At 50.1% G+C, this 72,089-nt stretch overlaps 1 protein-coding gene across 1 annotated transcript; it reads right to left on the reverse strand.

Annotated features, from left to right (window-relative positions):
* Window positions 1–33,179: 33,179 nt before the first annotated feature.
* LOC134933687 (E3 ubiquitin-protein ligase TRIM62-like) lies at window positions 33,180–37,312 on the reverse strand. The gene has a single exon (XM_063929060.1). The coding sequence runs from the start codon at window positions 37,286–37,288 to the stop codon at window positions 35,681–35,683; it is 1,608 nt and encodes a 535-aa protein (XP_063785130.1). The 5' UTR covers window positions 37,289–37,312; the 3' UTR covers window positions 33,180–35,680.
* Window positions 37,313–72,089: the final 34,777 nt, after the last annotated feature.

Below are 72,089 nucleotides of genomic sequence, written 5' to 3' on the forward strand. Positions count from 1 at the left end.
AGTTCCAGGAGCAGAAGGTCCTTAGTCAAGCCCGCTTTATGCCATTCCGCCGGCCATGATGCAGCGCACCAAGATCCTTCTAGATAGCAACCAAAACCGGAGGCTCCCGCCACGTCGGTAAACAGCTGCAATCTAGCGCTGTCGACCGTTGGGGCCTGCCATATGCGTACACCGTTGAAATCCTCCAGGAACGAGGCCCATACGGCCAGATCCCTTTTTATCTCACCGGACAAGCGTTCAAAGTGGTGCGGTCTGGCACACCCCGCGGTCGCTCTTTCAAGCTTCCGGCAGAAAACCCAGCCCATCGGGATGACCCGACACGCAAAGTTAAACATACCCAGCAAGGATTGCGCCTGCCGCAGCTTAACCTTGCGTGAACCCATGAAACGGCCAATGGCGTCGCGAAGCTTAGCCACTTTGTACAAAGGTAGGCGACACGCGCCCGCCACCGTGTCGATCTCGATTCCCAGAAATGACAGGCAAGACACCGGCCCCTCCGTTTTGTCCTCGGCCACTGGCACTCCGAAGTGACAAAAACAACGCTCGTATACTGAAAAGCAAGTTGCCGCATCGCGGCGAATCCGCCGGTCCCGTACAGAGGAAATCATCGAGGTAGTGGGCAACCCCGTGACCACCCGACGAAGATTCCACGCACCAATGCAGGAAGGTGCTAAAACGTTCGAAATACGAGCATGAAACGGAACATCCCATCGGCAAACATTTGTCGATGAAGTATTCCGATCCAATCCGGAAGCCCATAAAGCGGAATGAGTCCGGATGGAGGGGCAGCAACCTGAAAGCGGATTCCACATCAATCTTTGCCATGAGGGCCCCAGTGCCATAGCTGCGGACCAGATCAAGCGCCTCGTCAAACGACTGATACACTACCGAGCATTGTGCCGGAGGTATGGCGTCGTTGACCGACGACCCAGCTGGGTAGGAAAGATGTTGAATCAGGCGAAAAGAAACGGGCGTTTTCTTGGGGACCACCCCCACCGGGGAGATGACCAGGTCCTCCACACAGAAAAAAAATTATTGCTTCCAAATGTCGCAGCAGTCACGGCCTAGCCGATCTCACGAGCTTCTAGCTGATTCGAAGCAAAACATTAACACACGAAGGGAAAGGCAAAACAAAACAAAACAAAATTAAAGAGGGGGGCGAGGGGGGGGGGTATAAAAAAGGGGGTAACACATGAAGTAACTCAGCTGGAGGTGAAAGCATAAAACCTGCTGAGGGACTTATATTAGAACAGATCAGCCGAATTAATGATTAGAATTCAGTCCGTCAAGTCAGGCAAAAATCGCAAAATAACTCCAGACCCCCGCTGCCGGCTCACGCCAGCAGCGGCGAGTGGCTAATCCCTGAGTAGGATCACACACGGGTAAACAAACCAACGGACAGCAAACATAACATATGCATAAACACAAGACCAACATGATCTTACACTAATCTTAATAAGACAAACTACGCCTGAGCAAAATATCTCAGGCGACGGGGCGAATGTATCGCTTATAACAGGACGACTTCCATCGTCCCACCGCCTGGATTTGCGACCCTGAAAGACCCGCAGCCGTCGTCGCAGCCCCTATGCGGAAGGAGTGTGTACCAAAGTGGGAGGGGGAAAGGCCCAAGCTCGTCAGACAGCGACCCATCATCCACCGAAATTGAAACTTCGTTACTGGCAGCCCGTCATAGTGCAGCAACCACGACCCCGACAATCAGGCCTTACTGCCTCATATTGCACTGCCAACCGCACTGGGCATATGCTCTCCTCAAGTGCCGAAACCAAGGTGACCCATCGGCCTCTTCCCACTTGGTCCGTCTTAGAGCGTCGCAATCTGCACAGCAAGGACCTCCCAGTCACCACCAAGTCCCCCACTAGCAAGCGTGAATCCGTTTGCTTAGAAGGCGCTACCAACTCCGATATCCTAAAGGCACCGTGGTAAGCCATGAAGAACGCCAATCTAAAAAGCAGCGATTCCAACATAGATGATGCGATGGCTCCGACCGACCTGATAATGCCCGGCAGCAAAGCCGCATCAATGGGCCGCCTCCTGTCAGGCGGCGTAGGCGCAACGCGCGCCCACCCTTTCATCGCCCTAAGCAGAATCCCACTTTTCGTCACCTCGGGAACGCCCTTAATTCTGCAGAAGAACGCAATGCCAGCCAAGTACCGGGAAACCACCGCTCTAGACCTGCCCGACACATAAAGCTGCCAAATAAAAGACTGCATCATCCGCTGCCCGCTCTTACCTCGTTGCTTCCATCCTCTAGCAAATTCTTCCCATTCGCTCCAGGCTTGGTCGTAAGCTTTAGCGTGGATGGCGCAACCGATCGCAGTGCTAGACCTTCCAGTCCGGCCCGATGACCTGCCAGACATAACCGGGACAATGAAAACTCCTTTCGTCGGCCTCGGGAGCCAACAAGCAAAACCTATCCCATTGCCCTCGTGAAAGTGCGTCAGCGACCCCATTCTCCAGACCAGGCACGTGTTGCGCGCGAAACCACACGTTCCTGCGCAGGCAATTCAACAGCAACTGCCCTAGTACCCTTCGCACCACCAGCGATTTTGCCCTTTGGTTGTTAATCGCGTGCACCACGCCCAGATTGTCACATCTGAACAAGATGCTGCGATGTGCTAGCCGCTCGCCCCAGATTTCCAGCGCAACCATGATGGGGAAAAGTTCCAGGAGCAGAAGGTCCTTAGTCAAGCCCGCTTTATGCCATTCCGCCGGCCATGATGCAGCGCACCAAGATCCTTCTAGATAGCAACCAAAACCGGAGGCTCCCGCCACGTCGGTAAACAGCTGCAATCTAGCGCTGTCGACCGTTGGGGCCTGCCATATGCGTACACCGTTGAAATCCTCCAGGAACGAGGCCCATACGGCCAGATCCCTTTTTATCTCACCGGACAAGCGTTCAAAGTGGTGCGGTCTGGCACACCCCGCGGTCGCTCTTTCAAGCTTCCGGCAGAAAACCCAGCCCATCGGGATGACCCGACACGCAAAGTTAAACATACCCAGCAAGGATTGCGCCTGCCGCAGCTTAACCTTGCGTGAACCCATGAAACGGCCAATGGCGTCGCGAAGCTTAGCCACTTTGTACAAAGGTAGGCGACACGCGCCCGCCACCGTGTCGATCTCGATTCCCAGAAATGACAGGCAAGACACCGGCCCCTCCGTTTTGTCCTCGGCCACTGGCACTCCGAAGTGACAAAAACAACGCTCGTATACTGAAAAGCAAGTTGCCGCATCGCGGCGAATCCGCCGGTCCCGTACAGAGGAAATCATCGAGGTAGTGGGCAACCCCGTGACCACCCGACGAAGATTCCACGCACCAATGCAGGAAGGTGCTAAAACGTTCGAAATACGAGCATGAAACGGAACATCCCATCGGCAAACATTTGTCGATGAAGTATTCCGATCCAATCCGGAAGCCCATAAAGCGGAATGAGTCCGGATGGAGGGGCAGCAACCTGAAAGCGGATTCCACATCAATCTTTGCCATGAGGGCCCCAGTGCCATAGCTGCGGACCAGATCAAGCGCCTCGTCAAACGACTGATACACTACCGAGCATTGTGCCGGAGGTATGGCGTCGTTGACCGACGACCCAGCTGGGTAGGAAAGATGTTGAATCAGGCGAAAAGAAACGGGCGCTTTCTTGGGGACCACCCCCACCGGGGAGATGACCAGGTCCTCCACTGGGGGTGCTGCCCAGCCTGACCTCTTTATCGACCTTTTCCCGCAGCACTAAAGGCAATGCCCGAGAGACTGGAGGTTTCTCTTGGCCCGAACCGTAACAGCGCTCGCAACAGGCAAGCGGAAACCAACGAAAACCTGAATATAAAAACATGGCATCCGCCCTATTTGGATACCAATACAACCATCTACCCATAGTATCCAACCTAATTGGCGTTGGCGCCCTGTGGAGCGCTCCCGCCGGATGCCGCTCTTGTGTAAGATTGCTTAGCACGGGGGCCCTGCCGAATACTCTTGAAGCAGGATGAGGCCGGGTGGGAACCCCCGCAATGGAGGCACGCGTACCGGAATCGACACTGCTTGCCGTAGGAACATGTCGCGCTGTTAAACGCGAAACATTTTCCTTTCGTTGCGGGCTGCCCCCCTGCCCGGACGGCCGACCAACCTGGCTTGGCCGACCCGCCGTCCACGCCGTGCACATGGGCCCCCCGCGTTCCGGGGCTCTTTACCCTGCTGCGAAGCCCGAGTGACCTTGAGCCAGACTTCTACGTCCTTAAACCCAAAGTCCATGACCTATATCCCGTCCTGCTTCTCCCGGAACTCTTCATCATATCTACGCCATGAGGTGCAGGTCCCAATGCTATGCCTGTGCTCGTCCGGCCTATCTTCTAGGTAACAAGCCGCGAAGACCCAAAAACCAGCCAGCCAGCCAGTTATCGAAGGTACGGAAGGCCTCGGCCCCGATTCCCTCCTTTGCTGCCGCCGGCTTAAAGTCCTTCTCGGCGTCTTTTGTCATGACGAACACAAAGACGTAGTCCCCCCTGCGAATCTTCCCACGGCAGCTGTCTCCTAACCCCGCATAACAGCAGTATACTCGCAGCGGACTACCCCGGGCAGAACGCGTCGTTTCTTGGCCCTGCGAGCGTCCCTGCTAACCCGCCTACGCCTCTTCCGCCACACCTGCTGCCCCGCCGCCTTCATGGCGAATGTAGTCGCACGCTTCTTCGCCTTAGTCGTACTACTGACACAGGCGCCTGCGACGACGAAGACGAGCTGCAAGAACTGGAGCGCGTGCTGGAGCCCGACCCCTACTGGTCCGACTCACCTGACACCTCCGACTGCTCGGACCTAGAATCCTCCGGCGTGTCGAACGCCACGTCATCGTCCTCGCCTCCTTCCATTTCCTCGGCTCCGTAAACACCTGCAGAAAAAGACGGAGAGAACGACCCAGACAAAAATTCGCAGCGCACGCCCAGCACCCCGGGAGGGAGGCGTCCTCCTAGCGCTCCCTTGCTCATCCCGCTCGGAACCACGCTCCAAATGCGCTGCGGCCTCACCGATCTCCCTGCAAGCCCGCGCAACCCGCTGCGCTGACGGAACCGTCTTTGCACCGGACCCGCCTGCCACTGCCTGCGCTCCGGAAGCGCTAGACACTTCCGGGGAAGAGGCCCCGGCCCTAATGTAGCCACCAACGCGGCCAGGGCTGACGCCAAAGTTCCGGAGGGGTCCTGGCCCCCCCAAAAAAAACTCAGCGGTCCTGGCCCCCCCCCCCCCCCCCGCGAGCTCCTCAGCCGGCGTGCTCGCTGGGCACTTGATTGGCGTCAACTGTGACCCCGACGCCTTGCGCCCAGCTTGCCTCGGAGGGGAATGGGCAGCGCCTTTACCCGCCAGCGGCCCTGACCCCCGTGATACAGCGCCTACTCCGCTGGCCAGCCAACCGGAGCCAGCGCCGCGTTCGCTATCCCTCCCGCCGCGCGCACCCTCCCCCCTCAGGCCGGAGCTCCTTCCGTTTGCGGGGAGGGCTCCGCGGCGGTTAGTTACAACCCATAGTGGGGATTGAACCTAGTACATCCTGGTTACAATCCAAATGCTACCCACTAAGCTAACGGCTCAGCCACCGCGCTTCCTGGCCCTGAGCAGCACTGCTGCTCCTGCCCCGCTCTCTGCCCCTTCTTCTCCCCCGCTCCCCGGCTGTTGGGGATTGAGCAGGGGACACAGGGAGACCAGCGGCGCCGCTGCGCGCACACGTGCGCAAACGGTGCCGCCTGTGGCGAGCGCGGGCGCGCGCGCCCTGTGCGCGCGTCCCGTCTCTTCCCGGCGCCACATTCTCCACTGCAGCCTTGGTCACCGTCGTCTCCCGCCTATATGTCCCCCCTCGGCCGGCGCTGATTTGCGGTCGTGGCGAGGGGGAAGAGACTGCAGGAGGGATCGGCTCCCATGGCAACGCGCGCCCATCGCGGCGCGCCCAACCCTGAGTCTCCCCCCATCCCGCACTCTGCTCCGGCCCGCTGTCAGAGCCGCTGAAGGTCCCAGGGGACGGGACGCCGTCCCCAGGGCCAGCTAGGCCATCCTCCGGCCCAGACCCAGCGCCTGATGCCCGACAACGGCCCGGTGTCCCGGCGGAACGCCGGGGTTGGGAAGCCATTCCTAAGCAGGGCAGATCTCGTATGCAGAGAGGGGCATAAACAGACCAAGAAATATTAAATTAAGTCAAGACTATTGAAAATGGGAAAGTTCTGCACTGCAGGACTCACCCATTCACAAGGCAAATCACTATCAATTAACTTAAAGCAAATTTGAAAAAGGGGTAATAAAAATTCTCTGCACAGCAGCACTTACTCCAAGACAAATCACTATCAAAGAGACCCAAAACGGCCACTCCTGGCCATATATATCCTAACCCTCCCCTTTTCCTAAGGGCTGTACTTCCTCATAGTCAGGTCCACCCCTCACAGGATGTTTAACTCATTCCTCTCCTATGCAGTCAATTCTCTCTCCTTCTGGCTGGCTCATTGGCTGTCTATGACGGCCTCTGTGTTTGCTGGAGCCGATTGCTCTTATTATTCTGAAGTTATGATGGTCCTTCGCAGGACTTTCTCTCACAATGTTAATGTTATGCCTTGTGTGTTTTATATGTTTCTGTCCCTCTTTTCCCCCTTTTTTTTCTCTCCCTCCCCCTCTTTTCCTTATGTGTCTACACCGGTATGTTTTGTATCTATCAATAGGCAGCTGTAGATATTATGGTTACAGTGCAGGTTTTCAGGTTTACCCAGTTCCTTTGATGCATAGCTAGTCTGAGTGTTGGTACGTGGAATGTGGGAGGGATCAACTCCCCAGCTAAACGCAGAAAGATCTTGCTCTATCTTCGGAAGGTGGCGGTTGATGTTGTCTTCATTCAGGAGTCTCATCTTATGCCAAATGAGCAGGGCCGGTTCTTGCCCTTGTGGCGCCCCGGGCAAAATGTTAGGGGCGTGGCTTAATATGGGGCATTGTCAGTTACGCCCCCGTTTGTAGCGCCGCTGAAAGAAAAGAAAAAAAAAGTTTACTTACATCCCCGCTCCTGATTCCAGACCGTTGCAGACCTCCGCCGGCGCCGCTCCTCTCCTCAGATGCATAGACACTAGAGGTCAATTATGACCCCTAGCGTCTGTGCCACAATGCTGTGCGCACCGCACAGCAAAGGTCCTCTCCACAAGGGAAACTAGACGCGTAGCATCTAGTTTCCCTTCGCGGAGAGGACCTTTCCCTGCTTTTGGAGCCTGCAGTGCGGTACACCTGACGTCATCGCGCACCGCACGGCAGTTTAGGACAGTCATAGATGCCAGGGGCCATAATTTACCTCTAGTATCTATGCGCTCCTATGGATCCGAGGAGCGGCGGCGGAAGACGGACGGCAGCAGTGGTCGGGAAACAGGAACGGGGCTGGTGAGTATTCTTGATTTTTTTTTTTTACTTGGGGCACAACTACTGGTGGGCAGAGTAATGGAGGCACAACAGCTACTGGGGGCGCAACAGCTACTAGGGCAAAACTAATGAGGGCGAAGTACTGGGGGCACAGCTGCAGGGAGCACAACAACTAATGGGGGCATGTCACGATCCATGCAGTTTCTCCTCCATGCCTGGGGTGGAGCTCTCTGCTCTGGTGCTCAGCACTCTGCTCTGTATCTGCAGCTTGATTATTAGCTGTTACCACAGCTGTGAGCAGCACCTGAACTCACTACTTAGGCCAGCCGCACAGGCTCCCTGTTGCCAGTTCATCGTGTCAAGGTTGTCTCAGTTCCTGGTCCTGGTTATGCTGGTCTCTACTGCTAAATCATCCATAGTACTGCCAGGTTCTAACAGCTATCCTGTGTCGCGACTCTGCTACAGTGCAATCCTGCAACCCTGCATTCTATGCTCAAGTGATCCTGCTACAGTGCAATCCTGTCATCCTGCTACATTGCATATTCTACCACAGTGCTATCCTGTGATCCTGCTACAGTGCAATCCTGTTTTCCTGCTATGTTGCATACTCTACCACAGTGCTATCCTGTGATTCTGCTACAGTGCAATTCTGTTTTCCTGCTACGTTGCATATTCTACCACAGTGCTAACCTGCGATCCTGCTACAGTGCAATCCTGTCATCCTGCTACGTTGCATATTCTACCACAGTGCTATCCTGTGATCCTGCTACAGTGCAATCCTGTCATCCTGCTACGTTGCATATTCTACCACAGTGCTATCCTGTGATCCTGCTACAGTGCAATCCTGTTATCCTGCTACATTGCATATTCTACCACAGTGCTATCCTGTGATTCTGCTACAGTGCAATCCTGTTATCCTGCTACGTTGCATATTCTACCACAGTGCTATCCTGTGATCCTGCTACAGTGCAATCCTGTTTTCCTGCTACGTTGCATATTCTACCACAGTGCTATCCTGTGATCCTGCTACAGTGCAATCCTGTCATCCTGCTACGTTGCATATTCTACCACAGTGCTATCCTGTGATCCTGCTACAGTGCAATCCTGTTATCCTGCTACGTTGCATACTCTACCACAGTGCTATCATGTGATCCTGCTACAGTGCAATCCTGTTATCCTGCTACGTTGCATACTCTACCACAGTCCTATCCTGTGATCCTGCTACAGTGCAATCCTGTTATCCTGCTACGTTGCATACTCTACCACAGTCCACAGTGTCTCAAGTGTTTCCACAGTCTACACCATTTTCATGTGATCACAGTCTCCTGGCATCCCATGTCCCCTCAGACTCCCAGCATTGTAAGTGCAATTCCAGTTCTCCCTTTCATTTTGTGTTCTCCAATTTATACTTATTGTTTACAGTTGCTTTACCCTGTATGAATAAACTTACTATTGTACCATAAACATCAGTCCCTGTGAATATGTTCATGCAGAGGGAAGTCCAAACGGATTCTGACAGTATGAACTGGCCCCAAAACAGCAGGGGAGCTAATTGCAATCTGCCTGAGGGAGTTTTTTTACAGCTCGTTAACCCGGCAGCTCCCAAAACATCACCTTGTTTAGATTCCTTACGACTGGGGATGTTAAAGGAAAAGTTAGACCAGCTACAGACTTTAGTATCCAGTATTCTATGCATTTTACCTGAATTCCTGGGGAGACTGGTGGACCCCAGTAAAATAGCTCCAGAAAAGGAGTTTTCGTCTGACCCATGGACTAGGCATGCTAGGGGCACCTCTCCTCCACAGACAAGAGGCAGGTTCCAAAGTTTCCTGTAACTTTGCCTGTATTGTGGGGGTCAAGGACATTTTATTCTAACTTGTCCCATTCGAAAACCAAGAAATGGGGGCAGAGTGCATCTCCAATCTTTAAATACCATCTGTCTCAAAACTGGTCTTCCACCTAAGGTTTCCGAGCCTGTTGCCCCAGGAGGGGTTTCCGAGCCTGTTGCCCCAGGAGGGGTTTCCGAGCCTGTTGCCCCAGGAGGGGTTTCCGAGCCTGTTGCCCCAGGAGGGGTTTCTGAGCCTGTTGCCCCAGGAGGGGGTTCTTCAGAGTGTCCAGCCCCAGGAGGGGGTTCTTCAGAGTGTCCAGCCCCAGGAGGGGGTTCTTCAGAGTGTCCAGCACCAGGAGGGGGTTCTTCAGAGTGTCCAGCCCCAGGAGGGGGTTCTTCAGAGTGTCCAGCCCCAGGAGGGGGTTCTTCAGAGTGTCCAGCCCCAGGAGGGGGTTCTTCAGAGTGTCCAGCCCCAGTGAGGGGTTCAGAGCATCCAGCCCCAGTGAGGGGTTCAGACCATCCAGCCCCAGGAGGGGGTTTAGAGGGTCCAGCCCCAGGGGGTCTTCAGAGCGCTGCCCAGCCAGAGAGTCTACAGAGTGCTGCCCAGCCAGAGAGTCTACAGAGCGCTGTCCAGCCAGAGAGTCTACAGAGTGCTGCCCAGCCAGAGAGTCTACAGAGCGCTGCCCAGCCAGAGAGTCTACAGAGCGCTGTCCAGCCAGAGAGTCTACAGAGCGCTGCCCAGCCAGAGAGTCTACAGAGCGCTGCCCAGCCAGAGAGTCTACAGAGCGCTGTCCAGCCAGAGAGTCTACAGAGCGCTGTCCAGCCAGACAGTCTACAGAGTGCTGCCCAGCCAGAGATTCTACAGAGTGCTGCCCAGCCCCGTGAAGTGGGGGCTTTTGCCTCAGCCCAGCCCCGTGAAGTGGGGGCTTTTGCCTCAGCCCAGCCCCGTGAAGTGGGGGCTCTTGCCTCAGCCCAGCCCCGTGAAGTGGGGGCTCTTGCCTCAGCCCAGCCCCGTGAAGTGGGGGCTCTTGCCTCAGCCCAGCCCCGTGAAGTGGGGGCTCTTGCCTCAGCCCAGCCCCGTGAAGTGGGGGCTCTTGCCTCAGCCCAGCCCCGTGAAGTGGGGGCTCTTGCCTCAGCCCAGCCCTGTGAAGAGGGGGCTCTTGCCTCAGCCCAGCCCCGTGAAGAGGGGGCTCTTGCCTCAGCCCAGCCCCGTGAAGAGGGGGCTCTTGCCTCAGCCCAGCCCCGTGAAGAGGGGGCTCCTACCTTAGCCCAGCCCCGTGAAGAGGGGGCTCCTACCTTAGTTCAGCCCCAGGAGGGGGCTCTGAGCATTATGCCAATCTCTGAAGAAGGATCTAGCACTCCCGTTTCTCACAACACAGGCCATATATCTAGGCACGTAGGCACTGCTGTAGTCCTGGGTTCCAATCCTACTACTAACTTGTTGGCTCACGATTTGGGTACAACTCAGTCTCACAGGACTTCCAGGAAGGACCAAATCCAGAAAGTGCCATCCAAATCTCTAGTCAACGTTCAGTTAGGATCATCATGTATTCCTGACTAGTCTCCTGAAAGTCTGTCCCCTCCTCAGTGTCCTGATGCTCCATTTTTTATTCCATCTCCAGTGTTTCCAGAAAATCAAGCTTCCACTTCACACAATTCATCCAGCGCTCCATTTTTGGATTACTTTGATGGAGATTTAACGCAATACTTTGCACTAGTTAACCGATATCTTTATCATGATGGAGACAGACCCTTCCCTCGGAATTACTCCATCCAAAATAGTTAAATTTTTATTCCTGACCTTCAGAGGAGAAGCCTTGGAATGGGCTAGTCCACTAATTGAAACCAATGACCCAGTTCTTCTCAATCTTGTGGCCTTCAGTGAGGTGGCAATTAAGAAATTCAATTCATGCTCTTATCAGTCTTCAGTCTCAATTGAGGTTCCTGCCCAGCCGGGGCCATCTAAGGTTCCTATCTATCTTGGTTCATCCGAGAATCCTGTTGCCAGCTCAGAGACTCCAGCAAATAGCTTACCTGTTGGTTTTCTTCAGCTTCAATCTACTGTTCCTGCTGGGAAATCTACAAAAAGGAGAAAGAAGAAGAAAAAGGGAAAGTCTAAGTTGAAAGCCTCTGTTGGACTTCCTTGGCAGCATGAAGATACCCTGATATGCAGGGCCGGCTCCAGGCACGTTCCACTGGAGCGGCCGAACAGGGCGGCTGCCCATTTCAAACATGGTGCCGGCCATCAGCCAATCAGGGCTCACGGCCCGGCAGCAGCGGCTCCTGATTGGCTGCCGGGCCGCGAGCTCTGATTGGCTCGAGGACCGGCGCCATATTTCAGATGACCGGCGCCGGAGAGCAGCCGCAGCTCCGCAGACATCGCGGTGGGTCACGCACGGGTGAGTCTGGTCCGGGGGTTGAGGGCGGTATGGGTGTCCTTTGTCCCTGCTGCCGTTGCTCGATCCCCTACTGCCTGCATGTAGCTGAGGTCCCGGGAGCAAAGCTCCCATACCTCAGCATTCTGAACACTGCGCACCGCCCGTTCCTCTCCGCACTTGGATACAGTTATCTGGCACTGGGGGCATTTTTGTATCTGACAGCACTGTGGGGGCATTTTTGTATCTGGCAGCACTGTGGGGGCATTTTTGTATCTGGCAGCACCGTGGGGGCATTTTTGTATCTGGCAGCACTGTGGGGGCATTTTTGTATCTGGCAGCACTTTGGGGGCATTAGTGTATCTGGCAGCACAGTGGGGGCATTAGTGTATCTGGCATTCACTGTGGGGGCATTTGTGTATCTGGCAGCACTTTGGGGGCATTTATGTATCTGGCACTGTGGGGGCATATCTGCACTGTGGGGACATGTATGTATCTGGCACTGTGGGGGCATGTATGTATCTGGCACTGTGGGGGCATATCAGCACTGTGGGGGCATGTATGTATCTGGCACTGTGGGGGCATGTATGTATCTGGCACTGTGGGGGCATGTATGTATCTGGCACTGTGGGGGCATGTATGTATCTGGCACTGTGGGGGCATGTATGTATCTGCATTGTGGGGGTATGTATGTATCTGGCACTGTGGGGGCATTTATGTATCTGGAACTGTGTGGCCATTTATGTGTCTGGCACTGCTGGGGGGCATGTCATGTGTAGCTGGCACTGCTGGGGGGCATGTCATGTGTAGCTGGCACTGCATATCATGTCTATCTGGCACTGCACATTATGTGTATCTGGCACTATATTGGAGACATTATGTGTAAGGAACACTACTGTGGCTGTTATGTGTAAGGCTGCTAATTGAGTGCGTAGAGGGGGTATGAAAATATATTTATTTATAGTTTGGTGATATGAAGTTATGAGGCCAGGGTGCTAGTAGGCCTGGAGCCGGCCCTGCTGATATGCCCTCTACCTTTTGATTCAGACTCTGACATGTGTTGAGCGTGTGGAATCCGCTCCTTAGGGAGGGGGTACTGTCACGATCCATGCAGTTTCTCCTCCATGCCTGGGGTGGCGCTCTCTGCTCTGGTGCTCAGCACTCAGCTCTGTATCTGCAGCTTGATTATTAGCTGTTACCACAGCTGTGAGCAGCACCTGAACTCGCTACTTAGGCCAGTCACACAGGCTCCCAGTTGCCAGTTCATCGTGTCAAGGTTGTCTCAGTTCCTGGTCCTGGTTATGCTGGTCTCTACTGCTAAATCATCCATAGAACTGCCAGGTTCTAACAGCTATCCTGTGTCGCGACTCTGCTACAGTGCAATCCTGCAACCCTGCATTCTATGCTCAAGTGATCCTGCTACAGTGCAATCCTGTCATCCTGCTACATTGCATATTCTACCACCGTGCTATCCTGTGATCCTGCTACAGTGCAATCCTGTCATCCTGCTACGTTGCATATTCTACCACAGTGCTATCCTATGATCCTGCTACAGTGCAATCCTGTCATCCTGCTACGTTGCATATTCTACCACAGTGCTATCCGGTGATCCTGCTACAGTGCAATCCTGTCATCCTGCTACGTTGCATATTCTACCACAGTGCTATCCTGTGATCCTGCTACAGTGCAATCCTGTCATCCTGCTACGTTGCATATTCTACCACAGTGCTATCCTGTGATCCTGCTACAGTGCAATCCTGTTATCCTGCTACGTTGCATATTCTACCACAGTCCACAGTGTCTCAAGTGTTTCCACAGTCTACACCATTTTCATGTGATCACAGTATCCTGGCATCCCATGTCCCCTCAGACTCCCAGCATTGTAAGTGCAATTCCAGTTCTCCCTTTCATTTTGTGTTCTCCAATCAGCGCCGCAACTACCTATGTGCCAGGTGTGCCTGGCACACAGCGCAGTTACACTGAGGGCGCACGGCCAGCAGCATGTAATGAGTCAAATTGACTCATTACATGCCACCTCTGCTGGGTGCCGTGCGCCGCGCTGGAGGGAGAGCAGCGCCGGAGGCAGAGGAGGAGGGAGGGGGACTTGAGCCGCTGCAGCACTCCCCTCTCCTTCTGTACTGGCTGCCCGGCGCTGCTGTGAATGCTGGGATGCGGTTCCCTCATCCCAGCATTCTCAGCAGCGGCCAGCCAATACGGAAGGAGAGATGAGTGCTGCAGCGGCGCCGCTACCAATGACATAGCGCTGCTGCGGCTCAAGTTCCCCTCCCTCCTCCTCCTTCTCCACTGCGGCTGCCCGGGATCTCTGCCAGCACGAGGAGCCTGAGAGATGGTAAGTATATAGCTCTCTCTCTTTCTCTCTCCCCTTCTGTCTCTCTCTCTCTCTCTCTTTGGTGTCTGGCTGCCGCAATGTGTAAAAAGGGGGACTGGCTGCCGCAATGTGTAAAAAGGGGGACTGGCTGCCGTAATATGTAAAAAGGGGGACGCTGTCTGCCGTAATGTGTAAAAAGGGGCTCTACCTGGTGTAGTGGCGCTACTGTGCAGCGTAATTTGAATAATGGAGACTACTGTGCACCGTAGTATGAATTGGCATTATTTTGTGGCCACGCCCATTCCCCTTGAAGCCACGCCCCTATATATTTTTTGCGCGCCTGCAGCGCGCCCTGCCCCTGTCAGGCGGGGTGGGGGGCGCCAATGCCATTTCTTGCACACAGCGCCAAAATACCTAGTTACAGCACTGTCTCCAATTTATACTTATTGTTTACAGTTGCTTTACCCTGTATGAATAAACTTACTATTGTACCATAAACATCAGTCCCTGTGAATATGTTCATACAGAGGGAAGTCCAAACGCATTCTGACAGGGCACAACTAATGAGGGCGCAGTGCTGGGGGCAAAACTACTGGGGGCACAGCTGCAGGGGGCACAACAACTACTGAGGGCGCAATACTGGGTGCACAGATGCAAGGGGCACAGCTACTGGGGGCACAATAGCTGCTGGGGAAACAACTACTGAGGGTGCAGTACTGGGTGCACAGCTGCAGGGGGCACAATAGCTGCTGGGGAAACAGCTACTGAGGGTGCAGTACTGGGTGCACAGCTGCAGGGGGCACAATAGCTGCTGGGGAAACAACTACTGAGGGTGCAGTACTGGGTGCACAGCTGCAGGGGGCACAATAGCTGCTGGGGACACAACTACTGAGGGTGCAGTACTGGGTGCACAGCTGCAAGGGGCACAGCTACTGGGGCACAGCAGCTACTGGGGGCACAACTACTGGGGGCACAACTACTGAGGGTGCAGTACTGGGGGCACAACAGCTACTGGGGCACAACAGCCACTTTGGGCAAAACTACAGGGAGCAAAACTCACCACGCCCCTTCCCTATGAAGCCATGCCCCTATTTTTGGTGCGCGCCTGAGGCACGCACTATTTCACCTGTGGGGGGGGGGCGCCAAAAGAAACTTTCGCCCTGGGAACCACAAGGTCTAGAACCGGCCCTGATCAGAATTAACAGACAGATAATATACTTATGCCCCAGGAATACACTCTGTATATCTGTAGCGCAGTGATCCCTCGATCATTGGGGGTCAATCCGAGTTGATCACTCGCTGCCGTTTTCCGCAGCGCAGAGATCAGGTCTCTACTGTGCATGCATTGCAATGCGCAGGCGCGTCAAACGGGTACAAAGCGGATCATTGCTGAGCGATGGATTTAACGAAGAATCCATTCGCACAGTCCATCGCAAGGAGATTGACAGGAAGCGGGTGTTTGTGGGTGTCATCAACTGGGAGTGTTTGGAATAACGCAGGCGTGTCCAGGCGTTTACAGGGCGAGTGTCTGACGTCCTTTCCGGGACCAAAAAGACTGAAGTGATCGCAATAGCTGAGTAAGTCCAGACCTACTCAGAAACTGCACAAAATGATTTTGCAGAGCTCCGCTGCACACGCGATCGCACACTTGCAAAGCAAAAATACACTCCCCCGTGGGCGGCGACTATGCGTTTGCACGGCTGCTAAAAGTAGCTAGCGAGCAATCAACCCGGAATGAGGGCCATTGGTCCCATCCGTTTCTGCAGTGCTGTGTACAGGGGCGGATTGGCCATAGGGCTCATCATAAAGACTCCTGGTAGGCTGACATGTCTGTGGGGCCTGTTTTGTGTGTTGTCATGTGACCCCACCCCCCACATGACAGGCAGAGCACCGCACTCAGTACACTGCATTGTCCATGTTAATTATGTTATTCCATCTCTGCAGTATAGCGACTCTGCCATCCAGTGATGCGGCCATGGCTACATGGTTGGGCACATGTCAATGTCGGGTCACTTCTACAAAATAGTACAGGGCCACTTTTAGTTCCCAATCCTGGTCTCAGACACAGCGGCAGCAAAGACGCAAGGAAAGCTGCATTTGCCTACAATCAGGACCTAAAAGGAGGGATCCCGCCCCCCCTCAATAGACCATGGTGGTATGGAGGCAGGAGGTGGTATGCAGGGAGGAGATGATATGGAGGCAGGAGGTGATATGGAGGCAGGAGGTGGTATGGAGGCAGGAGGTGGTATGCAGAGGGAGGTGGTATGGAGGCAGGAGGTGGTATGCAGGGAGGAGGTGATATGGAGGCAGGAGGTGGTATGGAGGCAGGAGGTGGTATGCAGGGAGGAGGTGGTATGGAGGCAGGAGGTGGTATGCAGGGAGGAGGTGATATGGAGGCAGGAGGTGGTATGGAGGCAGGGGGTGGTATGCAGGGAGGAGGAGATATGGAGGCAGGAGGTGGTATGCAGGAAGTAGGTGGCATGGAGGCAGGAGGTGGTATGCAGGGAGGAAGTGGTATGGAGGGAGGAGGTGGAATGCAAGGAGGAGGTGGTATGGAGGCAGGAGGTGGAATGCAGGGAGGAGGTGGTATGGAGGCAGGAGGTAGTATGCAGGGAGGAGGTGGTATGGAGGCAGGAGGAGGTATGCAGGGAGGAGGTGGTATGGAGGCAGGAGGTGGTATGGAGGCAGGAGGTGGTATGCAGGGAGGAGGTGGTATGGAGGCAGGAGGTGGTATGCAGGGAGGAGGAGATATGGAGGCAGGAGGTGGTATGCAGGGAGGAGGTGGTATGGAGGCAGGAGGTGGTATGCAGGGAGGAGTGATATGGAGGCAGGAGTTAGTATGCAGGGAGGAGGTGGTATGGAGGCAGGAGGTGGACTGCAGGGAGGAGGTGGTATGGAGGCAGGAGGTGGAATGCAGGGAGGAGGTGGTATGGAGGCAAGAGGTGGAATGCAGGGAGGAGGTGGTATGGAGGCAGGAGGTGGTATGGAGGCAGGAGGTGGTATGCAAGGAGGGGGTGGAATGCACTTCCTCCTGCATTTGCATTGCTAAGGACTGCAAATGCATAGCTGTGCCAGCCAATCAGCTCAAAACTGTCATTTTTCAAACAGCCTGTAACATGACAGTTAGGAGCTGATTGTTTGGTACTTTATCTTTCTCCACTTTATCTCTCTCCAAGGCTTAGTACATCTGTGTCCTCACCATTTTCTCAATACCTGCCTAGGCTGACAAGCTAATACTGATTTATATTGTAACGCAGTGCCAGGAGAAAGCGGCATTTGGAGGCTTTCATTTAAAATAACAAATGTACAGATTGGAAGGAGTGCGTCATAACTCTGCCCTAAATCACAGCGTGACGATACATTATTTGTGTGAATTAAAACACCTGTAGGGTTTGTGTCATGGCCCGGTGCAGGAAGGTGCGGGGGGGCCAGGACTTACCCGTCTGGGTGCTTTGGAGGGGGCCATCCGGCGGGGGTGCAGGCTGCTGGCGCCGGGCGGGATACGCAGGCAGGGTGGCCAGGGACGCTGGACTCCGTGTTCTGTGATGCAGCCTGGGAGCGGTGTCCTCGGCGCCAGGTTCCGGCGCCGTCATCTTGGTTATAGGCAAAAAGCCTGTCTTGTCCATATCTCTTCCAAATAGAATGTTTCTTGCAGCCAATAGGGTTTGAGCGGCTGGTATAAGACAGGAAGGTCTGGAGGAGGGAATTTGCCAGTGCAACGTCTATCACAGGTTACTGTGACTCTAGTTCTCTGTGCTCCTCTGCAGTATTTCCAGCATCGGGCTCCTGTTAGCTGCATCGTCAGCCGCAGACGGCCTATGAACCCTGTCACAGCTTCATACCGCTCTACTCAGCCTGCTGCAACAGATCCGGCTACCTGCTCTCAGACGCCACAGTAACCGACCCGCCCGGAACTCCCCACTAGCCCTGGGTTAGGGTAACCGGTGCCTTCCAGCCTCCTTCATGCCTAAGGTTTCCGTAAGCTTCAAGCAATCGGCATTGGCAAACTCGGTTAGTCATTTCCGGTGTCACTGCAGCAATAAATCCAGGCGCAAAACCTTCATACACCCCGCTCGTCTGTTGTTTAAAGATCCAAGAGCTTCCGAGCCTCCTGTACCAAAACAGGATCCACTGAATTCCAGAGACGTGACAGTATGCAGCTTGTCAGCGCTGATAATGCCGACACTCACAATGTTAACACCAGAATGATGACAGTTATGATATCAAAACATGTAACAGTGAAAATATTGTATATAATGTATGTATATATGTGACACAAATGCAGGAATAACGTATACATGGCACACACGCAGGAACAACATATATACATGGCACACACACAGGAATAACATATACAGTATACGTGGCACACACACAGGAATAACATATACAGTATACGTGGCACACACACAGGAATAACATATACAGTATACGTGGCACACACACAGGAATAACATATACAGTATACGTGGCACACACACAGGAATAACATATACAGTATACGTGGCACACACACAGGAATAACTTATACAGTATACGTGGCACACACACAGGAATAACATATATGCATGGTGCACACACACAGGAATAACATTTATATATAGCGCACACAGGGATAACATATATGCATGGCACACACACACACACACACACACACACACACACACACACGAATAACATATACAGTATACGTGGCACACACACAGGAATAACATATACAGTATACGTGGCACACACACAGGAATAACATATATGCATGGTGCACACACACAGGAATAACATTTATATATAGCGCACACAGGGATAACATATATGCATGGCACACACACACACACACACACGAATAACATATACAGTATACGTGGCACACACACAGGAATAACATATACAGTATACGTGGCACACACACAGGAATAACATATATGCATGGTGCACACACACAGGAATAACATTTATATATAGCACACACAGGAACAACATATATACATGGCACACACACACGAATAACATATATAAATGGCGCGCGCGCACACACACACAGGAATAACATATATAGCTCACACAGGAATAACATATATACATGGCGCACACACACACACATACACACACACAAATAACATATATACTAGAGATGAGCGGGTTCGGATTTACTCAGATTTACTCGAACCTCCGTATTGGCTCACGGACGTCGCGTGTTTTGGTCAGCCAATAAGAAAAATCCAGAAAAAAAGAACTTGCGATAATTCTGGCGTTAAGAACCGAGTAAATCCGAACCCGCTCATCTCTAATATATACATGGCACATACACACAGGAATAACATATATACATGACACACACACGCACAGGAATAACATATATACATGGCACACACACACACACACACACACACACACACACACACACACACACACACACACACACACACACACACACAGGAATAACATATATATATATATATATATATATGGCACATACACACAGGAATAACATATATACATGGCAGACACACAGGAATAACATATATACATCACACACACAGGAATAACATATATACATGGCACACACACACACACACACACACACACACACACACACACACACACACACACCATATATACATGGCACATAAACACAGGAATAACATATATACATGGCACATACACCATACTTACCTACCTTCTTGCAGCTCTCTCCGGGAGAGAGCTGCCAGGACGTCTCAGTGGAGGGGCTGGGCAATGATGAGTGGAGGGGGGCGGGGAGGAGGCGGAACGGGGCGGGGAGGAGGTGGAACGGGGCGGAAAGGAGGAGGGCGGGGTTATAGCTGTCCCCGTTTAAACCACGCCCCCCGCTCTGTAATGCCGCGATAACCGGCATTTTACAGCAGGAGGCGTGACTATGATGACGCGATTCAACAAGAATCGCGTCATCTACTGTCCGGACCGCCCACTTTACTCTCAAAGTGGGCGGCCGGGCAGGGGGGAACTTCAAAAACCGGAAGACTTGTCTGCTCTTCCGTGGGGCCGGGAGGGTCACCCGATTTTCGGGAGCCTCCCGGCCATTCCGGGAGAGTAGGCAAGTATGACATACACACAGGAATAACATATATACATGACACACACACACACACACACACACGAATGACATACAGTATATACATCACACACACACACACACACACACACACACACACACAACATATACATAGCACATACACACAGGAGTAACATTTATACATGGTCACACACACAGGATTAACACATATACATGGCACATGCACATAAATAACATATATATATGGCACATGCACATAAATAACATATATATGGCACACGCATATAAATAACATATATATATATATATATATATATATACAATAGGGATGTGCACTTGAAATTTTTCGGGTTTTGTGTTTTGGTTTTGGGTTCGGTTCCGCGGCCGTGTTTTGGGTTCGACCGCGTTTTGGCAAAACCTCACCGAATTTTTTTTGTCGGATTCGGGTGTGTTTTGGATTCGGGTGTTTTTTTCAAAAAACCCTAAAAAACAGCTTAAATCATAGAATTTGGGGGACATTTTGATCCCAAAGTATTATTAACCTCAAAAACCATAATTTCCACTCATTTTCAGTCTATTCTGAATACCTCACACCTCACAATATTATTTTTAGTCCTAAAATTTGCACCGAGGTCACTGGATGACTAAGCTAAGCGACCCTAGTGGCCGACACAAACACCTGGCCCATCTAGGAGTGGCACTGCAGTGTCACGCAGGATGGCCCTTCCAAAAAACACTCCCCAAACAGCACATGACGCAAAGAAAAAAAGAGGCGCAATGAGGTAGCTGTGTGAGTAAGCTAAGCGACCCTAGTGGCCGACACAAACACCTGGCCCATCTAGGAGTGGCACTGCAGTGTCACGCAGGATGGCCCTTCCAAAAAACACTCCCCAAACAGCACATGACGCAAAGAAAAAAAGAGGCGCAATGAGGTAGCTGTGTGAGTAAGCTAAGCGACCCTAGTGGCCGACACAAACACCTGGCCCATCTAGGAGTGGCACTGCAGTGTCACGCAGGATGGCCCTTCCAAAAAACAGTCCCCAAACAGCACATGACGCAAAGAAAAATGAAAGAAAAAAGAGGTGCAAGATGGAATTGTCCTTGGGCCCTCCCACCCACCCTTATGTTGTATAAACAGGACATGCACACTTTAACCAACCCATCATTTCAGTGACAGGGTCTGCCACACGACTGTGACTGAAATGACGGGTTGGTTTGGACCCCCACCGAAAAAGAAGCAATTAATCTCTCCTTGCACAAACTGGCTCTACAGAGGCAAGATGTCCACCTCATCATCATCCTCCGATATATCACCGTGTGCATCCCGCTCCTCACAGATTATCAATTCGTCCCCACTGGAATCCACCATCTCAGCTCCCTGTGTACTTTGTGGAGGCAATTGCTGCTGGTCAATGTCTCCACAGAGGAATTGATTATAATTCATTTTAATGAACATCATCTTCTCTACATTTTCTGGAAGTAACCTCGTACGCAGATTGCTGACAAGGTGAGCGGCGGCACTAAACACTCTTTCGGAGTACACACTTGTGGGAGGGCAACTTAGGTAGAATAAAGCCAGTTTGTGCAAGGGCCTCCAAATTGCCTCTTTTTCCTGCCAGTATAAGTACGGACTGTCTGACGTGCCTACTTGGATGCGGTCACTCATATAATCCTCCACCATTCTTTCAATGGTGAGAGAATCATATGCAGTGACAGTAGACGACATGTCCGTAATCGTTGTCAGGTCCTTCAGTCCGGACCAGATGTCAGCATCAGCAGTCGCTCCAGACTGCCCTGCATCACCGCCAGCGGGTGGGCTCGGAATTCTGAGCCTTTTCCTCGCACCCCCAGTTGCGGGAGAATGTGAAGGAGGAGATGTTGACAGGTCGCGTTCCGCTTGACTTGACAATTTTGTCACCAGCAGGTCTTTGAACCCCAGCAGACTTGTGTCTGCCGGAAAGAGAGATCCAAGGTAGGTTTTAAATCTAGGATCGAGCACGGTGGCCACAATGTAGTGCTCTGATTTCAACAGATTGACCACGCGTGAATCCTTGTTAAGCGAATTAAGGGCTCCATCCACAAGTCCCACATGCCTAGCGGAATCGCTCTGTCTTAGCTCCTCCTTCAATGCCTCCAGCTTCTTCTGCAAAAGCCTGATGAGGGGAATGACCTGACTCAGGCTAGCAGTGTCTGAACTGACTTCACGTGTGGCAAGTTCAAAAGGTTGCAGAACCTTGCACAACGTTGAAATCATTCTCCACTGCGCTTGAGACAGGTACATTCCACCTCCTATATCGTGCTCAATTGTATAGGCTTGAATGGCCTTTTGCTGCTCCTCCAACCTCTGAAGCATATAGAGGGTTGAATTCCACCTCGTTACCACTTCTTGCTTCAGATGATGGCAGGGCAGGTTCAGGCGTTTTTGGTGGTGCTCCAGTCTTCTGTACGTGGTGCCTGTACGCCGAAAGTGTCCCGCAATTCTTCTGGCCACCGACAGCATCTCTTGCACGCCCCTGTCGTTTTTTAAAAAATTCTGCACCACCAAATTCAAGGTATGTGCAAAACATGGGACGTGCTGGAATTTGCCCATATTTAATGCACACACAATATTGCTGACGTTGTCCGATGCCACAAATCCACAGGAGAGTCCAATTGGGGTAAGCCATTCCGCGATGATCTTCCTCAGTTGCCGTAAGAGGTTTTCAGCTGTGTGCGTATTCTGGAAACCGGTGATACAAAGCGTAGCCTGCCTAGGAAAGAGTTGGCGTTTGCGAGATGCTGCTACTGGTGCCGCCGCTGCTGTTCTTGCGGCGGGAGTCCATACATCTACCCAGTGGGCTGTCACAGTCATATAGTCCTGACCCTGCCCTGCTCCACTTGTCCACATGTCCGTGGTTAAGTGGACATTGGGTACAACTGCATTTTTTAGGACACTGGTGAGTCTTTTTCTGACGTCCGTGTACATTCTCGGTATCGCCTGCCTAGAGAAGTGGAACCTAGATGGTATTTGGTAACGGGGGCACACTACCTCAAGAAATTGTCTAGTTCCCTGTGAACTAACGGCGGATATCGGACGCACGTCTAACACCAACATAGTTGTCAAGGCCTCAGTTATCCGCTTTGCAACAGGATGACTGCTGTGATATTTCATCTTCCTCGCAAAGGACTGTTGGACAGTCAATTGCTTGGTGGAAGTAGCAAAAGTGGGCTTACGACTTCCCCTCTGGGATGACCATCGACTCCCAGCAGCAACAACAGCAGCGCCAGCAGCAGTAGGCGTTACACGCAAGGATGCATCGGAGGAATCCCAGGCAGGAGAGGACTCGTCAGAATTGCCAGTGACATGGCCTGCAGGACTATTGGCATTCCAGGGGAAGGAGGAAATTGACACTGAGGGAGTTGGTGGGGTGGTTTGCGTGAGCTTGGTTACAAGAGGAAGGGATTTACTGGTCAGTGGACTGCTTCCGCTGTCGCCCAAAGTTTTTGAACTTGTCACTGACTTATTATGAATGCGCTGCAGGTGACGTATAAGGGAGGATGTTCCGAGGTGGTTAACGTCCTTACCCCTACTTATTACAGCTTGACAAAGGCAACACACGGCTTGACAAATGTTGTCCGCATTTCTGGTGAAATACTTCCACACCGAAGAGCTGATTTTTTTGGTATTTTCACCAGGCATGTCAACGGCCCTATTCCTCCCACAGACAACAGGTGTCTCCCCGGGTGCCTGACTTAAACAAACCACCTCACCATCAGAATCCTCCTTGTCAATTTCCTCCCCAGCGCCAGCAACACCCATATCCTCCTCATCCTGGTGTACTTCAACACTGACATCTTCAATCTGACTATCAGGAACTGGACTGCGGGTGCTCCTTCCAGCACTTGCAGGGGGCGTGCAAATGGTGGAAGGCGCATGCTCTTCACGTCCAGTGTTGGGAAGGTCAGGCATCGCAACCGACACAATTGGACTCTCCTTGTGGATTTGGGATTTCGAAGAACGCACAGTTCTTTGCGGTGCTTTTGCCAGCTTGAGTCTTTTCATTTTTCTAGCGAGAGGCTGAGTGCTTCCATCCTCATGTGAAGCTGAACCACTAGCCATGAACATAGGCCAGGGCCTCAGCCGTTCCTTGCCACTCCGTGTGGTAAATGGCATATTGGCAAGTTTACGCTTCTCCTCCGACAATTTTATTTTAGATTTTGGAGTCCTTTTTTTACTGATATTTGGTGTTTTGGATTTTACATGCTCTGTACTATGACATTGGGCATCAGCCTTGGCAGACGACGTTGCTGGCATTTCATCGTCTCGGCCATGACTAGTGGCAGCAGCTTCAGCACGAGGTGGAAGTGGATCTTGATCTTTCCCTAATTTTGGAACCTCAACATTTTTGTTCTCCATATTTTAATAGGCACAACTAAAAGACACAGAGGTAGCTACAGCCGTGGACTACCGTACTGTGTCTGTTGCTAATATAGACTGGATGATAATGAGATGAAATCAATATATATTATATCACACTAGTACTGCAGCCGGACAGGTAGATATATTTATTATGTAATGACTGATGATGGACCTGCTGGACACTGTCAGCTCAGCAGCACCGCAGACTGCTACAGTAAGCTACTATAGTAGTATGTATAAAGAAGAAAGAAAAAAAAAAAACCACGGGTAGGTGGTATACAATTATGGATGGACGAGCGACTGCCGACACAGAGGTAGCTACAGCCGTGGACTACCGTACTGTGTCTGCTGCTAATATAGACTGGATGATAATGAGATGAAATCAATATATATATATATATATATATAATATCACTAGTACTGCAGCCGGACAGGTAGATATATTTATTATGTAATGACTGATGACGGACCTGCTGGACACTGTCAGCTCAGCAGCACCACAGACTGCTACAGTAAGCTACTATAGTAGTATGTATAAAGAAGAAAGAAAAAAAAATCCACGGGTAGGTGGTATACAATATTATATATATATTATATACAATTATATATATACTAGGCGATTCATCGCGCCCTACGGGCGCTCTTCACATTGTCGAAAGGGGCTACGCCCCCTTAACCTCTGCACGCCTTGCTGGGGTTCAATATTTGTATGAGTATTACCTGCATTCCTAGGTTTGTCAGTGGTCAAATATTGCACGATGAAAGGGCTTGAGATGGTGAAGGGGGTGTAGGCCCTTGCGACGGCGTTAACGGTGCCTGCAGGGCACGATGTACAGAAAGTAGCGGGTGCGGGGGTGGGGGTGGGGGGTGGATGAGGCAGGGAGTATGTAGATGCTGCGGGTGGAGGGGGAGGTGGATGCAGGTGGGGGGTGGGTGCAGGACCTATAACTATATGATTGTATGTGTAACAATATATAGGACACGGATAAGGATGTATGTGATATACACATACCCGCATGAAGAGGTATACGGTGTCATTAGACACAGAGAGGAGTGCTGGTACAATGCGGAACAAAGGCAGCTGTGTCCTCTCTCTACACCGTACCATCCTTCAGGTGTAGCAACGCGGACATGTTGCGCACGCAATGTCTCCACGCGGCCGCAGCTGCACCAGTCCCCTCTGCATGCGCTATGTGCGTGCCCCCCTCAGGTGCAGTAGGAGGAGGGTGCGCAGGCTGGTGCTGCTCCCAGGGCCAATGGGCATTGACAGCACGGTCATGTGCTGGGTGCTGGGCTTGCGCCCTGCGCTTGCCGAGTGAGGGATAGGGAGGAGGCGGCACAGCGGAGCATCACCAATATACCGGTAACTATGGGGGGCACCGCAGGGGGTTATGGCTCCTGTCCTCCTAGTGAGGGTTTGTCAGGGAGGTATCAAGGAGCCGGTGGTATGGACCGTGTATGGGACGCAGAGGGGTAGGGAGAGGATACAGAGACGCAGGGCGGTAGTGAGAGGATACAGAGACGCGGGGCGGTACGGAGGGGACAGAGACGCAGGGCGGTAGGGAGGGGATACAGAGACGCGGGCGGTAGGGAGGGGATAAAGAGATGCGGGGCGGTAGGGAGGGGATACAGAGACGCGGGGCGGTAGGGAGGGGATACAGAGACGCGGGGCGGTAGGGAGGGGATAGAGAGACGCGGGTGGTAGGGAGGGGATAGTGAAACGCAGGGCGGTAGGGAGGGGATAGAGAGAAGCAGGCGGTAAGGTGGGGATACAGAGGCGTAGGGAGGAGGGGATACAGAGACATGGGGCCTTAGGGAGGGGATACAGCGACGCGGGGCGGTAGGGAGGGGAAAGAGAGATGCGGGGCGGTAGGGAGGGGAAAGAGAGACGCGGGGCGGTAGGGAGGGGAAAGAGAGACGCTGGGCGTTAGGGAGGGGATAGAGAGACGCAGGGTGGTAGGGAGTGGATACAAAGACGTGGGGCGATAGGGAGGGGACAGAGAAACATGGGGCGGTAGGGATGGGACAGAGAGACGCAGGGCGGTAGGGAGGGGACAGAGAGACGCGGGGCGGTAGGGAGTGGATACAGAGATGTGGGGCGGTAGGGAGGGGACAGAGAGACGCGGGGTGGTAGAGGCGGGGCGGTAGGGAGGGGATATAGAGACGCGGGCGGTAGGGAGCGGACAGAGAGACGCGGGCGGTAGGGAGGGTACAGAGAGACACGGGGTGGTTGGGAGGGGATAGAGAGACGCGGGGCGGTAGGGAGGGGACAGAGAGACGCGGCCGGTAGGGAGGGGACAGGGAGACGCAGGGCGGTAGGGAGGGGAAAGAGACGCGGGGTGGTAGGGAGGGGACAGAGAGACGCGGGGCGGTTGGGAGGGGATAGAGAGACGCGAGGCGGTATGGAGGGGAAAGAGAAGCGGGGCGGTTGGGAGGGGATAGAGAGACGCGGGGCGGTAGGGAGGGGAAAGAGACGCGGGCGGTTGGGAGGGGATAGAGAGACGGGGGGCGTTAGGTAGGGCAAAGAGACGCGGGGCGGTTGGGAGGGGAGAGAGAGACGCGGGGCGGTAGGGAGGGGATACAGAGACGCGGGCGGTAGGGAGGGGACAGAGAGACACGGGGCGGTTGGGAGGGGATAGAGAGACGCGGGGCGGTAGGGAGGGGACAGAGAGACGCGGCCGGTAGGGAGGGGACAGGGAGACGCGGGGCGGTAGGGAGGGGACAGAGACGCGGGGCGGTAGGGAGGGGACAGAGAGACGCGGGCAGTAGGGAGGGGACAGAGAGACGCGGGGCGGTTGGGAGGGGATAGAGAGATGCGGGGCGGTAGGTAGGGTAAAGAGACGCGGGCGGTTGGGAGGGGATAGAGAGACGCGGGGCGGTAGGGAGGGGAAAGAGACGCGGGGCTGTTGGGAGGGGACAGAGAGACGCGGGCGGTAGGGAGGGGACAGAGAGGCGCGGGGCGTAGGGAGGGGACAGGGAGACGCGGGGCGGTAGGGAGGGGACAGAGATGCGGGGCGGTAGGGAGGGGACAGAGAGACGCGGGCGGTAGGGAGGGGACAGAGAGACGCGGGGCGGTTGGGAGGGGATAGAGAGACGCGGGGCGGTAGGTAGGGGAAGGAGACGCGGGGCGGTTGGGAGGGGATAGAGAGACGCGGGGCGGTAGGGAGGGGACAGAGACGCGGGGCGGTAGGGAGGGGATAGAGAGACGCGGGGCGGTAGGGAGGGGAAAGAGACGCGGGGCGGTAGGGAGGGGACAGAGAGACGCGGACGGTAGGGAGGGGACAGAGAGACGCGGGGCGGTTGGGAGGGGATAGAGAGACGCGGGGCGGTAGGGAGGGGACAGAGACGCGGGGCGGTAGGGAGGGGATAGAGAGACGCGGGGCGGTAGGGAGGGGATAGAGAGACGCGGGGCGGTAGGGAGGGGACAGAGACGCGGGGCGGTAGGGAGGGGACAGAGAGACGCGGGGCGGTTGGGAGGGGATAGAGAGGCGCGGGGCGGTAGGTAGGGGAAAGAGACGCGGGGCGGTAGGGAGGGGACAGAGACGCGGGGCGGTTGGGAGGGGAAAGAGAGACGCGGGGCGGTAGGGAGGGGATAGAGAGACGCGGGGCGGTAGGGAGGGTCCCCAGTGAGGAAGCTGATGAAGAAAGGGGGGAAGTAGTGGAGGGGGTGGAGTTGTGTAAAGTGGTGACCAGACATAGATACAGTGGCTAGGATGGGCGGAGGGACTCACCGTTGGGGCTGTGGGTGGCTGCTGCAGGCTGTGAATAGTTCAGTATCCAGAGGCGTCTGTACTATGACATTTCCTCCCCCAGGCCCCCCCCCCGCACGGCGAAATGGGGGGCGTGGCCTAGAGTAAAAGGGGCGTGGCCTCGCGGGTCTTTTCTCTCTCGCTCCGGGGGTGTTTCCAGCTTGCCTGTAGATGCTGGCAGCCCCCGGAGACTGGAGAGTGTGTGTGCCGGCTGTGTGACAGGAGGAGAGTGCTGCAGGAGATGACGTCACTGCAGCACTCGGCTCCTGACAGCGGGATGTGTGCGGAGGAGGCGGCGGGTCTGTGTACGCGGGGCAGGGAGGGCTATGAGAGCCTTCTCCTGCGCCACCCGTCCCTCCTAATGTGTATGCCGGGGGCAGCAGTTGATGTTCGGCGCGCCGTGGCTGGTTAGCCAGATTTGCTGGGGGGAGGGGGGAGAAGAAGGGGTGTGACATGGACAGGCAGCAGGAGCAGAGACTTGCTGCACATGTGGTGGGTGGGCTCTGTGACTCCGCCCACCGCTGTGACTCCGCCCAGCGTTACGGGCACAGAGTCACAGATTTGAGCAAATATATAGGAGATATATATATATATATATATATATATATTAAACTCACTGGTGGTGATTATTAAACTGGTGGTCAGGTCACTGGTCACACTATCAGCAACTTGCAAGTAGTACTCCTAAGCAGACAATCACAATATATATTATACTGGTGGTCAGTGTGGTCACAATGGCAGTGTGGCACTCTGGCAGCAAAAGTGTGCACTGTACGTTATATGTACTCCTGAGTCCTGCTCTCAGACTCTAACTGCTCCCCACTGTCAGTGTCTCCCCCACAAGTAAGATAATACAGTCACACTATCTATCACTTCAGCAAGTAACTACTAGTACTCCTCCTAATGCTCCCCACTGTCAGTGTCTCCCCCACAAGTCAGATAATACAGTCACACTATCACTTCAGCAAGTAACTACTAGTACTCCTCCTAATGCTCCCCAAAATTACTACTGTGTCTCTCTCTACTGTCTCACTCTCTTCTCTATAAACGGAGAGGACGCCAGCCACGTCCTCTCCCTATGAATCTCAATGCACGTGTGAAAATGGCGGCGACGCGCGGCTCCTTATATAGAATCCGAGTCTCGCGATAGAATCCGAGCCTCGCGAGAATCCGACAGCGGGATGATGACGTTCGGGCGCGCTCGGGTTAACCGAGCAAGGCGGGAAGATCCGAGTCGCTCGGCCCCGTGTAAAAAAAACTGAAGTTCGGGCGGGTTCGGATTCCGAGGAACCGAACCCGCTCATCCCTAATATACAATTTGCAGAGGTGCGGCACTCATACCAAATAACGAGGATTCAGAGACGTAATACCTTTTGCATCAACGTTTCAATATTTACATATTGTAACAATATGTAAATATTGAAACGTTGATGCAAAAGGTATTACGTCTCTGAATCCTCGTTATTTGGTATGAGTGCCGCACCTCTGCAAATTGTATCTTTCTTTTGTGAGGGCACCGCCGCAGCTGCTGATGTAAGCATGGAGTGCCGGACCTGCGTTTCCTATATATGTATATATATATGGCTCACGCACATCTCCTATATAATAGCCCTATTCTGTGACCTTGTGATTCATTTGCTAACGCTGGGCGGAGTCACAACAGTGGGCGGAGTTATTCAAATGAGTCACAGAGATCTGGCCAAATCTACAGGAGACTAGGAGCAGAAGCAGATAGCATGGGCATTGGGCATGTCACAGACAGGGCTGCAGACCTCCCAGCTTTCTGCAGGAGCTTTCTCCAGGCAGAAGGAGGGAAACACTCGGCAAAAAGGGGGCGTGGCTTCACGGGAGGGTCCCCGTTTTCGTCAGTGAGGGGGCATGCCCAGCGCTCTGTGAGCTGCTGGCATGCCGCCAGGGGCTGATTATGAGTCCGGGGGGCCCAGGGCACTTGAGACAGGGGAGCCCTATCTCATTGCTGTGCCTGCTGGGAGTTGGGGGCGTGGCCTAATCGCGGACCGCGCGGCCACGCCCCCTTATGCAAATTCCGATTTTTGTTTTTATTTTTTTAATGGGATTTTGGCCCCTCAGCTAGGGCTAAATCCAGAGGAGGTGGTCGCTCCCCCCTACACACCCGCACAGGGAGAAGAAAGCAGGGAGACTGCTGCCTCCCTGCAACACCACAGACCTGCCAATATGCAGCAGCGTGTGCTGACTGTAGCACAATGCTGCCACTGTTGCTGGCAGGACGGGGGGGGGGATCTGCTTCGGAGCTGGGACAGAGCTACTCCAGCCGGGGGGGCCTCTAAAACTGTGGGGCCAACGGTACGTATCCCCCGCCCCCCCCCCCCCTTAATCCGGCTCTGCTGCTGGAACCCCCCCATTAATCCGTACCCCCTGATGCCCCCTCTCCCTCTGTCTCCACTATTCACCGCTGCTCTGCTAAGCAGAACAGCGAGTACAGGAGCTTTCCAACTGCCCCCCCCCCCACCGCAGGACACTGCGACCCGCGGGTGGGACAGCGGGACAGACCCCAAAAAATGGGACTGTCCCGCGAAAATCGGGACATTTGGGAGGTATGGGGGTGTGTGAGGGGTATGTCATACAGACAGACGGGCACCGGCTCACTGTGTGCTTGATCCCCCACATCGGCATACTCAGCAGGGTCTCTCTGGTGCGGAGGAGCGTCACTTTCTGACACACTCCACGCTTCTTAGCTGCAGTTTAGTGAGGCACCTGCCGCTGTGCAGGTTCCATACTGCCTCTGTTATCTCCAGCCCCGGCAACCCCACCGCTAGCTGCAGCGCTGCCACCCGCAGTGGAGTGCGCCCAGCTCATTCACACACTTTAGCTGGCGGGTAGCGCTGCAGAAATCCGAGCTGCTTGCAGGCTCTGACCCACTCCTCCCTCCAGCCGCAGCGTCTCCTGGGAGCTAACCAGTCACTCCCAGTCTCCCCTTACCACAGTGCCCGGAAGCCGTGAGGTCCGCGCCATGTGCATGCTATGACCCCCTCCTCCCTCCAGCCGCAGCATCTCCTGGGGGCTAACCAGTCATTTCCAGTCTCACCTTACCACAGTGCCCGGCAGCTGCGCGAGGTCTGCGGTGTGTGACTGAGGAGGGGGGGGAAGGGATGCGGACTGGCAGAGAAAGCAGGACTCCAGCCTGAGAGAGTCAGCCATGCCAAGTCTCCAGCAGCAGCAGATCCCAACAGGTTGGAATGGAACAGCAGCAGCCAGCAGCAGTGACTCCGGTAAGACACATCTGTCTGTCACCACTGTTTTGTCCCTAATACCAATCTCTCCCATGCCCTGTGTTCTGTCATGTCCCTGGCCTTGCCCTGCCACCCTTATTCTGGCCCTTTCACCCTTATCCTGGCCCTGTCACCCTTATGCTGGCCCTGTTACCCCTATCCTGGCCCTGTCACCCCTGTGCTTGCCCTGTGAACCCTATACTGGCCCCGGCACCCCTGTCCTGGTCCTGCCGCCCCTACCCAGGCCCTGTCACCCCTATCCTGTCCCTATCATTTCTGTCCTGGCCCCGTCACCCCTGTCCTGGCCCCGTCACCCCTGTCCTGGCCCCGTCACCCCTATCCTGGCACCGTCACCCCTGTCCTGGCCCCGTCAACCCTGTACTGACCCTGTCACCCCTGTCCTGGCCCTGTTACTGCATACCCTCCAACTACCTTTTATGGCATGTACAGTACCCGCAGCGCCTCCAGACCTCTCCCCAATGCACCACACCTCCGCACCTTCCCCTCCACCACATGCGGCACTCCACCCCTCCCCCACATGCTGTGCCTCCAGACCCCCTACACCACCCGTGGCTCCCACTCCTCCACCCCTTCACCACCCACAGCACCTCCAGGCCCCTTCCACCATTCACCCCCCTTATACGTCTCCCCCCACACCTGCCCCCCTCCACCCGCAGCATCTGCAGACACCCTCCTCCATCAGCGGTCCCCCCCTCACCCACCCCTCCCCCACCAATGGCACCCCTGCACCTGCCCCTCCACCACCTGCAGCACCTCTGGACCTCCTTTCCCATCCGCCGCAACACCCGTACCTGCCCCTACCCTACCCATGGTGCCTGCGGTCCCCTACCCAACCCCCGGCAATCCCGTCCCTTCCCATACCACAGCACCTCTGGAACCCTTCACCCATCCACAACATCCCCACACCTGCCCCTCTCCCACCCGTGGCACCCCTGCCCCTCCCCCACCTGCGGTGCCTCCGGACCCCTCCCCCATCTGCATCCCCCACTCCTCTGCCCCTCCCCCACGCGCAGCACCTCCCGAACCTTCCCCATCCGGGCCCCACCCCCACTTCTGCCTCCCCTCCACCCGCAGCATCTACAGACACCATCCGCAGTCCCCCCCGCACCCGCTACATTCTGTACATCGTGCCCTGCAGGTGCTGTTCACGCCGTCGCAAGGGGCTGCGCCTCCTTCACCATCGCACGCCCTTTCATTGTGCAATATTTAACCACTAACAAAGGAATGCAGGTAATACTCCATATAATACAAATATTAAACCCCAGAAAGGCATGCAAGGGTTAAGGGGGCGTAGCCCCTTGCGATGGTGTGAAGAGCGCCCGTAGGGCGTGATGAAGCACCTAGTAAATAATATATATATATATATATATATATATATATATAGCACACACACAGAAATAACATATATATATATGGCACACACACAGAAATAACATATATACATGCACAAATCTGCATGTGCTCAAGCACCTGCAGAACTGGCACCTTTTGGGTGCACACTGGCTGACAGACATTTTGCATCCGATCACAGCTCTCAGTGAACTGATGGAAATCCCACAGAAATTGAGATTTGATTTCCCTTTAGGCACGTGAGGCTCTTGCCTATGGCCGGGCGGCACTTGTTGGTGGGCAGCACTTGGATGCTTGTTTTACTCAGCCCAAAATTTATAAGTAACCGCAAAATATTTCCACTCTACAGTCCCATACACCGTCTTGAGTGGAGTGTAAATGGTTAGGACATGCACAGTCTGTCCCTGTAATCTGACCTACTTAGTAAATAAGTACACAACATAATTAAAAATAAAATGTCATAGCTCAAGGCTTTTTTTTTATTTTTAATAATATTAAATTGTCAATCATCAAATCTGGGCTCATAACCAATCAATTAAAATAATAAAGCTAGGCAGAGGGGACGGCCGTTACTGTTGTGCCTAGAGGTGCCCTGATCCGCACATCCACCCCTGCTGATTACGCAGCTATTATTATTATTATTATTATGCTTTATTTATATGGCGCCACACGGGTTCCGCAGCGCCCAATTACAGAGTACATATGCACATAATCAAAACAGGAAAACAGTGACTTACAGTTGAAGACAATATAGGACAAGTGCAGGTTAACTAAGCATAACTACACCAGTAACTGACATAGAGAGAAGTTCCAAGGTGGCCGAGATATGCAGGATTTGGGCAGATGAGGATTATTAAAGTAAGAAAAGGATAAGTACATGAAGGAAGAGGGCCCTGCTCGTGAGAGCTTACATTCTTAAGGGGAGGGGTAGACAGACAGGGGTGACACAGATGGGGTAGACCGAGTGTGGGACAGAGGATTAGGATAAGATTTGGCTGGGTTTGGTAAATAAGTGGGTCTTCAGAGCCCGTTTGAAGTTCTGTAGAGAGGTGGAGAGTCTGAGGGGGTGAGGTACAGAATTCCAGAAAAAGGGAGCAGCACGTGAAAAATCTTGTAGGAGTGGGAGGAAGAAATCCGTAGGCAGGAGAGTCAGCGTGCATTAACAGAGCAAAGAGGACGGGTGGGAGTGTAGAGGGAGATAAGATCAGAGATGTAGATGGGAGAGGAGTGGGTGAGGGCTTTGTAAGCGAGTGTGAGAAGTTTGTATTGGATTCTGAAAGGGAAGGGAAGCCAGTGAAGGGCTAGTAGGAGAGGGGAGGTGGACGTAGTGCGTTTGGTGAGGAAAATGAGCCGGGCTGCAGCGTTGAGGATAGATTGGAGTGGATAGAGGTAATTGTCAGGGAGGCCAGTTAGGAGAAGACTACAGTAATCCAGTCTGGAAATAATCAGTGAGTGGATAATGGTCTTGGTGGCATCCTGGGTGAGAAAGGGTCTGATCTTGGAAATGTTTTTGAAATGAAAATGACAAGTTTGTGAGAGGTGCTGAATGTGTGGTTTGAAGGAGAGGGAGGAGTCAAGGATTACGCCAAGATAGCGTACTTGGGGGCTAGAGGAGATAGTTGTGCCATCAATGGATAGTGAGATTGTGGGAGGTGAGGTTGTGCGGGAGGGAGGGAAGATGATCAGCTTAGTCTTAGACATGTTGAGTTTAAGAAAGTGCTAGGACATCCAGGAAAAGGTAGCAGAGAGACAGTTGGAGGTACGAGTGAGGAGAGCCGGGGAGAGATCAGGGGAGGACAGGTAGATGAGTGTCATCAGCATAGAGATGATATTGGAAGTTAAAAGAACTAATGAGTTCACCTAAAGAGGACGTATAGAGAGAGAAAAGGAGGGGACCAAGAACAGAACCTTGGGGGACACCAACAGTTAGTGGAAGTGGGGGGGAGGTAGTGTCATGAGAGGAAACAGAGAAGGAATGATCAGAGAGGCAGGAGGACAGCCAGGAAAGGGCAGTATCACGCAGACCAAGAGAGTGAAGGATTTGGAGAAGGAGAGGGTGGTCCACAGTGTCAAAAGCAGCAGAGAGGTCAAGAAGAATATGTAGATAGTGGTGGCCCTTAGATTTAGCAGCATGGAGGTCATTGCAGACTTTTGTGAGGGCAGTTTCAGTGGAGTGGAGAGAACGGAAACCAGTCTGGAATGGGTCAAGCAGTGAGTGTGAGGAAAGAAAGGCAGTGAGGCGAATATAGACAATACACTCAAGGAGTTTGGAGGCAAAAGGGAGGAGAGAGATGGGTCGATAGTTGGAGAGAGTGTTTGGATCAAGGGTAGGTTTTTAAGAATAGTGGAGACAAACAGCTGTAACATAATCAGAGGAGCTTATACTGACAGGAACAGGGTGCTCCCTGGGTGACAGACAGTTATTCCAGCCAATCACAACTGTCAGTGATTCACAGGCAGGGAAATCCCACAGAGATTTATATTTGTATATTTATAAAGAAGGTATCTAAGATATCCTGACACTCTTGTCACCTGTAGCTTTATTCTACTGGCTGAATGTTCAACCAAACAGATTCCCCTCCCTGTGATGTTAACAGTCTCTGGGCGGATATCTTTTAATTTTTCTCATCTTCTGACTAGGGAAGGCCATCGGTGGACTGCACATCGATGGTTGCAATATATGGCACTATCGGTGATGATAACCATCTACGGTGAGCAATCGATGGTTTGCACCACTCGATGGCCACTGCTGGTAGGGGCTGGCCAAGCCGCGGGCCAATAAAAATGGGAAGGGGGGGGTGCTTAGCGGGAGCCGGGGTGGGGCTAATCTCCCTGCCAGTAAAAAAAGAATTTTTTTTTTTGGGGTTATAGTCAACCATCAATGGCAGGGAACCATTGGCTCTCTTTCATCGATGGCAAAATCATTGACCATCAGTAGTTAGCCATCAATGTTTGGCAACTATTGATGGTTGATAGCCATCCCTACTCCTGACTCCCCCACATATAGTTATACACCCGGCCCCTACACATAATGCAGCATGGAGGGGCTCAGTGAGGGCGGCAGTATAGGTGTGTAAGTGTCTGATGGGGTCACACAGAGAATAAAAGGACATCTGTCCTGCCTCATAATCCAGATATACCCTCACTCTGTCACAGGGGATACTGTCAGGTAACTGGATCACTGTACTGTCATGTCTCACTGAGTACTGATTATTATACCCCCTCCTACACGCACACCAGGACTTGTTATTATCCCCAATGTATGACTGACCTCCTCTCCTGTCTATACTGGGATAACACATCCCCACCCTCCACATCACTGACTTACTGACATCCACCTCCCAGTAATGTCGCCCTGAGGAGAATCCCCTGGTGCTTATTACCTGATCACACTGAAATCTCTCTGGTGTTACTGGGTGATTCTGGTATGGTGACCTGGATGCAGTTTTCCCATCACCTGATATCAGTATATCATTACCAGCTGTGGCCACATCCAGTAATAGGTCTGTAGGTTGCTGCACATAGATCCCTGTATTTATACCTGTTATTATATCAGATAATGTGTGTAATGACCCTGAGATGAGACCCACATCCAGATGTCCTGCACCGCGGACCTGGTTATCATGTCTCTCTGTGTCCTCAGTATCACACAAGTCCCCTGTGTCTGGTTCCTGTAAGACAGTCACTGGGTCAGACATGTTACACAGCTCCTCAATGTGACGCATCTTCCTGGACAGCTCGTCCTTCTTTATTTCCAGCTGCTGGATCAGATCAGAGACTGAGAGTGAAACGCACTGTTCCTGCCTGGAGATCTCACTCAGGACTCTCTTCTCCAGGTCTTCCAGCTGTCTCCTGATGTCTCTAAACAGGGCAGTGACTGTCTCTGTTACACCCACTGCTTTTCCCTGATCTTCTCTCTTGCGCTCCTGCAGACTCTGGACTCTTTTCTCAGTCTCTGCTCTCTTTGTGGTCAGTTTCTGCAGAGCATCTCTCAGCTTCTCCTTCTTCTTCTCAGAGGCCTCATCCAGCATCTCCGCATGGTGTCCCCGATGTTCTCCATCCAGCCTGCAGGACACACAAATACAGGCAGCATCCTCAGTGCAGTAATACTCCAGGACCTTCTTATGGACGGAGCATTTCCTGTTCCCCAGGGCAGTGGTGGGGTCACATAAGACGTGTTCTGCTGACTTGCTGTGTACTCTCAGGTGTTTATCACACATAGAAGCCTCACACAGCAGACAGGATTTAGCAGCAGGTACAGGAGAGTCCACACAGTAAGTGCAGAAGATCCCAGTCTCCTCCTGATCTGGCCAAGTAGACAGGAACCTCCCCACTATGTTACACAGCGTTATGTTCCTCTGCAGTGCAGGACGCGTCTGACACTCTGCTCTGCATTCAGGACAGGTATAAGCTCCAGACGCCTCCTGTGTATCCAGCACACGATCAACACAGACCCGGCAGAAGTTGTGGCCACATCTCAGGGTTACAGGATCTGTATAAATGCTCAGGCAGATGGAACAGTCCAGCTCCTGTCTCAGATCAGTAGACGCCATCGCTGGAAGCAGAAGAGGGAAATGAAAGTGAAATCTGACACTCAGATACCAGTGAGGTGACATTCTGCACACAGGGGGAGGGGGAGCTGTCACTCAGATTATATCTACAGGCTACGTTATTCTAAGGACCATATGATATATTTATGAATAAACGTATTATTTAAAACTATGGGGGTCATTCCGAGTTGTTCGCTCTGTATTTTTTTCTCGCAACGGAGCGATTAGTCGCTAATGCGCATGCGCAATGTCCGCAGTGCGACTGCGCCAAGTAAATTTGCTATGCAGTTAGGTATTTTACTAACGGCATTAAGAGGTTTTTTCTTCGTTCTGGTGATCGTAATGTGATTGACAGGAAGTGGGTGTTTCTGGGCGGAAACAGGCCGTTTTATGGGTGTGTGCGAAAAAACGCTACCGTTTCTGGGAAAAACGCGTGAGTGGCTGGAGAAACGGAGGAGTGTCTGGGCGAACGCTGGGTGTGTTTGTGACGTCAAACCAGGAACGACAAGCACTGAACTGATCGCAGATGCCGAGTAAGTCTGGAGCTACTCAGAAACTGCTAAGAAGTGTCTATTTGCAATTTTGCTAATCTTTCGTTCGCAATTTTGATAAGCTAAGATTCACTCCCAGTAGGCGGCGGCTTAGCGTGTGCAATGCTGCTAAAAGCAGCTTGCGAGCGAACAACTCGGAATGAGGGCCTATATTCTTTCACTACAGAAATAAAATGTTCTCTGCACTAAAATAGGATTTTAATACCTACCGGTAAATCCTTTTCTCTTAGTCCGTAGAGGATGCTGGGGACACCAAAAGAACCATGGGGTATAGACGGGATCCGCAGGAGACATGGGCACTTTAAGACTTAGAAAAAGGGGTGTGCACTGGCTCCTCCCTCTATGCCCCTCTTCCAGACTCCAGTTATAGGAACTGTGCCCAGGGAGATGGACAAATTTCGAGGAAAGGATTTATTGTTAATTAAGGTGATATTCATACCAGCACACACCGCAAACACGCTGCACAACGTGGCATTCAACAGAACCCAAGCCAATGGCATGAACCAATGTCAGCAACATGCTGACTATAAACATAACACAACATGCATGTAACCAGAATTAATAACTGCAGATACAGTACGCACTGGGATGGGCGCCCAGCATCCTCTACGGACTAAGAGAAAAGGATTTACCGGTAGGTATTAACATCCTATTTTCTCATACGTCCTAGAGGATGATGGGGACACCAAAAGAACCATGGGGTTATACCAAAGCGCTAGAACGGGCGGGAGAGTGCGGATGTCTCTGCAGCACCGATCGACCAAACTTTAGGTCATCACCGGCAAGGGTATCAAACTTGTAAAACTTCACAAAAGTGTTCAAACCCGACCAAGTAGCAACTCGGCAAAGTTGCAATGCCGAGACCCCTCGGGCAGCCGCCCAAGAAGAGCCCACCTTCCTAGTAGAATGGGCCTTCACCGATTCCGGTAATGGTAATCCGGCCGTGGAATGAGCATGCTGAATCGTGTTACAGATCCAGCGTGCAATGGTCTGTTTGGAAGCAGGACACCCAATCTTGTTGGGAGCATACAGGACAAACAGAGCTTCGGTTTTCCTAAACCGAGCCGTTCTGGTGACATAGATTTTCAGAGCTCTGACCACATCCAAAGATTTTGACTCAACGAAAGCGTGAGTAGCCACTGGCACCACAATAGGTTGGTTCATGTGGAAAGGTGAAACCAGCTTCGGCAGAAATTGTTGCCGAGTCCTCAACTCTGCTTTATCTTCATGAAAGATTAAATAAGGGCTCTTGTGAGACATGGCCGCTAACTCAGACACGCGCCTTGCGGACGCCAAAGCCAACAGGATGACCACTTTCCAAGTGAGAAACTTCAATTCCACCGTCTGTAAAGGCTCAAACCAATGCGATTGAAGGGACTGCAACACCACGTTAAGATTCCATGGTGCCACAGGGGGCACAAATGGAGGTTGGATGGGCAACACACCCTTCACGAAAGTTTGAACTTCTGGAAGGGAGGCCAATTGCTTTTGAAAGAAAACTGATAAGGCTGAAATTTGAACCTTAATTGAGCCCAACTTTAGGCCCGCCTCTACACCTGCTTGTAGAAACTGGAGAAAACGTCCTTGCTGAAACTCTTCCGCAGGAGCCTTCTTGGATTCCCACCGGGATATATACTTCCTCCAAATGCTGTGCTAATGTTTAGACGTTACTCCCTTCCTGGTCCGAAGAAGTGTCGGAATGACTTTACTGGGAATTCCCTTCCATGCTAAGATCAACCGCCATGCCGTCAAACGTAGCCGCGGTAAGTCTTGGTATACGCACAGCCCCTGCTGTAACAGGTCCTCGCGCAGAGGAAGAGGCCGGGGATCTCCTATGACTAATTCCTGAAGCTCTGGATACCAAGCCCTCCTTGGCCAGCCTGGGACAATGAGGATTGCTTGAACCTTTGTTCTTCATATGATCTTTAGAACTTTTGAGAGGAATTGGAGGGAACACATACACCGATGGAAACACCCATGGTGTCACCAGCCTGGAACAATATCTCTGAAGCTTTTTGTTGAGGTGCGACGCCATCATGTCTATGTGAGGAATTCCCCAACGACTTGTGACTTCTGTGAAGACCTCTTGATGGAGGCTCCATTCTCCTGGATGGAGATCGTGTCGGCTGAGGAAGTCTGCTTCCCAGTTGTCCACTCCTGGAATGAAGATCGCTGACAGCGCTCTTGTATGCTTCTCTGCCCAGCGGAGAACCTTTGTGACTTCTGCCATTGCCGCTCTGCTTTTTGTTCCGCCTTGGCGGTTTATGTACGCTACTGCTGTCACATTGGCCCTCATTCCGAGTTGTTCGCTCGCTAGCTGCTTTTAGCAGCTTTGCACACGCTAAGCCGCTGCCTACTGGGAGAGAATCTTAGCTGTGCAGAATTGCGAACGAAAAGGTTTGCTGACTTGCGAATAGAATAGCGATTAGAAATTTCTGTGCAGTTTCTGAGTAGCTCGAGACTTACTCTGCCATTGCGATCAGTTCAGTCAGTTTCGTTCCTGGTTTGACGTCACACACACACCCAGCGTTCGCCCAACCCCTCCCCCGTTTCTCCAGCCACTCCCACGTTTTTTCCAGGAACGCCAGCGTTTTTTCACACACTCCCAGAAAACGGTCAGTTTCCGCCCAGAAACACCCACTTCCTGTCACACTCCGATCACCAGAACGAAGAAAAATCTTCAGTAAGCCGTGAGTAAAATACCAAACTTTTGTGCTAATTTACTTGGTGCAGACGCACTGCGAACATTGCGCATGCGCAGTTTGCGACTTATCGCACCGATGCGAAGAAAAAGAACGAGCGAACAACTCGGAATGAGGGCCATTGTCCGATTGGATCAGCATGGGCAGATTGCGAAGAAGATGTTCCGCCTGCGCAAGGCCGTTATAAATGGCCCTTAACTCCAGAACGTTTATGTGGAGACAAGTTTGCTGGCTTGACCATCTTCCTTGAAAGTTTACCCCTTGCGTGACTGCACCCCATCCTCGGAGACTTGCATCCGTGGTCATTAGGATCCAGTCCTGGATTCCGAACATGCGTTTCTCCAGGAGGTGAGAGCTGTGCAGCCACCACAGGAGCGATATTCTGGTCTTTGTAGACAGGACTATCTTCCGGTGCATGTGCAGGTGGGATCCGGACCACTTGTCCAACAGGTCCCACTGAAATACTCTGGCATGGAATCTGCCAAACTGAATGGCCTCGTAGGTCGCCACCATCTGCCCCAGCAAACGAGTGCACTGATGAATTGACACTCTTGGTGGTTTCAGAATTTGTTTGACCAGGCTCTGAAGTTCCTGAGCCTTTTCCACTGGAAGAAAAATTCTCTGTAGTTCTGTGTCCAGTATCATCCCTAAAAATGACAACCTCGTTGCCGGAATCAACTGTGATTTTGTCAAGTTCAGGAGCCAACCGTGTTGTTGAAGAACTGTCAGAGACAGGGCCACGTTTTTCACCAACTGGTCCCTGGAACTCGCCTTTATCAGGAGATCGTCCAAGTACGGGATAATTGTGACTCCTTGCCTGCGAAGGAGAACCATCATTTCCGCCATTACTTTGGTGAAAATCCTCGGAGCCGTGGACAGACCAAACGGCAACGTCTGAAATTGGTAATGACAATCCTGAATTGCAAACCTCACGTAAGCCTGATGCGGAGGATAAATGGGGACATGTAAGTAGGCATCTTTTATGTCCACCAACACCATAAAATCCCCTTCCTCCAGACCGGAGATCACTGCTCGGAGAGACTCCATTTTTAATTTGAATTTTTTTAGGTAGAAATTGAGGGATTTCAGGTTCAGGATTGGCCTGACCGAGCCATCCGGCTTCGGAATCACAAAAATACTTGAATAAAAGCCTTCTCCCTGTTGTGACCGGGGAACCCTGACGACAACCTGATTTTGACACAACTTTTGTATGGCCTTGCAAATTACCTCCATGTCCGGAAGAGAAACTGGCAAGGCCGATTTGAAAAATCGGTGAGGGGCGACGTCTTGAAACTCCAGTTTGTACCCTTGGGATATTATTTGTAAAACCCATTAATGTTTATCCTGGTGTAATATGCTATTATGGTGAGCCTGCATACTGCATATATATCTTTGGTATACATATCATTGGGGGAGGGGGGACACCAACATTTACTGTATCTTGCCTCCGGGTGCTAAGACGAAGTTACGGCACTAACTGAACAACAAAACCCAGCGGCTACAGGAATATCCCAGCGCCGCAGCAAACTTTTTTAAGCTCCTATTCTAAACACAATACATTTTTACATGATTGGAATATTTAATAAGCTTTATTACTAATCACATAACCTAATTTTTAGTAAAATAAAATCCCGTACACAGATACTGAAAATATACAAATGTCTCAGCCAACGGGATTTGTAATGGGGTGCCCACCGGCGGCTTTGCAGATCCACGCAACTACGTACAAAGATTCAGCATTGGTCGTAGATCATTCGACGGTCACCGTCCTGAGAAAACCTATGGATCTGCATAGTGGCCGCAGGAACTGAGATGCTGGCGCCAGGGCCGTAACTACGTGTGTGCCAAGTGGGCTTGGCACACAGCAAAGTTGCCCTGAGGGCGCACGGCCAGCGGCATGTAATGAGTCAAATTGACTCATTACATGCCGCCTCTGAAGTCTCTGCGCCGTGCGCCGCAGCCGCGCTGGAGGAGAGAGCAGCTGAGAAGGAGGAGGAGGGAGGGGGACTGAAGCCGCAGCAGCGCTATGTCATTGGTAGTAAGCGCCGCTGCAGCATCCCCCTCTCCTTCCGTATTGGCTGCCCGGCGCTGCTGTGGATGCTGGGATGCGGTTCCTCCATCCCAGCATCCACAGCAGCGCCGGGCAGCCTATACGGAAGGAGAGGGGGATGCTGCAGCGGCGCTTACTACCAATGAAATAGCGCTGCTGCGGCTCCAGTCCCCCTCCCTCCTCCTCCTTCTCACCTGCCTGCACAGAGGGAGATGCACAAGGAGCCTGTCAGCGGAGAGAAGGTAAGTATATCCCTCTCTCTCTCTCTCTCTCTGGGACACCGTCTGCCGCAATGTGTAAAAAGGGGGCCTGGCTGCTGCAATGTGTAAAAAGGGGGCCTGGCTGCCGCAATGTGTAAAAAGGGGGACTGGCTGCCGCAATGTGTAAAAAGGGGGACTGGCTGCCGCAATGTGTAAAAAGGGGTCCTGGCTGCCGCAATGTGTAAAAAGGGGTCCTGGCTGCCGCAATGTGTAAAAAGGGGGCCTGGCTGCCGCAATGTGTAAAAAGGGGGACTGGCTGCCGCAATGTGTAAAAAGGGGGACTGGCTGCCGCAATGTGTAAAAAGGGGGACTGGCTGCCGCAATGTGTAAAAAGGGGTCCTGGCTGCCGCAATGTGTAAAAAGGGGGCCTGGCTGCCGCAATGTGTAAAAAGGGGTCCTGGCTGCCGCAATGTGTAAAAAGGAGTCCTGGCTGCCGCAATGTGTAAAAAGGGGGACTGGCTGCTGCAATGTGTAAAAAGGGGACCTGGCTGCCGCAATGTGTAAAAAGGGACACCGTTTGCCGCAATGTGTAAAAAGGGACACCGTCTGCCGCAATGTGTAAAAAGGGGGCCTGGCTGCCGCAATGTGTAAAAAGGGGTCCTGGCTACCGCAATGTGTAAAAAGGGGGACTGGCTGCCGCAATGTGTTAAAAGGGGGACTGGCTGCCGCAATGTGTAAAAAGGGGGACTGGCTGCCGCAATGTGTAAAAAGGGGTACTGTCTGCCGCAATGTGTAAAAAGGGAGACTGGCTGCCGCAATGTGTAAAAAGGGGGTCTGGCTGCCGCAATGTGTAAAAAGGGGGACTGGCTGCCGCAATGTGTAAAAAGGGGGACTGGCTGTCGCAATGTGTAAAAAGGGGGACTGTCTGCTGTAATGTGTAAAAAGGGGGACGCTGTCTGCTGTAATGTATAAAAGGGGCTCTACCTGGTGTAGTGGCGCTACTGTGCAGCGTAATTTGAATAATGGAGACTACTGTGCACCGTAGTATGAATTGCTATTATTTTGTGGCCACGCCCCTTCCCCATGAAGCACTGCCCCTATCTTGCATGGGGGGCGCCAATGTCGTTTCTTGCACACAGCGCTAAAATGCCTAGTTACGGCACTGGCTGGCGCCATGTTTTCTGCGTACAGGATTGCAGAGCCAGGCTAAGACACATTCCAAAATTGTCCTCGACATGCCTGCATTTTTGCTGCCACTCCTGGATTCCTCCCACAAAAAATAGGTTTAGGCACGAGAAGAGGGTTTAGGGTTATGGTGCAGCACTGGAAAGGTTAGAGTTAGGGACCGGGGAGGGAGGGAGAGGTACGAAGCGGTGAGGGTAAGGTCATAGTTACCGACATTCTGGCTGCTCTCTGCGGGAGAGAGCAGCCAGGTCGGCTCACAGGGCGGGCAGGGGAGGCTGTGATGAAGAGGAGGGGGTGGGCCGGAGGCGGAGCAAGGGCGGGCGGGGGTGGAGCAAGGGCGGGGTCATGATGACACCTCCTTTAAGCCATGCCCCCCTCTGTAATGCCGTGATCACCGGCATTACACTGCAGGGGGCGTGGCTATGATGACGCGATTCCGCAAGAATTCCGCCATTCCGGGAGAGTAGGCAAGTATGGGTAAGGTTTAGGCAGCCACAAGGGAGGGTTAGGGTAGAAAAAAGGTGAGGGTTACGGGCTTTAATGTGGGGGGGGGGGGTGGTGGCGGGATTCCGATGGACGGGCTGCCGCTGTCGGCATGCATCCTGTCCATCAGTAAATCATACTGAACCCCTCAGAGTGATGCCATGCTAGATGTATTGTATTTGTTTCATACAGAAATGGGATTCCTGCAGCCATAACATGGCCTCTGCCTTAGTCTCCATAATGTATATCACTTAAATGACAAATCAACATCTCCGCATCCCGCCCCTAACATAGGTACAGTATACGGCAATAAACCTAAAGGGAGAGGAGACCGGGTGTATACAGAGGACTGTACTGCACATATCACTGGTGAGATGAATCACCGGAAATCTGAGAGTCCTCAGCGGCCGGTTTCCCAGCATCCCGCTAAGTCACTCCTGGTTACATCATTGGTTCAGGTGCTCACAGATGGAGCAGAAGTCGTCAATGAAACCAGTGTGGTGAGCAGAGGGACTCCAGTGGTGCCGAGAGAGGGGTGGGGTGGGGTACAAATTACCCGGGCCCAGGTGTGATGGAGGGGCCCAGTGAGGGACCAGTAGGGGCCCAGGTCCCCTCCCCCTTACCTGGCAGCTGCAGCTCTTCTCCTCAGCCCAGCACACGCTGCTGTGTACTGGGCTGCAGTGTGGCCATGGAGGTGCTTTTTTTTTTTTAAGGGTACATGACCACACCTCCTGTGATTAGGCCACACCCCTTGAAAAGTACCTGGGCCCAACCCGGCTCTCGACTGCCCTGGTGACACATTCCGCTTAGTGTACTGCCGGTATTATACATTAGTCCATACTGTCACTTTTCCCAACCTATAATCTGGCTCGGAGCAGGATGTGGGGGCAGAGTTATGCAACATGAGCGCCTCCCATCCATAATTGGACAGTAGCATTGTGACACAGTGGTTAGTATTGTTTCTTCGCCCAGCTGTAACCATCAATTACAACCAGGGCAATATCTGTGTTCCATGGGACCCCACGTCTCTAATACATATCAAATGTATATTATGCAAAACACAACGCACGAGACCTCTATTCTGGTCCTGGGTGGCATTATGTCCCCTCTCACCTCCGGGTGTCCCACATTATCCCTCAACCCTTCCTCCGTGTTTCATATGCAACATTAACCCACCGTGTCACACATTATTCCCCCAACCCTCCTGCCCCTTGTCAGGTGACCTCCACCCTCGCATTGAAGGCCTGTGGCGGCAGCTTATGATTGCTGCACTTTACATCAGCCTATGTCATACCTCCCTCATGTTCATCTTCCCACCATTATAAAACATCTACAAACGTGTGAATGCAGAGGGGAGTACCACGGCGCCATCGGGGAGTCATCACAGCAAAGGACAGGGTACGGCTCATAGTAGTTGCCATCTCTGTTCCTCTGGCGATCTCCGCTGCCCCCTTAGGTCAGCAGCTGCCATTGAGATAGGGAGTAACTATCCTGGCTCTATTTTCAGCAGTGCTGGGAATAACACTATCCTCAGATGGCCTTAGCACGCTGAGCCCCTCTGCTGGCTCCTATGGGAAGAAGGTCCGGCCTGCAAAGATCCCTCCGCCTCCTGCGGCCCTTGCAGTGTGAATTCAATAACTGTCGGAAAGACGGCAGCTTCCGACAGTTTTAGGTCGGAAGGGGTTCCAACCTATTCATTAGGGCCATGTTTATTCCGGGAAACCTGACTTGTCGGAATGCACGCTGCCGCCGATCAGTGTGCATTGTTGGAAGCAGGGCCAAACCCGACAGTTTTTAGCCTAGTTTCCAGCAATCTCAATCCGACTTTAAAAAAAGTCGGACTGAGATGAGGGAGCTGAGACCAGGAGACGGACGGACAGGGGGGGGGGAGCAGCGGGGAGAGCAGGAACCCAGCGGTGGCGTCCACCCAGCTCCGGCATGCGAGGTCCCGCTTGCTGGAGCCGGGTGGACGCCGCCGTGAGCCTCCACTGCTGCAGCCGCTGCTTTCCCCTCTCCTCCTCTCCTCCCCCCGTCCTCTCCATCTCCTCCGCTGCTCCCCCCGTCCGCTCCATCTCCTCCGCTGCTCTCCCCGCTGCTCCCCCCACCGCCGTAGACATCTCACCCCCGGCGCCGCTGACAGATCCCTCCTCACCCCCGGCACTGCTGACAGATCCCCCGACCGCCGCAGACATCTCCTCACCCCCAGCGCCGCTGACAGATCCCCCCTCACCCCCGGCGCTGCTGACTGCTCCCTCTGCTGCTGCTGTCAGCGCACCCGCAGCGCTGACAGCAGCAACAGGTCAGGAATCCAGGAACAGCCAAATCCGACAGTCGGATTTGGTCGCTCTTTTGAATAGGGGTTGTCTGGTCCATTCCAACAACTGCATTTCGGAATGGACCCGATTCTTATTGAATATACCCCTTACTCTGGTAGGTCCGAGTCTGTCGCAGTCTGCCACTGAAAATCGGTGAGCTAGACCTTTACCCTGTCCTGTGCCATTGCAATTACTGATGAACAGACACCTTTGTATGTAACTGGTGTCACGTCATGATCCCCTTAATGTACAGCTCTGCATTGGCGTATATATAATGGGTGTAGGGTATGTGGTGCACACGGGATCCTGCATCCAGGGGTCCCACAAACTGCACCCAAATAATTATACGTACTTCTCCGGATTCCTGTGGCTCTGACGCTGGTGAAATAAATCAGCGGGTAAATGGTATGGATCGCCAGGTTGGAGGAGAGGTATTTTTAATGTCAGAATAAAATTCTCAACATTAAAAACAAAAATCTTACATAATAAATTTCTAATTATCCTACAGCATCACCATAAACACATAGATGAATCTAACAAAACTTCACTACAAAAGATGGTCAGACATTAATCTAATCTGAAAATAAAATACTCTCTGTATCCAGAATTTGCGGTAAAAGTAGGAAATTAGTGATCACCCTTCATGTTACTGGGATACTATGTAAAATAAAAAAAAATATTAGTTATATTGTGCCTGTGAGAGTGTTTATTGATTACTACTGTATATAGGGATTAATCCATATAAACACTATATGTTCCTGGCATTATTACCATCTTTGCCCCTCTGATGAAGTCCTAACTATAGCGGCGAAACGCGTTCAGAAACCTACCTTTGCAGCCCTGCATGTAAGAAACTTTCATCCTTGCTGAGACAACGCAGACTTTTTATCTGGAATGCACCATTCATGTAGAAGAGTCCACGTATAGGGGGTCATTCCGAGTTGTTCGCTTGTTATTTTTTTTCGCTACGGATCGATTAGTCGCAAACTGCGCATGCGCAATGTACGCAGCGCGCCTGCGCCAAGTAAATTAGCACAAAAGTTTGGTATTTTACTCACGGCTTAATAAAGTTTCTCTGATGTCCTAGTGGATGCTGGGTACTCCGTAAGGACCATGGGTAATAGACGGGCTCCGCAGGAGACTGGGCACTCTAAAGAAAGATTAGGTACTATATCTGGTGTGCACTGGCTCCTCCCTCTATGCCCCTCCTCCAGACCTCAGTTAGAATCTGTGCCCGGCCCGAGCTGGTTGCACACTAGGGGCTCTCCTGAGCTTCTAGTAAAGAAAGTATTTGTTAGGTTTTTTATTTTCAGTGAGATCTGCTGGCAACAGACTCACTGCTACGAGGGACTAAGGGGAGAGAAGCGAACCTACCTGCTTTCAGCTAGCTTGGGCTTCTTAGGCTACTGGACACCATTAGCTCCAGAGGGATCGAACACAGGCCCAGCCTCGGTCGTCTGGTCCCGGAGCCGCGCCGCCGTCCCCCTTGCAGAGCCAGAAGCAAGAAGAACATCCTGAAAATCGGCGGCTGAAGACTCCGGTCTTCATTAAGGTAGCGCACAGCACTGCAGCTGTGCGCCATTGCTCCCTATGCACACCACATACTCCAGTCACTGATGTGTGCTGGGCGCTGGGGGGGGCGCCCTGGACTGCAATTAGAGTACCTTACATTGGCAAACATAGTCAAAATAACTATATATGTGCAAAAATCCCCTGCCATAATATAAATATAAGAGCGGGAGAAGTCCGCCGAGAAAGGGGCGGGGCTATCTCCCTCAGCACACTGGCGCCATTTCCTCTTCACAGCTCCGCTGGAAGACAGCTCCCCAGGCTCTCCCCTGCAGTTTCCAGGCTCAAAGGGTAAAAAAGAGAGGGGGGGGGGGCACTAAATTTAGGCGCAAACTGTATATGTAAAGCAGCTATAGGGAAAATCACTTTGTGTTAGTGTAATTCCCTGATTAAATAGCGCTGTGGTGTGTGCTGGCATACTCTCTCTCTGTCTCCCCAAAGGACTTTGTGGGGTCCTGTCCTCAGTCAGAGCATTCCCTGTGTGTGTGCGGTGTGTCGGTACGGCTGTGTCGACATATTTGATGAGGAGGCTTATGTGGAGGCGGAGCAGGTGCCGATAAGTGTGATGTAGTAGTGGTGGCTATTCACAAGCTGTACCTTCAGCAGGTGATAATCAAAGTACCCCTCCTTCAACAGGGACGGGGTTACTATTCCACTATAAGTGTTCAAAGCTTTCAAATTGAGAATGGGTCTCACCGAACCGTCTGGTTTCGGTACCACAAACATTGTGGAATAGTAACAATAAGACAACCTGAGCGTAGAAAATTTCGTATCATTACATAATCCCCAGGTTTAATGTCATGACAATTACTATCTGGTAAATCAGGAATCACCAACTTCAGATTATCATTTTGATTCCTCAACTGTTTACTCATGTTAATCAAGTACTTTACAGTTACTTCATTGTTACATTTCAAATCATCCTGAGGGTTAATCATGACATGCGGTTGTCGACCAAACAAGATTTCAAAAGGGGACAGATTAAGAGGGGACCTGGGAGTGGTTCTGATACTGTACAATACAATGGGTAAAGCTTCTGGCCATGTCAATCCTGTCTCTGCCATCACTTTACTCAATTTATTTTTAATAGTGCTGTTCACTCTTTCGACCTTCGCACTCGCCTGTGGACGGTACGGAGTGTGCAGCTTGCTATCAATTCCCATTAATTTACACATTCCTTGAAAGACATCACCGGTAAAATGGGTACCCCTATCACTTTCAATGATTCTAGGGATACCATATCTACATACAAATTCCTGCACAATTTTCTTAGCTGTAAACATAGCGGTATTTGTAGCTGCTGGAAATGCTTCGACCCAATTCGAGAAAACATCTATACAAACAAGTACATATTTCAAATTTCGACATGGGGGTAATTGAATGAAGTCAATTTGTATTACCTGGAAAGGGCCGCCGGCAGGTGGGATATGGGATGGTTCTGTAGGTATTGCTTTTCCAATATTCTTTCTCAGACAGGTAAGGCATGACATTGCTCTTTTACCCGCATGAGAGGAGAATCCTGGGGCGCACCAGTATGCTCTTACCAATTTGCACATCCCCTCCTTGCCTAGATGAGTCAGCCCGTAAGCTGCTTCAGCCAGACATGGAAGGTATGTCCTGGGGCCACTGGTTTACCATGTCCATCCGTCCAGAGCCCTGAGGACTCCTGGCCATATCCCTTTGCCTTCCAGACTGCCTTTTCCTGTGTGGAACACAAATTCTGCATCTCACACAACTTCTGTGTGTTGATGGTATTAAATACCATCAGTTGTGTGGTGTCTGTCTGTATGGGGTTAGCAGCTGCTAACTTAGCAGCTTCGTCTGCTCGGCTGTTACCAAGTGATACCGGGTCTTGGCTATATGTATGTGCTTTACATTTGATAACAGCCACTCTGTCGGGTTCCTGTATCGCTGTTAGAAGCCCTTTTATGTGAGTTGCATGCGCTACCGGTGTACCAGCAGCCGTCATGAAATTTCTGAGACGCCATAGGGCTCCGAAATCATGGACTACCCCGAATGCGTATCTAGAATCGGTGTAGATATTGGCTGACTTACCCTTAGCCAATTCACATGCTCTGGTTAGGGCGACCAGTTCAGCAACCTGGGCTGAGTGAGGTGGGCCTAGCGGTTCCGCTTCTATGGTGTCTTGGTCATCTACGACTGCGTATCCAGTACACAAGTCTCCCGAGTCTGACTGTCTGTGACAACTACCGTCCGTGTAGAACGTGAGTTCTGCATCTTCCAGTGGGTTGTCACTGATGTCAGGCCTTGCGGTAAAATTTTGGGTCAAATATTCCATACAATCATGTGTATCTTCCTTTGTATTGAATCCTCCTTCCCCAGCACTCTCACCTTCCACCCTTTGTGCCTGACCAGGCACACCTGGGAGATATGTTGCAGGATTTAATGCACTGCATCTCCTTATGGTGATGTTTACGGGGGCCATTAGTGCCAATTCCCATCTTGTAAACCTCGCTGATGAGACGTGTCTGGTTTGGGCAGAATTCAATAAGGCTGATACTGCATGTGGCGTATGGATTGTGAGGTTGTGGCCTAGCACGACGTCTTCGCTTTTTGTCACTAGCAATGCTATCGCAGCAACGCTTCGCAAGCATGTGGGGAGGGATCGCGCTACCGTGTCTAGCTGAGCGCTGTAGTATGCAACTGGCCTGCTGGCATCACCGTGTTTTTGGGTTAGTACACCTGCTGCACAACCAGCACTTTCTGTTCCGTATAGTTCAAAGGGTTTCCCATAGTCTGGCATACCTAGTGCTGGCGCCTGCGTTAGGCACTGTTTGAGTCTCTCAAATGCTGTTTCGGATTCGTCTGTATGCAAAATCCTATCAGGTTTGTTTGAGGAGACCATTTCCTGCAAAGGTAACGCCAATATGGAAAACCCTGGGATCCAATTACGGCAATACCCACACATTCCTAAAAACGTCCTGATCTGTTGCTGGGTTTGTGGCAGTGTCATGTCTCTAATTGCTTGGATTCTATCAGCGGTCAGGTGTCTCAGTCCTTGTGTTAGACAGTGTCCCAAATATTTTACCTTAGTTTGGCATAATTGCAACTTGTCTTTGGACACCTTGTGTCTGGTGTCTGAAAGATGAAACAGGAGCTGTTTCGTATCCTTCAGAGATGCTTCCAGTGAATCTGAACACAGTAATAAATCGTCCACATACTGTATCAATACTGATCCACTGTCTGGTTGGAAAGACTGTAAACAATCATGCAAAGCCTGAGAAAATATACTTGGACTATCTATGAAACCTTGGGGCAACCGAGTCCATGTGTATTGGACTCCTCTGTATGTGAATGCAAACAAATATTGGCTGTCAGGGTGCAGAGGTACCGAAAAGAAAGCGGAGCAGAGGTCAATAACAGTGAAAAATTTGGCAGTGGGAGGGATTTGCATTAGGATGACAGCTGGATTTGGCACTACGGGGAACTGACTCTCAACTATTTTGTTAATCCCCCTTAGATCCTGCACTAGCCTGTAACCCCTCCCCCCACTCTTCTTAACAGGGAAGATGGGACTATTGGCAGTGCTGGACGTTCTTACTAGAATGCCCTGTTGTAGCAAGCGCTCTATTACTGGGTAAACTCCTAACTCCACCTCTGGCTTCAGAGGATATTGTGGGATTTTTGGAGCTATCCTACCATCTTTTACTTGTACCACTACTGGAGCTACGTTTGCCATTAATCCAGTGTCCTGTCCGTCTTTTGTCCAAAGTGACTCTGGTATCTGAGATGTCATCTCTTCTATTTGGGATGGATTCCTATTTGTCATAATGGTATGTGACATTAATTTTGATGGGGAGTCTAACATGTCTCGCACTTCCTGAGCGTGTTTCTCAGGTATGTCCAAGAATACACCTTCAGGAGTACAATAAATGACGCACCCCATTTTACACAGTAAGTCTCTTCCCAGGAGATTGGTTGGTGCCGATGCAGCCAGCAAAAAGGAATGCTTGGTATGCAAAGGCCCTATTGTAATCTCGGCTGGTTTGCTAACAGGGTAGTGCTGGACTACTCCTGTTATTCCCATGGCTGGAATTGTCCTACCAGTGGTTCTCATGCCCACTGTCGAATTTATCACTGACTTGGCCGCCCCTGTGTCTACAAGAAAGTTTAAAGTTTTACCAGCTACATTGATTGCGACCTCGGGTTCACTTTCAAGGTTGGCAATCAATTTCACCGGCTGCAGATTACAGGTATGGCCACACCCCTATTGGGTATGGTGACCTCCCTGAATCCCGCTGGCAGCAACTATTTGTGAGGGAGATAGTTGGGAACTACCAGAGGCATGCCAGTCTCTGTTTGGGGGATATCTTTTTGTTTCCCCTGTATGTGGCTCATAACTCCGTTTCTGCGGACCTTGCTCCCAATGTCGTGTGTCGTGTCGTTGTCTAGGGGTTTGGTATGAGTTTCGTGGATTCTTTACTCTACAATCTCGTGCCATGTGTCCCTGTTTGTGACAAGAATAACAAGTAACCATACTTGACTTACCCACAGGATTTGGTGATACAAACAAAGGCTGCCTTGTGGTCCGAGCCTGTATACTTACTGACATTAATTTGTCACCTTGTTGTTCCCTGTGTCTAGTGATGTTTCTGTCGTGATCAATAGCAGCCTCTCTCAAAGTAGCCACAGACAGACCTCGCCAACAAGGTTGTGTGGTCTGTACCCTAGTCTTCAATGACTCTTTTAAACCATCCATCAGTACCGATACTGCTACTTCCCGATGGTTTGTGTCTGTTTTAATGTCCTCTATACCTGTGTATTTTGCCATTTCTAATAATGCTCTGTGAAAGTACTCTGCAGCTGTCTCTGACTCCTTCTGTTTAATGGAGAATATCTTATTCCATTTAGCTACTGCTGGGAAATACTCTTTTAGCTGCAAGTTTATTCTTTTCACATTATCTTGGTTGTACACATCTGTAAGAGGTACATCATGATCTAGTCCGCAATCAGCTAAAAATTGAGTTGCGTCGACATTTGAGGGTAAACACGCTCTCAGCAATATCTGCCAGTCTTTGTTGTTGGGCTCTACAGTGTTACCTAAGTCTCTGATGTATTTTTGACTGGCAACTAAGTCTTTTCTAGGGTCAGGAAATTCAGACACTATGGTCCTTAATTCCATTCGGGAAAATGGAGTGTACATGGCGATGTTCCTAATGGGAGTGGCTCCTGATGCGTGTTTTCCCATTTGGTACAGCTATTACTCTAACAGGTGTGATTCTAACAACCTCATTCTGTGTAGATTCTACAGGCTGTGGTGAAATAGTTTCAGCATAATGCATGGTGCCGTACTTACCAGTTGATACGACCTCACCTATCCCTCCGCTAGGGACCTTTACTAATCTCGTGGGTGGAGCTGTGCCTACTGTGGTCTCTGCTATGGTGGCTGCTAGAGAGAGCGCTGAAATCGTTGCCGATTCGTCTTCTTGATCACACTCCTGGGGAAGGTTCAAAACAGGGTACAACTTGCACGGGTTAATAATTGCATGGGTTAATGAGTTAACATTATCATTAACATTTACACAGTTACTAAGTGATTTTGTGTTACACCTTAGTGCGTCTTTCTCCGTAATCAACTTCTCTCCTGATATATATGGTGGCGGCGGGGCCGTGGCAATTAATTTTCTGTTAGTGCCAGATCCCGCCGCCTGAGCCAAACCTCTCTGTATCTCACCTTCCTGTTGCCACAACTGTAAATAATCATAATGCTGAATTCGTCTCTTTGTTGATTTTATGAGACATATCCTCCTCCTTAAATTTTGTAACACTTCTGTGCTGAAGCTACCTATTCTTGGGAATTTGTCCCTGTCTTGTACAGTCATTCTCTCCCATTCATCACATAAAGTTTCTGTGTGACTTCCATATTTCTCACACATGATATACCTGGCCGACCCAATTGGCCGGACCACTGAATCAACCCGAACCGAGGTTGATCGCCCCCTACCTGAACAAGTGGCCCCCATAGTTCGAAAGTGTTGCTTTATTTAGCCAACCCTTTACGAAAAACCAAATGCCAACAATAGGCTGACGGTGGCGGTTTACCGAGTACCCCACTCACTCGCCCACGCCGACCTATACGACCTGATCACACCGATATGGTGCTGGCGTACTCGACCTAGGGCCCCTATGGAACCTTCGGTTTACTGGAACATATGAGGGTTACCCGCAGGACACTTACTCTTTCCAGTAAAGGTGGGGTTGTTAGATAGTTCCTGAGTGACCAGCGAACTTCCCTTAAAATAAAAAAAATTACACAAATCACGTTAGAGTGTACAGATAGCGTTTGTGACCACTTTACTCTAATGGTATTAGGTCAGATTACTAACTACTGCACACACTTACGTGCGGTCCAGTCGTTTAGTACACAAACAACTAAGCTTATGTACGGAAAGACCAACGGAATCGAAACTTACGACTGCGAATTCCTTCAGCCAGAGCTTGTATGGCCTATATGGGTGTTGCACCAACCCTTTTCGGTGTTGTGCCTGTGAACTGTATAGCGGACTTCCTTGTCGGCTGTACCTGGACCTCCTGGTCTTGTTACAGTATGACCTCCTGGTCTTGTTACAGTATGACCTCCTGGTCTGCTATACTCTAATGCTCAAAATTGTATTTAACCAGAGATGCCTCCCTAGCCACCGTGCACGTCACTTACACGCGTGTACCTCACGAGTACTCGACTTTTCTTGTGGTTCAACCTTTAAAATTGTAAAAACACTCACTCATCACATGTACACTTTTGTTTCTATTTCTATTTCTGCGCAGAAAATTTTCTTCAGCCCAGCTGTGTTACCAATTAGGAGCAGGATCTGTTAATTTAAATTTTTGGATTTCCAAAAATAGACTTGCGTTATTTACCGCCTGTTGCGCTACTTATCACGTTGCGTTAAAAATCAACTTATCGTGACTTGAGCTATGTGGGCGTAACCGGACGCTACGTTGCGTAATGAACGCTGCGTGCGTCGGCCTTTGGTCTTTGTTAGAGACACGTGTACGCAAAACAAAGATCCACCATAACACAATATACTTTTATCAATGTAAACGATCCCTGATCATCTACCGCGTACCCCACTGGCTTTGCCTTATCTCCCAGGCAAACCTGTGTGTTTGTCTACACTTTTAACTATTACCTCTATCCTTAAACTATGAAATAACAGCAAGTCTCTTTTAGCACTTTTCTATCAACTATAAAAACTGGCAGACAGGATGGTGATATTCGACAAATGAAATACACAGATGGAAAAGAAGTGCAGATATATATATGTATGCGTGCGTATATACGCAAGACAGAAGGAAAATAAACAGTTTTAAAAGACACAAGCGTTTTGTTCTTACCTCCGGTTCCCGGATTCCTTCAGCACTCTTTATCTAAGCGAAGCAGACGCTTATCCCGCCAGCACTACGAGACAATCTCCCGCCCTTTGCTGAGGGATAATGTCTGCTGATCTACCTAGTGCAGATATGTGAAGGACAGGATGAGCCGCCAATTGATAAAGCTAAATATTTATCGTATATACAACCCTTTATGAGGTCTAAGAACACTGTACGCTGTTTACTTAAGAAGTACCGTAAGGGTACGCAAGTTGCGTAACGATCGCTCAGCCGTAGGCGAGACGCTCAAGCGTCACGTTCGCTCACGGCCCAGAGATCACAGACAAACACTCTGTTGGCTATGACTAACGTAATGATTCGCTATGGCGTAGCGGACGCTCGAGACCACGAGGAGATCACCAGCGGCGCAGACGCTCACAACGCTATACCTTTATGTCTAAACCTATTATTAATGAAATACACAGAATACCTTAATGTGAATACAGGGTGTAAGTGCAACCTTTTTGTAACCTGACTAACTACAAAGCAGCTTGAGCGTCACCGACGCTCAAGTGAACACTAAAAACTATGAGAAAATACACAGATACTGGTTTAGGGTCCAAAGCCTATTATCTGTATTATAACTATTATACTTGCAAAAAGAATCACAGTACAAATGATACACTACAATATAACAGAGACTTCCTAACCAAATAACTATACAAGAAATACAATACAATGCTATGCTGATCTAATACAATACAATACTAGTCAATGGGAGATACGAGAGAAGGAAAAGAGAGAGAGAGAGAGAGAGATATATATGAGAGAAATGGCTCACAGAAAGACAATGATTACGGAGAGAAACTTACGCACAAGGGTAAACGATCGCATGCGCCTGGACATCCAGCACCCGATTTTCAGCAATGAGAACCGTTGAAGAGTGAGAGCTGGATGTGGTCGGCCTGCCTATTTATGCCCCACACACAATGCAATCCTACAGTCCCTACAATCCCATTGTCCATTGGACGTCGGAATTCGGCCCTGCATCATAACAACAGGTCATAGGTTGATTCATACAGGTGGGCTGTGACGATTTCAAACAGCTCAGGTGGGTGGGGAACTAGGTTTCCCGCCGCATACCTGAGTATGAGTAAATAGTAGAAATGGACATAAACTTCTTATGTCCATAACTATTCGCACGAGCGATTAATACGCTCCAAACCAACACCGGAATATTGCTATTTAAATACTCTTCCGATGGGTACCAAACACTACTGCATGACTCCTGTTAGACCCTTCCTACGATACAAAGAGGGATTCCTCAGCTCAGGGACATTCTATATTAACCAAACTTTCAGAATCTATCAAAGGGACCATGATCTACAAACTACATTATTACTGAAAATATGTAACGAATGAGTCGCACGCTACGATTACATAAACTCTACCGTAAATACGCATACCGTGCGCCCGCGGGTGCACGCTATTGCGGGTATGCGCCTTCACGGGAGAGCGTACGCATGCGCAGCGCAGACCAGTGTGCGGTGCAAATATGGCAACGTGCATAGAGATATTTTTCTGACTTTGACAGTCCACCCTTTGGCAGTCAATAATAACTGCCACCTCCTGAAAACATTTCAAAAAGGAGAAAAATATATGTCAGGGGTTAATTCATTTCCATGGTTGGGTGAGGAAGAAGAGAGGAGTAGGTGTGAAGAGGGTATGACCTAGTGAGAAAGCAGAAGCATGTGTGTATGAGTCCATGTTTGGAGGGTCATGTATCATCGTGCCGTACGTGTGGTAAATCAAGCTTCGAGGTATTGCGAAGTATACATTTGAATTCCTTCTTATCCCGTGGTACAGGTCTGTGGATGGGCTGTCAAACTTTACCGAGCTCATTTCGGCTTTCAGTTGTAACAAAATGGGGATGCACATTTTAGTTGATGATACATGAATGGGGGAAGTATGTGGTTGCTGATATCTGTGCCTGTATTCCCTATCGACTATGTGTGTCATTACCTGAGGGTTGTAGAGATGAAGATGAAGAACACTTATGAAAAATGCAATGATATTCTATGTCAGGTAAATGTACATCTGTCGTCGAAGTTTTGTTCGGTATCTGTTGAGAGTCGTCTTCTTTGCGCTGTATTGCTCCTTGGGCATGAGCAAATAGCTTTGTCAGTGCCATCAGATTTACAAAAATGTTGGGCTAGCGTGAGTTTAAAAATACTAGGGAAACTGGGGATCCATGGCAAAGTTCATCAAGTGTCCATATCATAGGTTGTCAAAACTTCATCTTTGGTGCTTGTCTGTTGTCTGTATAGTGTCTCGTCAACTTCCTCGTCCAAGGGGGTCTTGTTATCTTGGAGAAAAGCAGAAAAAACAGGTGAAAGAAACGGACCGTATAATCGCATTTTCATCACATCCTGGTTTCTATCATTGGGTCATAAATCAAATCCAGGTTAATTACACTTTCCTCACTCCTCAAGCTCATCACTTTTGTACTTTGTTTGCACCTCATTAAAGCCTGCCCGCATCTAAATATCAATCCAATAGATATAACAACACCTAAAATACATAGGAGAAACTTTCCAACATCCATTATGACTCCTTGAGCCCAGTCTCCCAAACCGGAGAACCAATTTCGCGGGTTCAACCATGACACCCAACCAGTCAGCTCATTACCTACAGCAGCAAGGGTGAGATTGTGTTTTCGACGAAATTCCCACTTTAATTGGAGAATATCGTCCATCTTTTGGTCTATGACCTCTACCGGATCCTCGGTGCTATTGGTGATATACGTGCAACACTTTATGCCGTACTGTGTTGCCAATGTAACACAATATCCGCCTGTTACTGCTGTAAGATAATTAAGAACCATCCTATGCTGAACTAGTTCTGTTTTATAAGCTTGAAGTTCTCTTCCAGTGTATCTGAATGTGTCATCATACATTTCAGTGATATTATCTAACAAATTGGCGAGTGCGGAAATGTATCTATAATTCATCACTCCTCGAGCGGTGCGAGTGAAATCTAACGCTACCAGAACCTGAATCCCGGTGGATTCATGGATAAGATCAGAGGCCGGGTGCTCTAACCTTTCTGACAGTTGTCTTTTAACTCGGTGCTCGTAATGAGTGTGAGTATAAGGAGCTTGGGCACCACGGTGTATGTCCTTCATTTTGTCATGTGTTACAGTCATCACTTCAGGCAATACTTTTCCAATATAACACAATCCTTCAGAGTTTGGGGCAAGCCACTTGTACGCCTTTCTCCCGCATATGAAATATGCATCATCGGGGAGAACATATGGGACAGAGAAGGACATTACCATGTTACACACCTTCCAGGTGAACTCTCCTGACCCTAATTCTTCCATCTGCTTAATGCACGTATCAGTTTGTACGATATGTGCACAGTATCCTGGTGATACCTCTCCAACTCTAGTAATCCTATTTCCTAAGGTATATCGATACCGGAAAGATTTTCCTCTACTGGCTATGTGGCGTACAAGCTCTGTATCTGTAGGCATTCTATCTGCTCTGTGTGAAAAGGTCATGGTAAGGTTGCTCCATGACACTTCCCAATTTCCCGGCTTACGGGGATTGGAGATATTAAAACATAAGAGGGACCTATCCACATGGTATTGGTGGAGCTTCAAACTAGGAGGGCTGGAGATGTTAAACCTCCGGTCCACCGGTCTCCCACCACTTAGCTCAAGTACCTCCCCTAACGTTAAAGGAAATGGCACTAGCCCTGATTTGCTATGACCCTGAGGTACTTGAGAGCATACCCAACAATCTGTTTGGTTTAATACGTTACCCACTAAGGAGTGATAGTCACTCAATGGATGCCGGTCCATATGGATATTAAAACTGGATTGGCATTTCTTTATGCACCCATCCTCAATCAAATTGTCACAGAGCCTACAGATACAGTTTTCTTCAGCTAACAATCCATCACAATTTCTTCTATCGGATCGTTTTCTGATACTCGCCTTTGCTTGTTGGCTTGGTTGATCTTGGAAAACTGCGCCTCCATCATCATAATCGGAACTCATTCCAGAACCTCTCTCGACCTCTATGGTACTCTCGCCGGAACAGACTGCTCTGGTCAACATCATGGTTAACATCAAAATCCGGATCACAGTCTCTTGGGGCAAGTCCATCTTTGAGGAGGAAATAGAGAAGAATGAGAAGGGGGAAAAAGAAATTTTTTTTAAGGGAGAGGGGGATGGGAAGTGGAGAAAACAATAAAAGGGAGAAGGGGGTCAACAACTGCTTTCGGTCTTCAAGGCTCAGGTGCCGCCTCAGTCCTCCTGGAACAGACACTCCAGTGATACAACCTCTACCGTCTGTTCCTTATCACGGGACTTCTCTGGATCAGCAACCTTTTTGCAGTGGGATGAATGGACCCAAGTCTCTCTCTCAGCAACCTTCAATGCTGTGGTGCTAGTCAATAAGACCTGGTATGGTCCTTCCCATCTATCAATAAGACAACCTGAGCGTAGAAAATTTCGTATCATTACATAATCCCCAGGTTTAATGTCATGACAATTACTATCTGGTAAATCAGGAATCACCAACTTCAGATTATCATTTTGATTCCTCAACTGTTTACTCATGTTAATCAAGTACTTTACAGTTACTTCATTGTTACATTTCAAATCATCCTGAGGGTTAATCATGACATGCGGTTGTCGACCAAACAAGATTTCAAAAGGGGACAGATTAAGAGGGGACCTGGGAGTGGTTCTGATACTGTACAATACAATGGGTAAAGCTTCTGGCCATGTCAATCCTGTCTCTGCCATCACTTTACTCAATTTATTTTTAATAGTGCTGTTCACTCTTTCGACCTTCGCACTCGCCTGTGGACGGTACGGAGTGTGCAGCTTGCTATCAATTCCCATTAATTTACACATTCCTTGAAAGACATCACCGGTAAAATGGGTACCCCTATCACTTTCAATGATTCTAGGGATACCATATCTACATACAAATTCCTGCACAATTTTCTTAGCTGTAAACATAGCGGTATTTGTAGCTGCTGGAAATGCTTCGACCCAATTCGAGAAAACATCTATACAAACAAGTACATATTTCAAATTTCGACATGGGGGTAATTGAATGAAGTCAATTTGTATTACCTGGAAAGGGCCGCCGGCAGGTGGGATATGGGATGGTTCTGTAGGTATTGCTTTTCCAATATTCTTTCTCAGACAGGTAAGGCATGACATTGCTCTTTTACCCGCATGAGAGGAGAATCCTGGGGCGCACCAGTATGCTCTTACCAATTTGCACATCCCCTCCTTGCCTAGATGAGTCAGCCCGTGAGCTGCTTCAGCCAGACATGGAAGGTATGTCCTGGGGGCCACTGGTTTACCATGTCCATCCGTCCAGAGCCCTGAGGACTCCTGGCCATATCCCTTTGCCTTCCAGACTGCCTTTTCCTGTGTGGAACACAAATTCTGCATCTCACACAACTTCTGTGTGTTGATGGTATTAAATACCATCAGTTGTGTGGTGTCTGTCTGTATGGGGGTAGCAGCTGCTAACTTAGCAGCTTCGTCTGCTCGGCTGTTACCAAGTGATACCGGGTCTTGGCTATATGTATGTGCTTTACATTTGATAACAGCCACTCTGTCGGGTTCCTGTATCGCTGTTAGAAGCCCTTTTATGTGAGTTGCATGCGCTACCGGTGTACCAGCAGCCGTCATGAAATTTCTGAGACGCCATAGGGCTCCGAAATCATGGACTACCCCGAATGCGTATCTAGAATCGGTGTAGATATTGGCTGACTTACCCTTAGCCAATTCACATGCTCTGGTTAGGGCGACCAGTTCAGCAACCTGGGCTGAGTGAGGTGGGCCTAGCGGTTCCGCTTCTATGGTGTCTTGGTCATCTACGACTGCGTATCCAGTACACAAGTCTCCCGAGTCTGACTGTCTGTGACAACTACCGTCCGTGTAGAACGTGAGTTCTGCATCTTCCAGTGGGTTCTCACTGATGTCAGGCCTTGCGGTAAAATTTTGGGTCAAATATTCCATACAATCATGTGTATCTTCCTTTGTATTGAATCCTCCTTCCCCAGCACTCTCACCTTCCACCCTTTGTGCCTGACCAGGCACACCTGGGAGATATGTTGCAGGATTTAATGCACTGCATCTCCTTATGGTGATGTTTACGGGGGCCATTAGTGCCAATTCCCATCTTGTAAACCTCGCTGATGAGACGTGTCTGGTTTGGGCAGAATTCAATAAGGCTGATACTGCATGTGGCGTATGGATTGTGAGGTTGTGGCCTAGCACGACGTCTTCGCTTTTTGTCACTAGCAATGCTATCGCAGCAACGCTTCGCAAGCATGTGGGGAGGGATCGCGCTACCGTGTCTAGCTGAGCGCTGTAGTATGCAACTGGCCTGCTGGCATCACCGTGTTTTTGGGTTAGTACACCTGCTGCACAACCAGCACTTTCTGTTCCGTATAGTTCAAAGGGTTTCCCATAGTCTGGCATACCTAGTGCTGGCGCCTGCGTTAGGCACTGTTTGAGTCTCTCAAATGCTGTTTCGGATTCGTCTGTATGCAAAATCCTATCAGGTTTGTTTGAGGAGACCATTTCCTGCAAAGGTAACGCCAATATGGAAAACCCTGGGATCCAATTACGGCAATACCCACACATTCCTAAAAACGTCCTGATCTGTTGCTGGGTTTGTGGCAGTGTCATGTCTCTAATTGCTTGGATTCTATCAGCGGTCAGGTGTCTCAGTCCTTGTGTTAGACAGTGTCCCAAATATTTTACCTTAGTTTGGCATAATTGCAACTTGTCTTTGGACACCTTGTGTCTGGTGTCTGAAAGATGAAACAGGAGCTGTTTCGTATCCTTCAGAGATGCTTCCAGTGAATCTGAACACAGTAATAAATCGTCCACATACTGTATCAATACTGATCCACTGTCTGGTTGGAAAGACTGTAAACAATCATGCAAAGCCTGAGAAAATATACTTGGACTATCTATGAAACCTTGGGGCAACCGAGTCCATGTGTATTGGACTCCTCTGTATGTGAATGCAAACAAATATTGGCTGTCAGGGTGCAGAGGTACCGAAAAGAAAGCGGAGCAGAGGTCAATAACAGTGAAAAATTTGGCAGTGGGAGGGATTTGCATTAGGATGACAGCTGGATTTGGCACTACGGGGAACTGACTCTCAACTATTTTGTTAATCCCCCTTAGATCCTGCACTAGCCTGTAACCCCTCCCCCCACTCTTCTTAACAGGGAAGATGGGACTATTGGCAGTGCTGGACGTTCTTACTAGAATGCCCTGTTGTAGCAAGCGCTCTATTACTGGGTAAACTCCTAACTCCACCTCTGGCTTCAGAGGATATTGTGGGATTTTTGGAGCTATCCTACCATCTTTTACTTGTACCACTACTGGAGCTACGTTTGCCATTAATCCAGTGTCCTGTCCGTCTTTTGTCCAAAGTGACTCTGGTATCTGAGATGTCATCTCTTCTATTTGGGATGGATTCCTATTTGTCATAATGGTATGTGACATTAATTTTGATGGGGAGTCTAACATGTCTCGCACTTCCTGAGCGTGTTTCTCAGGTATGTCCAAGAATACACCTTCAGGAGTACAATAAATGACGCACCCCATTTTACACAGTAAGTCTCTTCCCAGGAGATTGGTTGGTGCCGATGCAGCCAGCAAAAAGGAATGCTTGGTATGCAAAGGCCCTATTGTAATCTCGGCTGGTTTGCTAACAGGGTAGTGCTGGACTACTCCTGTTATTCCCATGGCTGGAATTGTCCTACCAGTGGTTCTCATGCCCACTGTCGAATTTATCACTGACTTGGCCGCCCCTGTGTCTACAAGAAAGTTTAAAGTTTTACCAGCTACATTGATTGCGACCTCGGGTTCACTTTCAAGGTTGGCAATCAATTTCACCAGCTGCAGATTACAGGTATGGCCACACCCCTATTGGGTATGGTGACCTCCCTGAATCCCGCTGGCAGCAACTATTTGTGAGGGAGATAGTTGGGAACTACCAGAGGCATGCCAGTCTCTGTTTGGGGGATATCTTTTTGTTTCCCCTGTATGTGGCTCATAACTCCGTTTCTGCGGACCTTGCTCCCAATGTCGTGTGTCGTGTCGTTGTCTAGGGGTTTGGTATGAGTTTCGTGGATTCTTTACTCTACAATCTCGTGCCATGTGTCCCTGTTTGTGACAAGAATAACAAGTAACCATACTTGACTTACCCACAGGATTTGGTGATACAAACAAAGGCTGCCTTGTGGTCAGAGCCTGTATACTTACTGACATTAATTTGTCACCTTGTTGTTCCCTGTGTCTAGTGATGTTTCTGTCGTGATCAATAGCAGCCTCTCTCAAAGTAGCCACAGACAGACCTCGCCAACAAGGTTGTGTGGTCTGTACCCTAGTCTTCAATGACTCTTTTAAACCATCCATCAGTACCGATACTGCTACTTCCCGATGGTTTGTGTCTGTTTTAATGTCCTCTATACCTGTGTATTTTGCCATTTCTAATAATGCTCTGTGAAAGTACTCTGCAGCTGTCTCTGACTCCTTCTGTTTAATGGAGAATATCTTATTCCATTTAGCTACTGCTGGGAAATACTCTTTTAGCTGCAAGTTTATTCTTTTCACATTATCTTGGTTGTACACATCTGTAAGAGGTACATCATGATCTAGTCCGCAATCAGCTAAAAATTGAGTTGCGTCGACATTTGAGGGTAAACACGCTCTCAGCAATATCTGCCAGTCTTTGTTGTTGGGCTCTACAGTGTTACCTAAGTCTCTGATGTATTTTTGACTGGCAACTAAGTCTTTTCTAGGGTCAGGAAATTCAGACACTATGGTCCTTAATTCCATTCGGGAAAATGGAGTGTACATGGCGATGTTCCTAATGGGAGTGGCTCCTGATGCGTCTGTTTTCCCATTTGGTACTGCTATTACTCTAACAGGTGTGATTCTAACAACCTCATTCTGTGTAGATTCTACAGGCTGTGGTGAAATAGTTTCAGCATAATGCATGGTGCCGTACTTACCAGTTGATACGACCTCACCTATCCCTCCGCTAGGGACCTTTACTAATCTCGTGGGTGGAGCTGTGCCTACTGTGGTCTCTGCTATGGTGGCTGCTAGAGAGAGCGCTGAAATCGTTGCCGATTCGTCTTCTTGATCACACTCCTGGGGAAGGTTCAAAACAGGGTACAACTTGCACGGGTTAATAATTGCATGGGTTTTATGAGTTAACATTATCATTAACATTTACACAGTTACTAAGTGATTTTGTGTTACACCTTAGTGCGTCTTTCTCCGTAATCAACTTCTCTCCTGATATATATGGTGGCGGCGGGGCCGTGGCAATTAATTTTCTGTTAGTGCCAGATCCCGCCGCCTGAGCCAAACCTCTCTGTATCTCACCTTCCTGTTGCCACAACTGTAAATAATCATAATGCTGAATTCGTCTCTTTGTTGATTTTATGAGACATATCCTCCTCCTTAAATTTTGTAACACTTCTGTGCTGAAGCTACCTATTCTTGGGAATTTGTCCCTGTCTTGTACAGTCATTCTCTCCCATTCATCACATAAAGTTTCTGTGTGACTTCCATATTTCTCACACATGATATACCTGGCCGACCCAATTGGCCGGACCACTGAATCAACCCGAACCGAGGTTGATCGCCCCCTACCTGAACAAGTGGCCCCCATAGTTCGAAAGTGTTGCTTTATTTAGCCAACCCTTTACGAAAAACCAAATGCCAACAATAGGCTGACGGTGGCGGTTTACCGAGTACCCCACTCACTCGCCCACGCCGACCTATACGACCTGATCACACCGATATGGTGCTGGCGTACTCGACCTAGGGCCCCTATGGAACCTTCGGTTTACTGGAACATATGAGGGTTACCCGCAGGACACTTACTCTTTCCAGTAAAGGTGGGGTTGTTAGATAGTTCCTGAGTGACCAGCGAACTTCCCTTAAAATAAAAAAAATTACACAAATCACGTTAGAGTGTACAGATAGCGTTTGTGACCACTTTACTCTAATGGTATTAGGTCAGATTACTAACTACTGCACACACTTACGTGCGGTCCAGTCGTTTAGTACACAAACAACTAAGCTTATGTACGGAAAGACCAACGGAATCGAAACTTACGACTGCGAATTCCTTCAGCCAGAGCTTGTATGGCCTATATGGGTGTTGCACCAACCCTTTTCGGTGTTGTGCCTGTGAACTGTATAGCGGACTTCCTTGTCGGCTGTACCTGGACCTCCTGGTCTTGTTACAGTATGACCTCCTGGTCTTGTTACAGTATGACCTCCTGGTCTGCTATACTCTAATGCTCAAAATTGTATTTAACCAGAGATGCCTCCCTAGCCACCGTGCACGTCACTTACACGCGTGTACCTCACGAGTACTCGACTTTTCTTGTGGTTCAACCTTTAAAATTGTAAAAACACTCACTCATCACATGTACACTTTTGTTTCTATTTCTATTTCTGCGCAGAAAATTTTCTTCAGCCCAGCTGTGTTACCAATTAGGAGCAGAATCTGTTAATTTAAATTTTTGGATTTCCAAAAATAGACTTGCGTTATTTACCGCCTGTTGCGCTACTTATCACGTTGCGTTAAAAATCAACTTATCGTGACTTGAGCTATGTGGGCGTAACCGGACGCTACGTTGCGTAATGAACGCTGCGTGCGTCGGCCTTTGGTCTTTGTTAGAGACACGTGTACGCAAAACAAAGATCCACCGTAACACAATATACTTTTATCAATGTAAACGATCCCTGATCATCTACCGCGTACCCCACTGGCTTTGCCTTATCTCCCAGGCAAACCTGTGTGTTTGTCTACACTTTTAACTATTACCTCTATCCTTAAACTATGAAATAACAGCAAGTCTCTTTTAGCACTTTTCTATCAACTATAAAAACTGGCAGACAGGATGGTGATATTCGACAAATGAAATACACAGATGGAAAAGAAGTGCAGATATATATATGTATGCGTGCGTATATACGCAAGACAGAAGGAAAATAAACAGTTTTAAAAGACACAAGCGTTTTGTTCTTACCTCCGGTTCCCGGATTCCTTCAGCACTCTTTATCTAAGCGAAGCAGACGCTTATCCCGCCAGCACTACGAGACAATCTCCCGCCCTTTGCTGAGGGATAATGTCTGCTGATCTACCTAGTGCAGATATGTGAAGGACAGGACGAGCCGCCAATTGATAAAGCTAAATATTTATCGTATATACAACCCTTTATGAGGTCTAAGAACACTGTACGCTGTTTACTTAAGAAGTACCGTAAGGGTACGCAAGTTGCGTAACGATCGCTCAGCCGTAGGCGAGACGCTCAAGCGTCACGTTCGCTCACAGCCCAGAGATCACAGACAAACACTCTGTTGGCTATGACTAACGTAATGATTCGCTATGGCGTAGCGGACGCTCGAGACCACGAGGAGATCACCAGCGGCGCAGACGCTCACAACGCTATACCTTTATGTCTAAACCTATTATTAATGAAATACACAGAATACCTTAATGTGAATACAGGGTGTAAGTGCAACCTTTTTGTAACCTGACTAACTACAAAGCAGCTTGAGCGTCACCGACGCTCAAGTGAACACTAAAAACTATGAGAAAATACACAGATACTGGTTTAGGGTCCAAAGCCTATTATCTGTATTATAACTATTATACTTGCAAAAAGAATCACAGTACAAATGATACACTACAATATAACAGAGACTTCCTAACCAAATAACTATACAAGAAATACAATACAATGCTATGCTGATCTAATACAATACAATACTAGTCAATGGGAGATACGAGAGAAGGAAAAGAGAGAGAGAGAGAGAGAGAGAGATATATATGAGAGAAATGGCTCACAGAAAGACAATGATTACGGAGAGAAACTTACGCACAAGGGTAAACGATCGCATGCGCCTGGACATCCAGCACCCGATTTTCAGCAATGAGAACCGTTGAAGAGTGAGAGCTGGATGTGGTCGGCCTGCCTATTTATGCCCCACACACAATGCAATCCTACAGTCCCTACAATCCCATTGTCCATTGGACGTCGGAATTCGGCCCTGCATCATAACAACAGGTCATAGGTTGATTCATACAGGTGGGCTGTGACGATTTCAAACAGCTCAGGTGGGTGGGGAACTAGGTTTCCCGCCGCATACCTGAGTATGAGTAAATAGTAGAAATGGACATAAACTTCTTATGTCCATAACTATTCGCACGAGCGATTAATACGCTCCAAACCAACACCGGAATATTGCTATTTAAATACTCTTCCGATGGGTACCAAACACTACTGCATGACTCCTGTTAGACCCTTCCTACGATACAAAGAGGGATTCCTCAGCTCAGGGACATTCTATATTAACCAAACTTTCAGAATCTATCAAAGGGACCATGATCTACAAACTACATTATTACTGAAAATATGTAACGAATGAGTCGCACGCTACGATTACATAAACTCTACCGTAAATACGCATACCGTGCGCCCGCGGGTGCACGCTATTGCGGGTATGCGCCTTCACGGGAGAGCGTACGCATGCGCAGCGCAGACCAGTGTGCGGTGCAAATATGGCAACGTGCATAGAGATATTTTTCTGACTTTGACACCCTGCTTCAAAACCAACCGGTTCTGATTCAGTCAGACAACATCACAGCGGTCGCCCATGTAAACCGCCAGGGCGGCACAAGAAGCAGGGTGGCAATGGCAGAAGCCACAAGGATTCTTCGATGGGCGGAGAATCACGTGATAGCACTGTCAGCAGTGTTCATTCTGGGAGTGGACAACTGGGAAGCCGACTTCCTCAGCAGGCACGACCTCCACCCGGGAGAGTGGGGACTTCATCCAGAAGTCTTCCAGCTGATTGTAAACCGTTGGGAACGGCCACAGGTGGACATGATGGCGTCCCGCCTCAACAAAAAGCTAAAAAGATATTGCGCCAGGTCAAGGGACCCTCAGGCGATAGCTGTGGACGCTCTAGTGACACCGTGGGTGTACCAGTCGGTGTATGTGTTCCCTCCTCTTCCTCTCATACCCGAGGTACTGAGGATAATAAGAAAGAGAGGAGTAAGAACAATACTCATTGTTCCGGATTGGCCAAGAAGAGCTTGGTACCCAGAACTTCAAGAAATGATCTCAGAGGACCCATGGCCTCTGCCGCTCAGACAGGACCTGCTGCAGCAGGGGCCCTGTCTGTTCCAAGACTTACCGCAGCTGCGTTTGATGGCATGGCGGTTAAACAACGGATCTTAAAGGAAAAGGGCATTCCGGAGGAAGTCATTCCTACGCTGATTAAAGCTAGGAAGGATGTGACCGCAAAACATTATCACCGCATATGGCGAAAATATGTTGCTTGGTGTGAGGCCAGGAAGGAGGAATTTCAGCTGGGTCGATTTCTGCACTTCCTACAGTCAGGGGTGACTATGGGCCTAAAATTGGGTTCCATTAAGGTCCAGATTTCGGCTCTGTCTATTTTCTTTCAAAAAGAACTGGCTTCACTGCCTGAAGTCCAGACATTTGTTAAAGGAGTGCTGCATATTCATCCCCCTTTTGTGCCTCCAGTGGCACCTTGGGATCTCAACGTGGTGTTGGATTTCCTAAAGTCGCATTGGTTTGAGCCACTTAAAACCGTGGAGCTAAAATATCTCACGTGGAAAGTGGTCATGCTGTTGGCCTTGACTTCGGCCAGGTGTGTGTCAGAATTGGCGGCTTTGTCATGATTGCTCGTTGGATCTGTAGCATGATTCAACTTGCACATTCTGCGGCTAGACTGCCACATCCTAAATCTGTAAAAGCCCATTCCACAAGGAAGGTGGGCTCTTCTTGGGCGGCTGCCCGAGGGGTCTCGGCGTTGCAACTTTGCCGAGCTGCTACTTGGTCGGGTTCAAACACTTTTGCAAAATTTTACAAGTTTGATACCCTGGCTGAGGAGGACCTTGAGTTTGCTCATTCGGTGCTGCAGAGTCATCCGCACTCTCCCGCCCGTTTGGGAGCTTTGGTATAATCCCCATGGTCCTTACGGAGTACCCAGCATCCACTAGGACGTCAGAGAAAATAAGAATTTACTCACCGGTAATTCTATTTCTCGTAGTCCGTAGTGGATGCTGGGAGCCCGTCCCAAGTGCGGACACTCTGCAATACATGTATATAGTTATTGCTTAACTAAAGGGTTTTTGTTTGAGCCATCTGTTTCTGAGGCTCAATTGTTGTTTCATACTGTTTACTGGGTATAGTTATCACAAGTTGTACGGTGTGATTGGTGTGGCTGGTATGAGTCTTACCCTGGATTCCAAATCCTTTCCTAGTATTGTCAGCTCTCCCGGGCACAGTTTCCTTAACTGAGGTCTGGAGGAGGGGCATAGAGGGAGGAGCCAGTGCACACCAGATATAGTACCTAATCTTTCTTTAGAGTGCCCAGTCTCCTGAGGAGCCCGTCTATTTCCCATGGTCCTTACGGAGTACCCAGCATCCACTACGGACTACGAGAAATAGAATTACCGGTGAGTAAATTCTTATTTTTTTCATAGTTCTGCTGATCGGAGTGTGATTGACAGGAAGTGGGTGTTTCTGGGCGGAAACTGGCCGTTTTCTGGAAGTGTGCGGAAAAACGCAGGCGTTTCAGGGAAAAACGCGGGAGTGTCTGCAGAAACGGGGGAGTGGCTGGGTGAACGCTGGGCTTGTGTGTGACGTCAAACCAGGAACGAAACTGACTGAACTGATCGGTATTTGTGAGTAGGTCTGGAGCTACTCAGAAACTGTTAAGAAATTTCTATTCGCAATTCTGCTAATCTTTCGTTTGCAATTGTACTATGCTAAGATACACTCCCAGTAGGCGGCGGCTTAGCGTGTGCAATGCTGCTAAAAGCAGCTAGCGAGCGAACAACTCAGAATCACCCCCATAGTCTCCAGGAGAACCATTGCTGGGGGAGATGTTGCAAGTGTCTCCTTGGTAAAAACTTTGCTATGCTTCAGTCCAAATGATTTCTGATCTTTGTGACTGGGGGGTGGCTACAAATGCCAACAACAACGATCCGTTCAGTGGGCGTGTTATGGGAGTGTTGGAGGTCAGTGCCAGATTAAGGTCCTGATGCGCCTGGAGCTGAAATTTTATAAAGGGCCTACTGTGCGCCGCCACAGGGAGTGTGACCAGTATGGTGGGGGTGTGACTACTGATATGGAGGGAAGGGGGATCTGTGCCGTGGGGCACAAAAAAAAAATAACTATGGATTATTAATAAAATAACATTTAAGTTATTGAGGTTAGTAATACTCTAGGAACAAAAAAAAGTCCAAATTATGTGATTTTAGCTTTTTTTTGTTAATTTTTGGAAAAAATACAAAACCAAAACCAGTGAGGGTGTTTTCAACCTCTAAACCATACATACTGTATACACACATACATACTGTATATATTTATCAAGATATGTCTATTTTTACATCTGTCTCATTGAGATAGTCTGAGTGTTGCCACCATTTTCATATGAGATATATATACTGTATATATATATTTATATATATATATATATATATATATATAAAATTATTATTATTATTATTATTATTATTTTTTTTTTTTTTTTATTATAGTGCCTCAGTCTGCCCTGTTGCACAGCATACCTCATTATTATTTAGAGGCTAGAGCAGCAGTCAGGCAGCCAGCAGGTGATAGGTCTAACGCCTTAGAAACATAGAATTTGAAGGCAGATAAGAATAACTTGGCCCATCACATCTGCCCACTGCACTACCATCATATGCTAAACATCTATGGTGGCATTAGATCCACTGGCCAGGGGCAAATTCAGGATTTGTAAGAAAAGGTTTCTGTGTTTATAATAAATATATATATATATATATATACATATATATATATATATATATCTCCAATACGGCAGGCGGCACTCAGAGACTTGTACTTAGCTGTAAGTATGCATAAATACCCCGTAGGGTGTGCTTTATTGTGACGATTCGGGGACTTCTTCCCTTCTTCAGACAAAACAATGTGACAAACAGTGACCTTAAATAGGCAGTCACAGTAAAGCACACCCTACGGGGTATTTATGCATACTTACAGCTAAGTACAAGTCTCTGAGTGCCACCTGCCGTATTGGATATCCATATTACCGGGGATTGCACCCCAGAGTAGGTCACCGGAGCTGGTTATTGCATGACTGGAGTGCCGGAAAGAAATTGCTTATTTTATATATTTATTTATATATATATATATATATATATATATACACACACACACACACCCCATCTGTGTCACCCCTGTCTGTCTGCCCCTACCCCTTAGCACATAAGCTCTCACAAGCAGGGCCCTCTTCCCTTATGTGCTTTTCCTT

The sequence above is a fragment of the Pseudophryne corroboree genome, chromosome 6, assembly GCF_028390025.1.
Source record: "Pseudophryne corroboree isolate aPseCor3 chromosome 6, aPseCor3.hap2, whole genome shotgun sequence".
Lineage (NCBI taxonomy): Eukaryota > Metazoa > Chordata > Amphibia > Anura > Myobatrachidae > Pseudophryne > Pseudophryne corroboree.

Excerpts from the sequence above, each read along its gene's own strand:
- LOC134933687 (XM_063929060.1), bottom strand. The coding sequence starts at position 37,288 with ATGGCGTCTACTGATCTGAGACAGGAGCTGGACTGTTCCATCTGCCTG.